Raw genomic sequence first — 70324 nt, 5'->3', positions numbered from 1 at the left:
TGCTGGGCTGCAGGTCCTCAGCCCCATGGCAGAATTGATTCCCCCCAAATCTCTGATGGGCTGAGCGACGAGACAACTGCTCTCCACCTCCCCAGCCAAGCATCTACTTCTGCTCTTGCCTCCATAGCACTGGAGGACCTTCTTCATGGGGAAGCACACAGGCAGATGGGTCCTGGCACCATGGGCTGCCCAGGGCAGTGGTGGAGTCACCATCCCTGGAGGGGCTGGACAGATGGAGATGAGGTTCTCAGGGACATGGGGCAGTGCCAGGGCTGGGGAACGGTTGGACTCGATAGTCTTGAGGGGCTTTTCCAACCAAAATGAGTCTGTGATTCTATAAGATGCAGGGGATGCAGCTGGGAGATGGCTCTGCTGGGAGAGCTTGGGCACCTCCAACGAGCTGCTTTTGACCTGTGGCAGAGCCACGCAGGAAGATTTCAAGTGGATTTGTCCCACTGCCCTCACCCTTAACTGGCTTTTACAATCTTGGCTTCATCTGCTCTCCAGGCATCATCCTCACCAGTCCAGAGCTCAGCTTCTCCTGGACTGTTTGCCTGGGTCTGGGAAGTTTCCAGGTCATGCTGGCTGTGAAACTCGGAGAGGGCTTGGGGAAGTCGTAGCACCTCTGCTGCCTCTGCGCTGAGCCTCCTGCCTGGACAGGCTCCCCAGCTCCAAAATCTCCATCTGCCTCCTCAGCCACATCTTTTTCCTGGCCTCTGCTCCTCTAGATGGCATATTGTCACCTCCAGTGTCTTCATCTGTTAAAGCCTTTCTGTTGGCAGCTCTCTCATGGCTGTTGTATTGGAAGATCCCCTCCCATTGCATGGCTGCCCTGTCTTCTCTGGGCTTCCGTGCCTTTGACACTCACCAAGCAGACCAGGATGTCCAAGCCTCTGGGTGGTTTTCAGATACAAAAATCTACAATTGTGTTTGCAGCCCAGAAGGTCGATCATACCCTGGGCTGCATCCCCAGCCCTGTGGGCAGCAGGTTTGGGGGGGATTCTGCTCCTCTGCTCCGCTCTGGTGAGAACCCCTGCAGGGCTGGTCCGGCTCTGGGTCCTCAGCACAGGACACACATGGACCTGCTGGAGAGGGGCCAGAGGAGCCCCAGGAATGACCCGAGGCTGGACCAGCTCTGCTGGGAGGACAGGCTGGGAGAGTTGGGTGTTCAGCTGGAGAAGAGAAGCTCCGGGGAGACCTCAGTGTGGCCTTTCTGGACTTAAAAGTGGCCCATAAGAAAGATGGGGACAGACTTTTTATCAGGGCCTGTTGTGATAGGACAAGGGGTGATGGTTTTAAACTAAAGGTGGGAGATTCAGACTGGACATGAGGAAGAAATTGTTGCCCCTGAGGGTGGTGAGAGCCTGGCCCAGGTTGGCCAGAGAGGTGGTGGATGAAGCATCCCTGGAGACATCCCAGGCCAGGCTGGACGGGGCTCTGAGCAACCTGAGCCGGTGCAGATGTCCCTGCTCATGGCAGGGGGGGCACTGGGGAGCTGGGAAGGGCCCTTCAACCCAAACTGTCCTGTGATTCTATGCTTCTATGATCTACACCAGTCTTCTCTAACCAAGGGAAGATAAAAGGAAAAAGCCCAAGAGTGGAGCGTAATTTGTGCATTGACATACTGAATCTGCAGGCAGCCCAGAGCAAGGACTCCGACGTCCATCATCACCCCAGCGAGCTTCTTTATCAGCCTGACTTCTCCAAGCTGCAGCACGTGGAAAATTGAGATGGCAAAGTGACTTTATTGAGAAAAAAAGACACAAAGGACTGATTTATTTTGCATCCAATTCAGCTCTGAGGCCCTCCCAGATGTTCCAAGTTTTTGGTGGAAATGAAACGGCTGCAGATTTTCCAGCTGGCCACAGAAAGCAGAGCACTTACACCAGGCCAAGTCCCAGATGAGCGATCTGCAGGGCTTCTACTGCTGCTGTTTCACTTGGGCTGTTCTGCCTTTCCCCATGTTCAACTCCAAGTTCATTTTTCTTAAGAGCATCCTGGGGATCCTGTCTGTCCCACTCTTCCCCTTGTGGTCCCAGTCCCCTTTGGAGTGCGATCTCCTCACTGTGCCCGGGTTGTGTGTTTTCTTCCTTCTTTTGCCCCATTGGTTACTTGTTCATCCAGCTTTCTGTCCAGACCTGGTGTCTTTCTTCTCTTGGCTTCGGTGAAACAGCAAAGATGTGGTACCATCACACCAGCTTCTGCGTATGTGAGAGGCAGCCCTGGGGCTGCAAGATGTCCTCTTCCATGCTCTTTCTCCACTTGTTTTATTTCTCCACTTGTTTTATTACATCTAGTGATGTCTACTGATGGACCTGCAACAAGCCTTTTGCTCCAAAACCTGGTGGAAGGAAGCATGTCTCATTGCTAATGAAGCAAAAGATGAAGTGCTTGACTTCACCTGCCTCTGAATTTCTGGATAGAGGACTTTGCTCTACAGTAGAAAGCTGCACCATCAAGCCTTCTGAGATGCATCTCCTGTAGCCCCTCATGCTGCAGAGTGTTGTTACTGTGCGAAATAAGTTAAATGTCCTGCTGCAGGTAGAGACTCCAGAACATCCTCTTGGTGTCCTTGGAAGTGGCTGCAAGCTGATGTCCCCTGTGGTTGGCCTCAGATGGCTTGTCTGTGCAAGGTCTGTTACTCCTGGTAATTCTGCGAGGCAACATGCATATGGATGTTCCTTTTTTTTTTTTTCAGAATTCCAGATTTTTCTCACTCCTCCGTCTGAGCTGCATATAAACCTTGACCTCCAGCACTGCTCTGATCGTGTTCTGTATTTCTGTGGTCTTTCTTGGACCTTTTGTTTTATAGCCAAGTTTCAAGTTCGAAGGCATCTATAATCCTGCCACATTTAATCTTCTGCAAAACTTCCTTCCTGGACAGTAGCTTGACAAGAAACTTTTTTGCAGTACAACAGGGTGCCTGAACTGTCTTTTTCAGAAGCAGCCTGAAAACTCCCTTTGAAAATTCTAATTCTTGGTTCAAGAGGCATTTGCTGATAAACTGCCATATACCTCTCTCCTGCAGAAAAGCTGAGGTTTTGAGGCTGTAAATTGCAGGCTTTGTCAGGTGCTAAGTCTCTTGGGTTCCTTTGGTGGAAGCTGTAGATATAGGAGGGAAGATGCAGGAGTACTTTTGGTGTCCTATATCCTTTCTTGGCCATGGCAATTTTTCTGATGGTGGTTTGACATGTGGTGGGAGCAGATTGTGCATCTCTTGTTTCTGGACCAGCAAAGCAATGCTTGTACATGTGTGTAATTGAAATCATCTTGTAGGCCAAAGAATGAGAACTGGAGAGGCTGATGGCTTCTCAGGTTATGGTGTAGGGAAGAAGTCACCATTCTGCTGAGCTCCTGCCTGATGGAAAAGGTCCTGAAGGTGTTGCTCGACAGAAGCTGAACATGAGCCAGCGTGTGCCCAGGTGGCCAAGAGGCCACCAGCATCCTGGCTTGTGCCAGCACCAGTGTGGCCAGCAGACCCAGGGCAGTGACCGTCCCTGTGCTGGGCACTGGGGAGGAAAAACCTCAAATCCTGGGGGCAGTTTTGGGCCCCTCACACCAAGAAAGGCCTTGAGGTGCTGGAGCGAGTTGAGAGAAGGGAACGGAGCTGGTGAGGGGCTGGAGCACAAGTGTGATGGGAGCGGCTGAGGGAGCTGGGGGTTCAGCTGGAGAACAGGAGCTGAGGGGAGACCTTCTGATCTCTGACCTGCCTGAAAGGAGCTTGGAGCCAGGGGGGGTCGGGCTCTGCTCCCCAGGAACAAGCGCCAGGACCAGAGGAAACGGCCTCAAGTTGCGCCAGGGGAGGTTGAGGTTGGATCTGGGGAACAATTTCTTCCCCAAAGGGCTGTGGGGCATTGGAACAGGCTGCCCAGGGCAGTGCTGGAGTCACCATCCCTGGAGGGTTGGACAGACGGACATGAGGTTCTCAGGACATGGGGCAGTGCCGGGGGTGGGGAACGGTTGGGCTCTATGAGCTTGAGGGGCTTTTCCAACCAAAATGATTCTGTGACTCTATGGTTTCGGTTGCTGGTCTGTACACCAGTAGTCACTTGTGAAGGGAAGTTCTCTGACTGGTGGTTGCCTGCTTTGCACCCCTGCTGGACAGCCTTCGTTTGGAAAGGGCTGGAGGTGGTGGTGAGACCTTCTCATGGACTGAGTTGGGCCACCACCCAGCTCAGGGAGGCTGGGACATCTGCAGAGACAGGCTATTGCATTTACCAACCCCTTCCTGTTATGCCGTGCTATAATAGCTCTCAGTTGTGTGCACGTGGAGGGTCTCACATGGATGTTTCTGTGATGTCTTGCCTCTCCTTTGCATGGCTGCAATTATGGGAGCAAAACTGCGATAGTGAAACAACCGTCCTAGACCAGAGCTGGAGGGACAAGTGGCCTCAACAGCTGCTGAGGGGTTTTGGGTGGTTTTTTTTACTGCTGAGCAATTGATTCTAATTAAGGCTTGCAATTTGTGCTTTCACTCGTGGCTGATGGAAGCAGAGGACCCCTGATGTATGATTGAGCTGCTTTGGACTAAGTGTCTGGTGTTGAGGTACTTCCCAGGGCAGGCTGGGGATCTGCAGCAGAACGGGGGCTCACCCAGCCAACACGCCTTGAATAGTATATAGAATGAATATACTTGCTTCTAAATGTTCTTTGTGTCACGAAGTTAAAAGTGATTTAAATACTCTGCGTAATAGGGGCTCCGAAATTTCATACTAGTGGACATGCAAACATGGAACTTAAATTTGTGGGGGATGTTATTAAAAACTTTCCAGATAAAAGCCACCATGTTCTGCTGAGCTCAGGCATCATCCTTTTAGCAGCTGGATATGAAGACTGTCAATGGTTGGACTCGATCTTAAAGGTCTTTTCCAACCAAAATGATTCTATGATTCTCTGTGCTTGAGGAAATATAAATGGTGAGATTTGGGATTTGCCAGGTCAGGAGGTGCTGAGGGGAGCTTGTGGCTCCTGAGGTCCAAGCACAGGCACAAGGATGGGGTTTGTGTGGCCCCCATCTCTGAGATGTTAAGGAGGGGCTCTGGCTGCAGGAACATCCCATCCGTACCTGCAAGAGACAAGGAGGGTTGGACCTGGTGTGGGCACCGCTTGAGCTCCAGATGTTGATGTGGTCCAGCCTAACCTCCAAGATGCTGGGCCTGGTTCTCAGCCCGGCTCCTGCCCCGTCCTCCCCCTCCGCCTGCGCGGGGTGTTACAGTCCCGTCTAAGGCAGGTTGCACAATTTATTTTCCTGTACTTAGAGCAGGATTTTGGCAGTCAGGGTCGGGAGGCCTCTCTAAGGAGCGCTGGCTGGGAGCCCTCCCGCTGTCACGGGATCGCGCTGCTGTCAAAGACTCTGCTCCGCCGGGCGTCCTTCAGCGTGGCCTTCGGCCACGGGGCTGCGGGAGGCAGTGCCCAGGCGGCCAAAACACCGCTGGCATCTTCAGCAAGGGCAGGTGGGAGCAGTGGTCACCCCAGCACAGGTGTTCTCCTGCCAGACTGAGGCGGGGCCTGTCATTTCCAGCTCCCAGGATATGGCAGCCATGAGGACTCATCCTTTTCTGCCATCTGCCCGTGCAGAGACGCTGGCCCATCCTTAGAGCATCTTTTCTCAGCAGTCCCAGGCTCTTGTTCTCTGCTGTCTCCATCATCCAGCTTCTCTGCAGCCAGCTGGTAAATTCACGTGGGTAAAGGGAGAGCAGGAGATACAGGAAAATTACTGTGGTCACCGCTGCAGGAATGTGCAGTGGGATTTGCTATTACGTTTGCTGACGGTGTAAGGGAAGGAAAGGAAGTGAGTGTGAATTCGTGCTCTGCGTGAGCACCATTAATGTCATCCCCGTGATTTAATGGCTTTGCGAGGAGCGCGGCGGGTGAGGCTGAGCATGCCCAGGGAGCGGGGATGAGATAGTTGGGAGTGATGGAAGTGCTGGTGGCCAATAAAGGGCACGAGGGTGATGTAGCCAAAACAGCTGGAGAGAAACATCAGCTCTGCCCATGCACTTGGCCACGTTGTGCTCAGGCTGGAGGGTGGAGAGGTGGCAAACGTCAAGCCCAGAGCATGGAGCAGCTGAGGTTGAAGGCACTGTGACACATGAGGTGGGTTTTCCAGGAGAAAAGGAGAAGAAAACAGAAGGAGCAGAAGATGGTGGTGAAGTTGGGAGTTTGGGGAATTGGAAAAAATCATGGAGTTACCGATCTGCTGGAGCAGGGTGGGGAGGACTTGGAGGGGATGTCCTATTTTTGCCATGATGATCTCGAGTTGGCAGTGGGACATCCAGGAAGGTTTATGAGTGGGAGAGGCCGGGTGGAGGTGTTGGCCTGTGAGTCCTTGGGAGGGAGATGATCTCACTGGCCAGAGGGTGTTGAGGGGACCAAGGATGGGGCCCGAGTGGGGCTGGCACAGGGGTGAGTGTGTGGAGGGATGCGGTGGTGGGGAGAGGCTCAGCGGGATGTTTGGTGATGCAGTGAGGGGTGCAGGGGACAGTCTGAGTGGGTAGAGGAGAAGGACAGGAACGTCTTGCTCCATCCATGGTCACAGAGAATCTGACATCTCCCCGCACCTTGTTTCAGGATGGGGGTGAGGCACGTCTGGGTTGCACCACCGTGCTGGGCCGTGGTGTGGGCGTTGGAGACATCCCTCACCTGAGGCTGGAGCTGGAGCTGGGCGGGGAGGGGATGGAGCTGGGAGGTTGTGGGGTGGGATCCACCGTGGGAAGAGAGGAGCCATTTGAAGGGTTTTTGGGAGGCTCAGGGCTCATTTTCTCCCATCCTCCCATCCTATTTCTGCAACAGTAGTTAAACTTAAAAAAGTAGCCCTCAACCCCTGCCACTCATGGAGGCCAAAGTGAGAGGAGCCATTGGTTTTACCATGAACCCTGTGGAAACATGAGCTTGGAGAGCACAAAACCAGAGAGCTACGACTAAAGGAAGGAGACATGGCAGAGCATTACTGCAGCCTGCGCTGAAGCGAGCAGCTCCAGACCATGGGGAACGGCATGAAAAGGATGCAGCTGAGAGTCCCCAGTTTGTGGAAGGACAAGGGACAAGTTACATTCACTGGCTGGGAGCAGCTTGGAGCGTCGGGCACCTGGCACCGTGTCCTCTCCACATCCAGCACAGGGACGGAGGCAAAGAGGCAGCAGGTCCCTGACTCTGCATCCATGGGCAGATCTTGTCCCCTACCACTCAAAGGCACCTCCAGACCCCTGGGGAGACGTTTCCAGCAGCACATGGCAGCTGTGGCCCCTGGCTGCATCAGGGGAGTAGAGTGCTGGTTTCAGCAGATGAATATCAGTGCCCTCGCAACAGGAGGAAGTCACAGACTTACCGAAATCTCAGATAAGTGGCCTCTTAAGCCCACGGTGTGTCAAGTGGATCAAGCAGAAGGTGAGCGAGCAAGCTCTCCTTCCATCAATGGGACAGCAGGGATGCAGCCTGTGGCCCAAACACCAGCATCTCCTGAGGAGATACAGGGGCAGGGACAAGGACAGCCTTAGTGTCCTGTTTACGCTGTCGAAGGGCACTCTGGGCACCTCTCCGCTCAGGTAAGGACCAACCACCATTAGGTGTTTGCAGTACGTGCTGGTTTACACAGTCCAGTGGAGCCTGATTGCCAGGAGAAGAAAAGCCTGTGGCTCATTCAGCGCAAGCTCATTATTTAACAGACAAAGTAAATATGAAAAAAAAAGGCATTTTCCCTCTCTCCCCTCTAGTGCTGAAATTTGCAGTTGTGAGAAGAGCCAGAGCGCTGTGGAGCCGGGGTATCTCCGGGTGACATTTACAGGGCTCAGCTTTCATCACAGCTTGGAAAAATCCCTTGTGCAGAGATTATCTCCACACTGATCTGGATTGTCTTGTTCAGTTTTGGCCCTCATCCTAGATGGACAATGAGCAGAAAACTTGGCCAGTGGCCTGAGGTCTGTGGCCTCCTCTGCGTGAGCTGGGAAGAGGAGGAACAGCCTCCAAGGTACTTGAGAACTTGCAGCCTTGTGGGGGCTAAAGAGATGGAGCTGGGGGGGGTGAAGCTTAGATCCTCCTCTGATGATTTAATCCTGCACCCTTGGCCAACCGAGCCATTGGGAGAGGCAACCCCTGCTCTGATGAGGAGATCTCTGCTTTGCATTGAAGTGGATCAACCCACGGTGGCTCCACCTTGGGGTCTCCCGGGTGCCAGTCCCGCCAACCTGGCACCCTTTGCTGAAGGTTTTTTGGGGCTGGGCAGGCAGGAGGGAGGCATTGGGGGGTACTGAGGGGATGTCTTGGCACAAACCTCCCTCGCCCTGTGCTGCTTCGAGTCAGTTGTCAGCAGCCTCCCAGCCAGATGGTGTCTGGAGACCGTCCAGCGACCACAGCCTCTCCCCCAGCCCATCACTGCCATAGCCCAGACGGGATTTAATGTATGTCTGCGTGTTCCCCCAACCTTTCACCTCTCGAGACGAAGAGAAGAAGAAAAACAAGACTGCAGGTTTGCAAAGACCCCCAGCCTGAAGGGTGATGGTCTCAGCGCTGGGCTTTCCTGGACCATGCGGGGAGCTCCTGGGTCGCCTGGGAGGGCTCAGTGATGCCACCCCATGCCAGCTCCTCGCCACACCACGGGCAGATGTTCCTGTTGGCTCGAGGTGCCATTTTGAGTTTTTTTTTTCCTCTGGTCCCCTTTTGACTTTCGACTCGCAGACAAGTGGGTGAGGGAGAGAGGAACTGGTTCCCGTTCCACCTCCCCTCGCAGTGCCCCTCTGCTTATTAGTTCTCCAAATATTCCGTCCTGCAGCCTGGTGGTGAGGACGCTGCACTAATCCACTCACAGGCAGAGGAGAGTGGGCAGGACAGCGCCACATCCCCGGCATCGCTCCAGGACAGCCCCGGGAGCAGGACGGGGCAGCTGGTGTGGGGGCGCACACGGCAGCGCCCCCGGGCCCAGACCTCCTCTCCCGCAGCAGAGCACCAGTGTTGCCATTCACCCCAGCAGCATCTTTCTCCTACCCCCGGGAATTGCTCCACTTTATAATTTGGTTGTTCTCAGGAGCCGATGGAATGGGGACTGTCCCCATAGCTCACACCAGGTGTGGAGAACAGTCATGTGGAGGAAGAAGAGACTTGGTTGTGGGATGCTGGTGAGCGAGGTGGGGGCAATTATGGGACAGAGGGAAAGAAATCCCCTGGGATTACCTCCCAGCCTCATTAAGAGTCATTGGGCTGTGGGTACCATGGTCTCCCTGGACCCTCTTCAGTCTCCAGCTGAAGAAGATGCTGGAGAAGTGAGGGGGTGAGGGGGTTTGTGAGGGGAAGAGGAACATGAAGGGAACATTGTGTCCTCTGACAGCCCCAGGCAGCTGCTGAGGAACTTCTGGAGATCAGAGTGGCCACTGGAGCTGCCCCAAAATCCATCCACTGCCAAGGAGGCCACTGAGCATCCCACAAGAGGATGCGAGAGTGTCCCACGTCCCTCTCATATACTGCTCAGCCTTGCTGGGCTGTCCCTGCATTGAGCTGAACTCCTGGGGACATTGCCACCCCGTCACCATCTGCCCATCCTCTGCATGGCCCCCGGCTGCACACAGCGGCTGCTCCGTCCCCTCCCGAGGCTCAGCCAAGCCCAGCAGTGCTCTGGGATGCTCAGTGCGTGCCTTGAACAAATTAACTGTGACAGAAGATACCGAGTGCCTAACACTAGTCTCAGCTTAAACACCTCCTGTTTGCCATGCTCCGGACTCAGCAGGAGCTCATCCGATGAGAGCAGGTGTCACGCAGGTCCCCAGCCAGCCACCAAGAGCAGACACAGGACAGCGAGGGGCTCTGGCTTCAGCAATAAAAAAAAGCAAGCAAACAAAGCAAAACAAACAAAAAAAAGCCAACAATGATCAATTTTTTTAAACTTTAAATATTTGTTTCTTTCTTTAAAATCTGTTTTCCTCTGGGGCTCTGTCTCTGTAAAGGGCTGTGCTCTCCCTGCAGCATCTGGGTTCCTTCCCCAGTCCTGGCTGTGGGGCAGGGGAGAAGCAGGGTCACTGGGAGGGGGATGGACGGGCGCTCTCCTCCCTGCATCACCGGCACGTGTGGATTTCCACCACCCGATGGCAGGGTTTGCACTTGACGGAGCAGCACCAGTGAAATTTGCAGCTGCACCTCTCCACAACCTCCACTTCGTCCGTATGAAAGCCCCGGCCGCAGCACATCAGCTCGCAGCCGTCGATGGCCTTGGAGGTCTTGTTGCACTGCCGGCCGCTGGTGCCCAGCACCCCGTTCTTGAGGTCATGGTCACAGAAGTCAGGACTGGAGTCCAGGTAGACAAGGTCCTCGTCTGTGTGTGGCTTGAACTGGGAGTTTTTGGGCACCAGCACTTTGGTGGATCCGATCTCGCTCTGCTCAACCTCCGTGGCACCGTCGAATTTCTCCTTTAGGACATTGCCCACTTTGCGGAAGGGGGGCATGGCTTTCCAGCACGTCTTGAACTCGCAGGAGCCCGACACACCGTGACACTTGCACTCCACCCGCATGTTGTTCAGGATCGCCTGGAGGAACAGACACAAGGAATGAGATGGGACCGTCAGCTGGGGCTGGACACAGCAAGGAGGGTGCAATGTTGGGGTCTGGAAGGGTTGTGCAGAAAGCAATGCCAACGCACATGAGCTGATGGGATTAAATGAACCCAAAAAGCTCAAGCAATTGCTGCAGAACCCAGCTGGGATGCTGCAGAGCCACAATGGCTGCCTCGGTTTCCCCCTCACCATTACCTTCCTCCCTGCCTCGTTGTTGTGGAGGTTCATTAACGCTCTGTTGGAAGAAGCCCCTTTGCTCCTCTCACGGACGTCGACGAAGGACTGTGAGAAGGCCACGCCATAGGCGATGTTGTCGGAGCAGCCCGACCACTGGAAGCCTAAGGCAGAGAGCAGGGATGAGGGAGGTGACAGCAGCCTGCCTCGCTTGTCCTCCCCAGCCCTGCGCTTGCCAAAGTACAGCTGCCTTGCCACCCCTCTGTCTTGCTACCCACTATTGGGGGAACTGGGGAAGCTGGGGAGTGCGGCCCTGGGGGGACATGGACAAGAGGCTTTCTCTGCCCCATGGGCTCCCCAGATGCCTTTTTGAGGGACTCATATAGAATCATAGAATGTCCTGAGTTGGAAGGGACCCACAAGGATCGAGTCCAACCCCTGTCCCCCCACAGTTCACACTGTGTGTCTGAGGACGTTGTCCAGTCTCTTCTTGAACCCTGTCAGGCTTGGGGCCGTGACACCTCCCTGGGGAGCCTGTTCCAGTGTCCAGCACCCTCTGGGTGAAGAACCTTTTCCTCATGTCCAACCTGAACCCCCACCAGCACATCTTCCTGCCATTCCCTTGGGTCCTCTCACTGGTCACCAGAAAAAAAAGAGATCAGCCTCCCCTCCTTGTGAGGAAGCTATAGCAAGATCTATTTTTTTTTTTAAACTCTTTCCTCCTTTCCAGATGGCTCCAGAGTGGACATTTCCACGCCTGGCCGTTTTGCGTCCCCCCCGGTGCGTGCTCACCCTGCGGGCTGCCCCCCTGCACCGTGCGGTCGCATCCACACTTGTCCAGCTCGCCGCTGCTGCAGGCTCGGGTCACTGCGAAGGCCACCCCTGCCGAAGAGATGGCATAGACGAACGCTGCCTCCCGCGTCCCTGCAACAGCAAAACCATGGTGGGAAACAGGGCAGCAAGTCTGAGGCGCGGGAGAGGCCTTTCTGGAGGGCGAGCAGCCAGGCGGCCAAAGGCCCTTGGTGGGCTGTTGTGTGTGTCTCTGCTCCCCATCCCTCCTAATGCTGTGGTTGTACATAAACCTTCTTGGAAAGCTGGTCTGGAAACTGGCTCTTGGTAAAACATAGAGTCATTTTGGTTGGAAAAGACCTTCAAGATCATAGAGTCCAACTGTTAGCCCAACACTGGCACTAACCCATGTCTCTGAGATCCTCATCTACGCAACATGCTATTCAGACTTATCAAGTCAAGCTCTTTGCTTGATCTCTTCCTCCCAAGATGGGGTGGCCCATGCAGGACTCTCACCCTCCCCACTCCCACATGCTGTTTGCTCAGTGCCAAGCCTGGACCAGCCTCAGCAGAGACACCTCAGCGCTGGGAGATCATTTGCAGCACTGAGAGCCCCTTCTTGCAATAGCGAAGGAGCTGGTAACTGCACCACAAGGTTAAAAACATGAATGCAATGGGCAAGCTATATCTGGCAATGAGGGAGACGCAATGTGGGGAGAGCTCTCCAGAGCTTGCATGGAGCCTTGCCTGGTGCTTGCAGGGCACCTCTGCCAGGAAATCTCTCCTGCATCCAAAACAGTTGGCTGCTTTCCACACCCAGGAACATCCCCTGCAGCTGCGGATCTGTGCCATCCTCTGACACAGGGTCCTGCAGCTCCCAGCACGTCCCACGTTACGCTGCAGAACCCCACGCCACTCCCAAAGCGCCTAACAAAACCACGCTGGTCCCCAGGGCACAGCCCCGTCCCAGCTCTCGTTTGTACCTATGTGGTACCACACGGTCGGGAAGAGCTTGTTTGGGAAGTCAGGGGACGTCCCGGGGCATAAACACACAGGGCGGCCTGGCCAGGGGTCAGCTCTTGCAACACCCAAATCCCCACCGTCCCCCGAGGCCAGCTGAGGACACAGCCCCTCTGTCTCCGAGCAAGGAGGGTTGGCACTTGGGGTAGTCCCGTGCTCGGGGTCGAGGGGGGATGGCTTGCGAGCAGACATCACTGCGGCTCGCCGGTCGGACAGAGGGCAGCTACTTTGGTGGTCGCAGCCCAGACTTTGGTGGCCCAGCTGCAATCTGGCCCTGGCGGCAGCGGCTGGGGAGGACCCAGCCTGCGCGGGGACTGAACCGCCTCCAAGTTAATCGAGGTTAATAGTAGGATCGTGTTGGTCGGTTTGTGCTGTGGCTGCCTAAAAAGAGAAGACTTTTAGTTTCTGGTATTTCTGGTATTTCCAGTCCCTGAACCTTCACAAGAAGAGATCTTCACCCCTGCGTTGAGGGGAGGAAAGTCAAACAAGGAGCCGGGGGGAGGCTTTAGCCTATGGGTCCTGGGATGGGAGGTGTGATGGTGCATCAGGGACAGCAGTGTCACCCGAGGGGCGGCCAGGGCCGCTGTGCTGGTCTCCAGGGCTTGCAGAGGGGTTTCCCCTCCATCTCCTCACCCCGATGCTCTAGGTCCTTGCTTGGTTTGATCATAGCCCAGTGCCTCCGGACGCCTGCGTGCAGCCTGGGTCAGAAGGGCTGGGGCTGCCCTGGCCATAAATCCTCCCCTGAGGCCTGCAGCAGGGTGGTGGCGGGGACGATGCTGCTGTCCTCGCAGGGTCCAGCTGCTGCATGTTTTACTCGCATCTGGCGGCAGAGGGCTGTCCTCCCGAGGGCTCCGCTCCAGCGCGGTGTTACCAGCCTGGTCACCGCTGAGAGACGGAATCAATCTAGTGTCCCGCTGCAGCCCTGGCTTCGCAGAGCAAAGCTCCTGGGCTTGGCAGGGCAGAGATTAGACCACAGGGTGACCACAGGGCCCTGCTCGAACTTGGCATGTCCTTGTGAAAGGTCCGGGCTCTCTGGATGCCCTTGGCTGGTGCCTCCATGCAATGGGCACCCACTGGGCATGAAAAAGGTTTGGGAGAGGAAACATCCAGCAGCTGAGAAACCGCAAGAGTCTGGATACACTGCCCCAGTGCAGTCAGAAGAGCCCCAGGGAGATGCCCAGGAAAGACCCGTCAGCCCCAAGATCCAGCACTGGGTGATTCCCTGCCCTCCCCAGCTGCTGGCCAAGGGGCAAGCAAGCGAATCCCACCTATAGCCCACTGGGCTGCTGTCGTAGCCATTCCCCCATGCAGCAACACCCCCAGCACGCGTCATCCCAGCTCACCTTGCGTTACCACTTTGCCGAAGACGGGCAGGGTGTCCAGTGTGGAGCAGTTCCAGCGGCGGTTGCGGAACTGGTACTGGCACTCCTCGATGGCCAGCTGGGCCCCGCGCCGCACCGAGTCCATCACCTCCAGGTTCCTCTTGCACATCTGCACCTGACGCTGGATCAAGCCCTTCAGCTTCTCGCAGGTCTCCTCCTCAGAGATGCTCCCCACTGAAGACAGCTTTGCCAGGTACCTGCCACGACAGCCAGCACAATTGGTTAGGAGATGAGAGCTGGGGGAGCATCAGCCCGTGTTCAGCTGGGACACCCTGCACTGCAGGCAGTGAGGAGACCCCTACAGCTGAGACCTGGTGCCCATCTCAGGTCACCTTAAATGTGCTCCGCAGGATGCGATTTTGACTGGCAGAGAGCAAGCTCAAAGAAAACAACCATCCCTCTGCAGCCCTGTCTCCCAGGGAGCCCAGCTGCTGGCTCCCCTTTGCCTCTGTTGCCTGCAAGGAAGATATTTTCAGCGTTGTCTGAATGTGCCCGGTCAGGTCTCCTGAGTACCGGCACATCCAAGTGCTACTAGGAGAAGCCAGAGGGCTCTGGAGTCAGCCAAAACAAGCAGGACAGGCGCTCAGCTGCCAGCTCCAGCTGCCACACAGCTCCTGCAGCCTGGCTGTGTGCTCATCACCGACAAACATCACTGACGAACAACACCGACAAACCACTTCCCTCCCAGAGCCCTCTCTGCTCTGCCAGTCCTCCACAGGCAGGGATGGCCCCTGGGACCTGCCAGGCTTCTTGTCAGTTGGGATTCAAACAGGGCTTCAGGGTGGAGGGCACAGAGTCAGGAGCAAAACTGCACACACTGAGCACCTCCTCCAGCAGCCCGGCTTGTGAACGTGGCCGTGAGGTCTTTGTTGACCTGGAAGAGACTGGCCTTGCGTGGTGGTGACCACAAGCTCTGCTTCCATTGCCCCATCCTCAGCAGAAGGAGTTACAGAGCTGCTCTGGAGTGTCGGCATTATGGGGAAAGGGAAGCTGCCCCTTTTGGGACAAGCACCCTGAAAGCTCTTGGCATCTCTCCACTGAGCACGTGGGCACGACAGTCAGCACATCCCAGTGATCCAACCCTGGCACGTGTGGATGTCACCCTGTTTCCCAGGTACATCCTCCTGCCCCAGGCTCTGGATCCCCGAGGGGTTTTGAGACAGACCCGCACAGCGTGGTCAGGCTGTCGGATAATCCCAGATCCTCTCTCTGTGCTCGTGCCAGCACGTGTCCAGCCAAGACTCACTCCGTCCCGTGGCTGCTGGCACCTGCTCTAAGTGACACCGCCACCGGTGCAGCCCTGTCCTGCTGCGAGCAGCGAGATCCCTGCATGGACAGGGAAAACTGACGCACCCGCTGACCACGCCGAGCTTTAACATCCTTGGGAATCGCCAGCGTCAGCTCACGTTGCTGCCTCATCTGCACCAAGAGATGCGAGTACCAAGCAAAGGCTTTTTGGAAACCTCATTCCTTGACTCTGCATTTCCCAGCCCTACAGAGCTTGTGGGTTTTTTTGTTTGCTTGTTTTTTTTCCTCCTCCTCCCGAGTTGCGACATCCTGCTAAGGATTTCTCCTTTGAAGCCCTGCTTGCCTCCGAGAAGTGACTGTGCAAAAGTGGCTCCTGCTCCCTGCCCGTTCCCATGTGTCCCAGGAGCCAGATCTGCTGACTTCAGCCACAAAATCAAGTTGTCACAGCCTCTTCCTCCCATTAGCCCTGCCAGCCTGCCCCAGGAGGAGAGAACAGGATTTTCCCTTCTGTGCATCAGCAGAATTATTCACCAGCTTGGTTTCATGCTTACAACTTGGCGGGGGGGGGCATGGGAGATGATGAGAAAGTGTCCGTGGGGAGTCTGCATGGTGAGCCATCAGAAGCATTCAGCTTTCCTTCTGCGTGGAGATGACTTGGTGCAATGCCTCTTGGGCAGCAGGAAGTGGCAGGCTGCCGTGATTTCAGAGCCAAGTTCTTTTCTAGCCTTTATACCAGCAAAGCATCTTTGCCCAAGGCTTTCTGCTCCTCCAAGAGCACAGCCCTGTTTGCAGAGGACTGGCTGGCTTGGAAACCCCACCACGGCCAAACCCAGGGCTGTTGCCTCTCTGCTGGCCCCCACACCATGCACTGAGTGTCCTGGTCCCCGTGCTGTGGTCCCAGACATGGGGTGTGACAGTTGCTGTTCCTGCATCTCGCTGCACTCGGCTGACCCAGGATGAAGGCAGCAAACCAGCCCTGGGAGCTGTGAGGATGTTTGATGCTGAGCAATCCCGGAGTGACTGTGACAGCTCTGTCCCCTCACAGGTCCAGCCATCATTCCAGTTTGGGCACAGAGCAGCTGACACACAGCAGAGTGGTGAGATTCCTCCCAAGATACTGTGGTTTGGTTGATCTGCTTTAAGCCTGGAAGCCAGGAAAACCAGATTCTGCCTCCAGTACTAACCTCTTGTGCTGATTTGGCTTTTCCCTCCTCCTGCAGCTTAAGCAGCATTTATCACACCAGGGAACCAGCTCTTGCTGAGCAGCACGGCCGGTCCTGCGGACAAGCCCGTGCCCGGTCTGACTGCAGGCACCTTGGCAGGAGGGCGCCGTGCCGCAGGTGTAACAGCTGCATTAGCATCACCTTCTTTTCTGATATATTTCCCAGCTTGGTGGGTTTCTCCAGGCAATGGGGAGCTATAAATTCAAAGCACACATGAAGAAAAGTGTGACAAGAGCCTTTCAAGCCTTTCCAAGTAGATGTGCCTGATAAGATGCCTCCCCAACAAGCATTTAATGCTGTTTGGGATGATAAAACAAAGGCCAAGGACGCTTCAAAGATACGTAGAGCTCTCCAAGAACAGGTCTGGTAATTTGTTTTGCAAGGCAGGCAAATAAGATGAAGCTATCCAGAATGGCGCTCTGGCCTCTCTCCCCTATGACAGGTCCTCTGGGTGCCATCATCCCTCCTCAGCCCATGTGCATCTGCTGCTTCTTGGGGATGGAGGCAACTATACCCAAAATGCTGTGGCCCCATCAGACTTCCAGCATCCTACCAGTCTGCTGTGCCCTGTGAGAACCATCCCCGCTTCCCAAAAGAGACATTTATTTTTTTGGTGGGGGGAGTCTGCCGTCATGGTGACTGGTCCAGGAGGGATCCAGAGGTTGAGTCAAGGATGCAAGGAAGGACCTACGTCAAGCGTGGGGCAGCTCCAAGCCTCTCACGGCATCTCTCCACACCACATTCAGGGACACCGGGCAGGAACATCTCACCTCTTTTCCCATCTCTGGGGCAGCTGAAGGGCAAGATAAGAGCTGGGAAACATGCTCTGCCCTCACCAGCACTGGAAGATGCTTCCGCCCCGCAACTCACAGAGTGTTTCTCAGGGCTGGGGAGCCCAAGCAAAGCACCAAACCCGTCTGCAACATCCCACGGTCACCATGGAAACCGGGCTCTAGCACCACGCCTGGTCCTTGATGAGGTCCTTGCTCCAAACTTCATTTTCCTGGACCGAGGTGGTAGAAACTATGGACAAAGCCTGTCACCTCTGCCCACGCAGACAGCAAGGTGGGTACAACATCAGCAAACCCAACAGCTCCTGCCTTCTGCAAGGTCTCGGTACAGATCATCTTGGTATCACATCTTGATTGCTGTGCAGAGCTCTAGATTATGACTTAACTCTCACATGCAGCTTCAGAACAGCTCTGCTTGTGGAAAAAGAAAAGCCCCAAGTAATAGCATATTTTCTTCATTTTCCAAGATTGGGCAAAAAATGTTTCAAGGGGTGAGCTGCTGTCCAAGCTGTTTGTTCAAGTTTTGTCTTCTTGCTTCATCATGAAATTTATGTTTCTTTTCTCCTGCCTTTAAATCCAGACGAGTCACTCGGAGAACAAGCTCCTTTTTAATAAAAGTCACTGACTTAACACAAAGCTGACAGAAAGCCCTTCCTTTTTTTTCCATCCACAGCATATAGATCAAGATTGAAGCCCCGTAATTTAAGCAGCTGCAGTTGATCCACCCTGCAAGATGGCAAATACGGAAACCTCAAATCCAGGGAGCTTTGAAAAGGAGAGGGAGGGGGAAAAGCCCTACTTAAATTTAAAAAAAAAATAATTTCATGAGGAAGAATAATTGGTGGAATGACAAGAACACATTGGAAGGGCCACAGCGGTTGGCAGATAGAGCCAGAAGGAGAGGGGAGGGGATTCCCTGCCGCGGGAAGGTGTGGAAATTTGAGTCATTGACAAATTCTCAATAGAGGTGGGTCAGGGAAGATGTAGCAGATGTCTTGGAGAAAGCAGAAATCTCTGGTGTTTCTTTTATTTAAACAAATGAGTTTCAAGTGTGAGAACTCTTCATATTGTCTCATTTTGGGAAATGGTAACAGTCGAACCCAGGCCAGTGGTATCACCGATACATCACTCAGAGATGCTGAGAAGTCGGATGAGCTCAGAAGCTTCACCCTGTTCGGCAAACACCCAACCTGCCTGGGACATCTACCTGGCCAAGGCCACAAAAGGCTTGTTCAAGTCTTGAGTTGCAGAGATGCTCCAGCTCTGCTCCTCTCCAAGAGGCACCTTCTGCAAACATCCTCCTGCTCATGGAGTTGGCAGCCTCCCGAGCCTCTCTGCCTCTTGTGGCTGGATGTACAGTCAGCCAGTGACTCGGGGACGTATTTAGGATTGAAATTGTCTTGTGCAAAGAGGTTTCCTCTGAGGAAGAAGAAAATGCTTGTTTAGGGTGGAAGAAACAAAAGTGTATGAAAATGGACGGATGCAGAGAGAGGAATGGACCAGGAGCTATGGAGAAGGGAATCAGCTTTTCGTTGTTGCTTTCCCCTTCCAAACAGAGGGGAGGCATGGAGAGACACCTGAGGGCTGGGAGGTCAAAGGATGCTCCAGGTGGGCCAGAAAGCCCATGTGCTTTTGGTGTCTCGCACTGGCCTTAGGACCACTTTCCCTGTGCCAACGTGCCAAGGTCATAGGTACCACCCGCATCCTTGGCCTGGTTCAGCAGCTCTTCCACCTTGGGCACGTTCCTGGCAGGAGCTGCTGGAGACCTGCAGCCTGCAAGGCTGCCTTTACGCAGCTGCTTGCTCTGCAGCAGGACATGCCCCTCTCAGAAACTCAGCATCCCCCTCCTGGGATGAGATACTCTGCCTTTCCATCCCTTATAAGTGTAAACCACCATTTACAAAGTCACCATCTTCCTCCCTGGAAGAAAAGCAGCTCAATCTTCCCTGTCACAGCTCTTGCACATTTCATCTCTTGGCTGAAACTGTGCTTTTCACACTCTAATCTCCACCTCCAATTAACAGCTGCCAAAACAGTCTCCCAGGAGAAGGCACCGCCACGCTCACCGTGACCTGTCTGCAGACCTGAGCGTGCAGCTCCGCCATCTGAGCTCAAACCTGAACCTACAGCTCAAAGCCCGTCCCCCAACACCTTGGACCCTGCACCTTACACCATGTGCACCCAGCAAACACCCATCTACCCACGCACCAAACACCGGTGGTGGCCTGTCACCCTGTCACAAGTGTCTGGGGACAGCGAGGTGGCCCAGCTGCTGATCCCAAGCCAGTGCTGCTTCTTGGCTTTCTGAGCATCCAGGGGCGATGTCTCCACTTTGGATGGAAACTGGGAAGACCCTGAGAAAGACTCTGGAAATCCACTTTGGATGTGTAGGAAACATCCTCTACTGCATCTTCCTTTGTAAGTCAACAGAAGCTGCTCCTGGGCTCAAACACAAAAGCAATACCTCGCTGCAAGAGGAGGCAAGTGCAGGCCATGGGCTGAGCTCTGTGGGAATTCCCCTCCTGCAGCGCTTCAGGCTAGACCTGGTTGGAAAAATCCTGATGAATTTTTAGTTTTGATCAGAATTTGCAAATATGTGGCGAGAGAAGCCTTCTGCAGGATTAGTTTGATCTCGCCCAACTTGCAACAGACCCCAGGCTGCTCTCCATCAGCCAAGATACTCAATTAATTTCCCCCCCGCTCCAGGTAATTTCATGAAAGCACAATACTGGCTCCAGTTCTGCTGAACCAGCCAGATCCTGCCCAGCACCTCCCCAGCCATGTGGAGCAGCTCCTGAAGAGCCCCGAGGATGCTGGGGGGTCACCCACAGGGACGGGGCGCTGACACCCCGGGGATGGAGCCAGACAAAGGTCACCTGCACGTTGTGTCCAGAGCAGAGTTTGCCATTCAAGCAGCCTTGGATGACTGAGATTTTTGTGGATTTGCAAGACTTTCAAGCTTTAAGAAAAAAATCACCAAGTATTGTAAGAGCCAGCATCATTGCGCTTGTAAGGAAATACAGAAGAACCTCCTGGAAATTGTTGACCTCCAGGATTGCTCAGCAATTTCATAATTTTAAGAAAGCCCAAATAAATGGCTCTAATGCATTTATCTCCATCCGCAAGAATGAACTGAGAGGACAGTAGCTCTCAGCAGAGTAACATAAACATTTTTTTTCTTCAATGCAAAAGTCGGTTCTGACTCATGGAGTCATAGAAAAGCATTGCAAAAAATAAATCTGCTTCTTGCAGTTGCTTGTACTTGGAGCCAATCTGATTCTGCACAACCTGGGTGCAGGGTGGTTTTCCCTCACTCATGTCCTGGAATAAGGCTCTGCTGCTAAAGATTGGGGTGCAGTTTTATTTGAGGCTTCCTTAGGAAAAGACAGAAATGCCCATCACGGATCCCTCCTGCACCCTGGCAAACACAGCCCCGAAATCCTCCTGCCAGACAGGACCAGAGCTCAGAGACAAGCCAAACTGGTTGGAAGTCTAGTGCCAAGATGGGCAGAGGTCTCTTGCCTCTGCAGGATTCAACCCTGAAAGCCAGTCCGTTTTCATCGCCGAGCTAAAATTAGCTGTTTTTGTCAAAAGTGGCAAGAGTTATAAATAAATACAAATTAATAAATATTTCCTGGCTAGTTTCACTTTCCCTCCTGCACCCTTGGAGAAGGGGGTGTCACTGGTTTCATGCAGACCTGCAGAACCTGGTGGGATCCCTGGAGTGATGCAAAGGAGCCCAGGGCAGCCCAGAAGTGGAGAGACACTTGTCCAACCTATGGCAGCCCTCAAAGCAAGGAAATTCTGCATCGAACCCAATCTGTGCAACCCACCATCCCAGCTGCTGGAGCCGATGGGACTTGGGGAACGTTCTTGAACCCGTCCTCACACCAGAAGCCAAGAGTGCAGGGAGGGGAGCGGCTCTGCCCCGCAGCCACCGGCACCTGCCGAATCCCCGGCACGGGCACGGCGCCCGACGGGAAACGCTGGACCGGTTCCTTGCCAGGTGGAAAATGGGAGGGTCGCGACGACAATGCAAAGAATCTCGTATGAAATTAAACCAAGCCAGGCTCAAGGCGAAGCGAGCTCTCTCCACTACCAAAGCTGGGGAGACCCATCTTAAAAAAAAATTAAGTCTGGTTTAAAACCAGAGGGATGCAAGTGTAGGAGCCAGGCACGCTTCTTCCCAAAGCCTCTGCATTGCAGAATGACCCAAAGTGGCACAAAATGAGCATTCAGGCTGCTCTTGAAACATCCCCACTGCAAAGCTGGCAGGGATGAGCATGGAGAATTGGGCTCCGCATTTGCAAAGCACCTTGTGATGTTCAGATGAAAGGGGGCCAGAGAAACCCAAACTCCTTCCGTCCCTCCCTCACTAGCCCTTAAAAGTGGTTACTATTGTAGAGCAGCTGCTCAGCCAGGCATGTTCAGACACTTGCAAGGCCTTCAAGCTTTCCCAGAGTGCTCAAATTCAAATTTTTTAAAGGGTTTAAAAGCCCATCTGTGCTCCTGGCCCTTTAAGCCGAGTCTCAAGCCCAGACGGAAGTTTTAAACCCCTGTAAATAGGGGGTAGCTGGAGCTGCCGGTGGCACACCCTGCTCTGCAGCGGCATAACCGCATCTCAGGCTATCCAGTGCACACACGGGGAGCCTCCTCCAAAGCCAGTTTTAGCTGCAAGAAAAGTGAGAGAGGCTGTAATGATTCACAGACAGCTCGATAAATAGGGGTCTCACCCATGAAGGACCCTGCCCCATTGTATCTGACGCTTCCCAGGCTCGGGAATGGATTCTCACCACTCAAACCTCCCAAGCAACTTCAGATCGCAGCAGCCCCGGTGCCACGCGCGGTTCGTGGGGGCTGGCAGCCACAGCCCACATTGCACATTTGCTCGTTCACCGCTTCAGGCGGACTTCCCTCCCTCCAGAGCAGATAAATAAATGAATAAATAAGTAAATAATGACTGCTCGTCCCTCACCTCGCACTGAAAACAGAGCCTGTTGCTGCCATGCTGGTTTCAGGGAGGTGCTTGTCGGGCTCCACAAAACACCCCCGGCACCGGGATGGTTTTGGACCATGGAGAGAACGTGCTTCCATGTTTAACCACCTTACTGCACATGCAGGTTCAAGAGCTGAATCGAGTCTGTGAAATGCGAGTTGCTTTGGAAAGTAACTTGGCTGTTTCCCCTGTATAAAGCACGTCCCTGGACTCCTCCAGAGATAAAGCAGAAGCCAGAGGGACCTTCCCGCACACAACCAGCTAGATCTAACCGGCACTAACGACAGCCCTTGATTTAATTTTACAACTCTGCGCCTGAAGAGGCAGGAGGAAAAGCTTTGAAACTCTTGCGTTTCCAAAGGCAAGAGGAAGAGCAAGCCTGGGGCTTTCACGAGAAGGGGGAACAGAACATCTCTTCAGATTTGGAGAAGTTTTCTCGATAGGCAGCAAGCCAAACAGTGACTCCCAGAACTCAGACACTGAGAAAACACACCTGAGGTTCTCTCCCTACCCAGAGAGAAAGTAGCTTGGTCTGTTTAATGAAAAGATTTGACAAAGGCCCTTCCAGCTCAATGGTCACTGTAGCGAAGGCATCCCCCCAAGAGATACTGACACCGTCCCCCTTTTCTATGGGATGGGGTGGCTCAGAGGACACCATTTGCGTGGCCGAAATGAGCCCTTCCCCACAAAGCCAGGCTTACAGAAAACATTCAGCTCAAGTGTTGCAAGCAGCGTCTCTCCAAAGCGCTGGGGGAATGCGAGTCCGGACAGGTCGAAAGAAGCTTTAGGGGGAAAAAAAAAAAAAAAAAGTCACAACTGAGCTTAATCACTAATCTAGCAGGTTTCTGGAAAAGCAAACTTCACCATGCGCTGCCACCCAGCGCACACACCTCTGCGCAGAAACGTGCGCCCGGGGAGGCTGGATGCGGCTCGGGGCGCTGGGCTGGCAGCGCGGGATGGAGCGGAGCCCGCCGGAGCCCACACGCGCGAGGCTTCGCGAAGACGTACGAGGCACACTCATTCCTCGAATATCTGATAACTCCTGGGATCCTTCTAACTCTGTTTATTGCCTCCGGCAGCCTTTGTTTCTGATGTGAGAAGATAAACAATTGGAATTGTCTTAATCCTAAAGGCAAAGAATAAAAAGCACCGAGCGGGGGACGATCCTTTTATCACTATACATTTGCAACATCAAAAAAAGTTGACCCCCCTTCCTTTCAAAGGCACTGAAATGGATCTGCTTTTCCTCCCCTGTTGGCAGGAATGAGCCCTGTGCTCTCCGGCGGCCGAGCCCCCTGCGCCCACCCCTCGCTTCGCCCGCACGGACGGCTGCACACAGCCCTCCCCGGCTATTGCCCGGGAACACCCCCCGCCTCAGCTCCCAAATACCATCCCAGCTGCGTGCGGTGCCGGGGACCGGGAGGTCCCACCTCTGCGTACCCGCACTGGGTGGCTCGTGGACCTCGTTCGAGAAATCCCCCTTTGCCGGACCCTTCCCTGCGCCCATCCCGGGGCAGCCGAGGCTGCTTCTCTTCGGGGACCTGCCCTCGTCCCGCTGGGCTTCCTCAGCAGGACTTTCTCCCTGCAGGACAAACACTCCCACAGTTCCCAATATACCTTCACCCGAAGCGTGACAGCTTAAAAGACCACCTTGATAGCTGCTATGATCCACCCACCACTTGCCGGAGACGCGTGGCATGCAAGTCGCTCCATCTGGCAAGGGAGGAGGGGAGGAGGACGAAGTACTAACGCATCCCCGCAGCTACTGATGGGCGAGCACCTTTTCCCACCGTCAGGACACCTGAAGAATGCAGCTGACCTGGTGCTTTCCCCGGGCATAGGGAGCATCCTCCAAAACCCCCCTACGTCCCGCAAGCCTCCAGCAAGCCAAATCTAAAGCGGGGAGAGATAGGAGCCGTATCCAGAGGCAGGAAGGACTCCTTGCGCAGGGGATGTGCTTGTGGGACTGTGCCCACCTCGGTGCAGGTGTCAGGAGAGGCACAAGCCACTCAGGATCTTTTGTGCCGACAGACCCAGGGGCTCCGCGCCCAGCTGCAGTGAACCTGCCCTGGCCGATGGAGACCCGGGGAGGTGGGATGGAAGTGGCCCATGTTCCCAGCCTGAGAGCGGGTCCGCTGGGTGCGAGCAGCATGAGCTAATTAGATCACAGCAGTCGGCGACGCTGGGAGCAGGGCAAGCGCCATCTCCCATCAGAGTAGATTAATTAGGAGGAACTGACCCCTTCGTTCAAAATTAGGTGGGAAGGTGCTGTCGTGCTCCATCCCCTCTGCCCCACGGGGTCTCCCCAGAAGACAGTCCCACCACTTTGGCAAACACGCAGGAATTTTCCAGAATGATTTCCGCCTCTGTTTACCTTACACATTATTTCAGTGTTTGTTCACCAGGTTCCCAGTGTCACCAGGCTCCTCTGCAGCATGCAACAGCCCCCCGCCACCCATCGTCCTGCCGGGAATGAGGGTCCGAGGCGTGGGCAGCCCTGCCCGCGGCGAATCCCCGGGGCCGGCACACTTGGCCGTCCCAGCCCTGCCAAATCCTTCCCTGGACCGCTGGCCCTCGCGCGGCACCTCGCCAGCTCCCTGGCCCTGCTCTGACCCGGTGCCCCGACCTCCGTCCTCTCCCGCTGGGGTCTAGATTTATAACTTAAGGACAAAATGGGGACAGGGGCTCAATAACCAGCCTCTGCCCAACCAGCCTCAGTAACACACTGGACCTGAGTGACTGGGGAGGGTTGGCATCTCCTGCAGCCCCCCTGGCCAGGGTGCAGACTGCCACCCCCCACTGCCACCAGTTTGGGGGGTCAGTGGGAACAGGGGGTACCCGGTGTGACAGCGACAGGAGCCCCACGTCCCGCTGAGTACCGAGCAGCATCGCTGCCGGCGGTTGCACCCCGAAGCTGCCTGACCCCGGCGGCACCTGCTCCACCAGCCCCGGGGGGATCAACAAGTGTCGGCGCCGGTTCCCCCCCCGCCTCGCCCCGCGGCTACTCACAGCCAGTTGCTGGCGTTGGCCGAGAAGGTGGCGAGGATGATGAGCAGCAAGGAGCGCAGGAAATACTCCGGGCTCATCCTGGAGAACAGGCAGCGGGGGAGCGAGCGGAGCCGGCGGCGGCAGCTCCCCCCCGGCCCGGGGCAGCCGCCGCCGCAGGTGGGCGCCGGGCAGGAGCGGCGGCGGCGGGCGCTGCCCGGTGGATGCGCCCGCGGCGGCCGCCGAGCCCGACTGTCAGCTCGGCCGGCCCATCCCGGGATGGAGCGGCGGGCCGGGGGCGGGCCGGGGGCGGGGGTAGCCCGGGGGGCCGCCCCGGCTCCGCCGCTGCCTGGGCGGGCCCGGCCGCCGGGGACACCCCCGGAGGCGGGACGGCGGCGGGGAGGGCACCGGGGGCTCTGCCGGCTCCCCCTGCCCCGCTGCGGCCCCCCCCGCCCCGCCCCCGGCAGCGACCTCCGAGACCCGCCGGGTGGGTTTGGTGGGTGCCGTGGGGTCGGGGCGCGGGGGGGTTTGCTTCTCGCCGGAGCTGCGGGGAGAGATGGGCACATATCGAAGAGAGGAGGAGCGGTTTTCCACTCGCATTTGGGGTTTTTAGGGTAATTTCCGCGCGGCTGTGAAAAAGCAGAGCGCTCAGGATGGGGCCTGGCGCTGCCTCGGGTTTCTGCATTGCTGGGAGCAGCCTGGGCATCGCCAAGACTGCCTTTCCCATTAACCACCACCCCTTCGGCCGGGAGGGATTTCCCAAATCCCAGTTGCTGAGGATTCACAGCAAACGCCGAATTTTGGCATTTGAAAATTCACGAACGAGGAGAGGGGCCCGGGGGGCTTTCTATCAGGAGGGAATAGCGGCCGGAGCAGCAGCAGGGACGAGGTTGTGAACCGTGGTGATGCCTCCGCAGGGTTGTCCCCATGCAGAGCATCCCTCCGGTGACGGGGCTGCGCGTGTGGAGGGTGATGCTTGGCCAAGTGTCGAGGCTTAAACGCACGGCTGGACTTGTCTGGGAAGGTCAACTCCTGGCAATCCCAGGAGCTGTTGGCAGCGTGGCTTGCCCTGTAGTGGGGATCTCCATCTCCTCCGCCATCCACCGTGACTCCATCTATCCCCAGCAGTCCATGTGGGCACAAATGACTTAATTTAAAGCCAGGAGTGACACGAGATGGCTGCTTGGTGTGAAATCCAAGATCCCAGGCAGCCAAAACCCGTGCACCAAACCTCCTCCTGACAATGTTATTAGTTAGGTCTATTACTAAAACCTCTTGCTACCATCTCTAAAATCCTGCCAAGCTGGTTTGGAGCTATTCAAAATTCCCTTTGTCTTTCAACTCCATTTTCCTGCTCTCAGTGTAGCCAGGACACACTTATTCAAAGCACGGCAACTTGCACTGGGCTGCACACATGCCTGTCTAAGTGTATTACACCTACTTTAAAATCTCTGCATTAGTTCCCTGTCAAAGCGAGGATTTAATTTCAAAGTGCTTTGACTTATATTCCAGCTCCTGACAGGCGGCAGCCCACCCTCACCTAGTCATTCATCTGGCTTTCACGTCCTTGCTGATTATCCCGGTTGAAAGCGGGATGCTGGCTGCTTTGCCGGTGAATCGGAGGTTGTTGCTGTGAGCCCCGGCTGGGTAATTCAGTGCAACTGGAGCTGATTAATCTGGCTCATCGCTCAAGACAAAGCCGTGGCCTTCCTCTGGCTTCTAATCGCTCTGGGTGTTGAGTGAAGTTGTCAGGAAGGCAAGAGCTAATTGAAAGGCTAAGGGGAACGAGAGGTTAGAGGGCCATGGCTGGCTGGCCAGAGCCACGTGGGTCCATGGGAATATCATATTTTTGGGCCTCAGATGTGTTATTCCCCCCCGCAACAGAAACACCAGAGTGTTCCACAGAAGCCAGAGGGGTGGGCATGGTCCCAGATCTCTGCGTGGTTCAGAGGGCCACTCTGGCTGGTGTGGACACCTGCATCCCGAGGAGCATCCCTGGACGAGTTGCTCTTGGTGCCGGGGCTGGCGGTGCTGCCACAGGCTCAGGGCGCCCTGAGCTCTTGTCGGGGCAGCTGTGATGGCAGGATGGTATGGTGAGTGCCTGGCATGAGCTGGAAGACCTCTGTGAGATGCCACAGTTTGATTTACCAGGGCCCCTTCGTATGGGCCCCTTGTGCTCTGGGTGTTGTGAGATGCTCCCCTGCCCTTGGATGTCCCCTCCTAGCACCTGGCTCCAGACTGGTTTTGCTGGCCCTGTGCTAAGGGCAGGTTAGGTGGGTCAAAGAGGTGTTTGGGAAGGCAGGTGTTTGGGACAGTCACTCTGCTCCTCAGCCTGCAGCAGCGGATGTTGCCCCAACTTGACCCCAGACCCCCGGAGATGCTCCCCAGCTGGGTCTGCTCCCTCCTCCCTTTGCCTTCCCACCTGCAACACGCCTGCCTTGACACCTGGCCTGGCCTGGGCGAGGAGTTGAAGAGCATGTCCACCTGCTTCTGCAGCAGGTTGGAGCCACTGTCTCCAGCATAACAGGTAGAGCAGAGGGGAACATCCCGACTTACCCAGCAGGAGGGGAGGTACACGCAGAGGCACAAAGGTCAGGCTGTTTGCAGCAGACGCAGCGTGAGGTCACGTCCCCGGGATGCGTTGGGACTGGGGTGTCCACAGGGTGATGGATGAGAGCCCCGTGCCGAGAGGAGGCAGATGCAGACACATCTGGAATGAGTCACCCTGGAAGGAAGCACCGCGTGAGCTGTCTGCGGGGATGATAACAGCGTGGCTGGGCAGGAGGGTGTTTATTTTACAGCCTCTGTGGTGGAGGAGACGATGAGTGTGAATGGACAGGACATGGAAACGGGCACGCTCCAGGTGAGGGGGTCCCTTGGCCTTTTTAAAGGTGCCCGTGAAGCTGTTCTGTTGTTACCCACAGACCAGCCGCTTTCTGCGAGCTGACCTCTCGTTCAGAAGATCCCAGGTTGCTGTAAACACTTCAAAGCACAGATGATTTGGAAGAGAGGAAGGCCCAGGTCCAGAAGAGCATTTGAGGAGGTACCAGGTCTCCTGGCCTTGTGTATTGATGCAGAGTATCCTGCACAGCTGGGTCCCTCCTCTGCCACCCTCTCAGGACAGTGGCGGGGGGACAAGAGCTCTTGTCACCCCTGGTGTGGCTTGGAGCTCAGTGCCTGCTGAACCCCAGCACTGCAGCGCATCGCTCTCCATTACTGCCCGTGTGTTGCTTTAATGAACATCAAAACCCCGTTAGATACGAAGGCTCCCTTTGATGTGTAAATATTTCAGCGGAGGGGAAGAGGAATAAAATGCACCTGAGGAGTGTTTCATGGGGCTGCCCAGATGCTTCTCTATTCAAAGGCTGCAGAGAAATTACCATTACTATATCACAGGCGAGAAAAAGGTCCCAGAGGTGGCAGCAGGACCAATGTGAAAGCACAGAGGTTGCAAAGGTCTGTGCCAAGCGTAGCCAGACTCTGGATTTAAGTGATGGCCCCAGCGTTTACCAAATGGGATTGAAAGTGGGGTATTCTGCAATCTGGACGGTGGTCTCAGCCATGCGATGGGGAGAAGAGCTGCGAGAAAGGAGGAGGCAAAACTCATGGGTGAATGTGACGCTGTGGGGGTTGCCGCTGAATAGAAATAAATTCTGTTTTGAACTGAATGGAACATAAATATCGGACACTTAGCAACAGTACATGTATTAATCCTGTCCTGGAGAAAGGAGAAGCTGTTCTGAGAGCCTCCATACCAGAAAACACAGGACAATTGTACTCCTTTATAGAAACCTGTGGTTTTTCTGATGAAATTTATTTCAAACTATCCAAACATTTCAGAGCGGCGCTGATGACTGCTCAGAGAAGGTGCTGTATAGGAGTGCAGTTCACAAACAGAAGCAGCTTTGCAAAGATGAAAATTGCTCTGACAAAAGAACCGTGTCCCTTGCATTATAAACAGAAAGCGAGTGGTTGCTATAACCCGTGCTCACCTGATCGGCTAAACACAACACGATGGTCACTGGAAAATCAAGACGGTACTTTTTCAGCTGCCAGAGGAAGCCTTGAGCTCTGTGAGCGTTGCAGAGCACTTCAGCAGCGGTGTTGGGATGTGCATTTATTTGTGTGAGTCTTCAGAAACCACAGGCGCAGGCATTCAGTCCGGACTAATCTGCCGTGCCATCTCCTGAAATCCGGTGCCAAGGCTGGAAAAATTCACTCCTCTGAGTTTATTGTCGAATATGACATTGAAAAAAAAAAACCAAAGTGCCTTGGGATTGAAGGTCTTTGCTTTTGGATGTTGCCTCTGAACACCATGAAAGTTTCTCTGGGAAAAGCGTCTTTGGTGAATTTGTGGGTGCTGTCCATGCATGAACTTAAGAGCATCCCTGAACATGGTGAATACTTTCAAATTGCACCCTTGCAGAAAGAACCATGTTTCCCGCCAGCAAAATATATCCTTTGTCACAGGACTGTGAATTAATTTGAATGGATTGTCCCCTGGCTTGTGCTGTCTTCAAAGGAGATTGTATCACCGTTCCAGGCTCCAGTGGTTAAAATATATCACAAGTGACTTCACCACTCACCTGGGTGCCATCCAAACCAAACAGATTGTAGCATGGCTGAAACAAACCTTGATCCAGGTGCCGGACAAGTGGTCACAAACGTGGGTGCACGTGCGGTGAGTCAGTGTGGGAGCGACAGGCAGCCGCTGCAGCCTTTGCCGTGCGCACCCTGCGCGGCGGGAGAGCGAGATCGCGGCTGGTCGGACACACAGCACCCCGACCAGCTCCTCTGCAGTGCCGATGATACCTCTGGGCATTCCGGAGCACCCAGACTTCATCCCTTGTGGCGGGAGCTGCGCAGGGTGGGAGGAGGGATGGTGGCTACCAGGATGGCAAAGGGTCTTCCAGGCTGGTGATAGCCAGGAGAGGACTGGGCAGGGAGGAACAGCTCTGACCATTTGTGGCTTGTGGGGGAGTCGTCTCCACACTGTCCTCATATTCAGCACAGAATCACACAATCATTTGGGTTGGAAAAGACCCTCAAGATCAAGAGTCCAACCGTTCCCCACCCCTGGCACTGCCCCATGTCCTGAGAACCTCATCTCCGTCTGTCCAACCCCTCCAGGGATGGTGACTCCAGCACTGCCCTGGGCAGCCTGTTCCAATGCCCCACAGCCCTTTGGGGAAGAAATTGTTCCCCAGATCCAACCTCAACCTCCCCTGGCGCAACTTGAGGCTGTTTCCCCTGCTCCTGGCGCTTGTTCCTGGGGAGCAGAGCCCGACCCCCCCTGGCTCCAAGCTCCTTTCAGGCAGGTCAGAGATCAGAAGGTCTCCCCTCAGCTCCTGTTCTCAGCTGAACCCCCAGCTCCCTCAGCCGCTCCCATCACCCTTGTGCTCCAGCCCCTCACCAGCTCCGTTCCCTTCTCTCAACTCGCTCCAGCACCTCAAGGCCTTTCTTGGTGTGAGGTGATCCCGCCACCCCTCTGCCCGCCATGTTGAGCCCTGAGGTGATTCTGGTGCTGCCATTTGGAGCCCTGAGCTGAGGGTCCCAAAACTGCCCCCAGGATTCGCGGTTTGGCCTCCCCATTCCCAGCACAGGACAGTCACTGCCCTGGGCCTGCTGGCCACACCGGTGCTGGTACCAGCCAGGATGCTGGTGGCCTCTTGGCCACCTGGGCGCACTCTCGTTAAGCATGTTGCAGATAAGACCTGCTCCTGCATCAGGTGGTGCTATCAATGACAAGGTGTTCAGCTGAAGTGATGGCCACATCCCTCTTCTCACGTGTGACCATTTTCAAAGGAGGTTGTGGGGACCTGTCTTGCTCCAGCTCTCTCCTGGCACCACCCAACCTGGTAGTGCTCTTGCTGGTGTGGTTTTGGTTTTGGTGTGGCCTACTTGCACCCACCAGGCAGTGGCCTGGCAAGGTTCAAGGGAGGTCTCTTCCCAAGGAATGGAAGCTTTATTTTAGGCTTAGCTTTATGGCCCCTAGCAGGTGCATACAATTTAACCCTCCATCCCATTTTGTTGGCACAGCCTTTTGGGGATACAAAGCCAGAGGTGGGAAGGAACAGAAGAAAATCAAGGAAAAAGACATCTGCTGACTGAGTTAATGAGTCTACTGGTGGTGAATGAAGTGCTACTGAAGGAAATCCTCTAAATCTCAGGCAGCAAGAAAAAAATGCACACCGGAGCCTGGAAAGAGCCTCCAAGATTCTTCCTGGGACAAGGGCAGGCAGAGACAAGTGAGCTTGTCTGTGCCGGTGGAGAGGTCCAGGACAATTCCCCCTCTTTTTCGGCAAAGAGGTTGCGGAACTGCCTTGGCAAAGCCCTTTGAAGGCCATATAAAATATCAGCAAGGAACAGAGTTTTTTCTGTCTTTGGCTATCAGGCAAATGACAAGACACCCACCTTACAGCAGAGCATGGCTACGTTTGGAGGACATCGTCTCATCTTCTCCTTCCCCGACTGGGCAATGTTTTAAATGAGGACAGTGTTTCCCTTCCACACCCACCTCCAGGAGGTTTTAATGTTTGTGCTGAACCATCTCTTCTTAATGTACAATCTGCATCCACGAAGTGGAGGAAACAGGAACCCGAGATATGAGCAGCATCTTCTGGAGTGCTGGTCCTTTGCTCAATGCAGCCTGTCAGGTGCACATGGAGCAAAGTTTTGGCTGTGGCTTTACAACTTCTTCATGCTGGTGGCTGGTGAAGGAGCATGGGCAGGTCATTGTCTCCTGGTTGGGAGGAAGATGCAGGGCTGGGCTTTGGGACAAAACCAAGGGACAGATTCTTGCACTCAAACCAACTTAGAGTCAGTGGCTTTGCCAAAATGCAATCAATAATCGAATCTGATTCCTTCTCTAAATCAGTGTTTCTGCTGAAACACATCAGGGATGAAGCTCACACAGCAGTGTTGGGCTGTCTGGGGCTCTTCAACTTAATTTTCTCTTGTAGAAGGAAACTTCTTAAGTAATGTTCTTTTTCAGAAATGACTAATTAAACAACAGAACAGGAAATGTAAGAGACAGTGAAATCCTCTCAGCTGTCCAGCACATTTCTGCGTAAATATGGTGGTAAAATGATGGAAACAAAACCTTTCAGAGACAAAGGCGAGTGAGAGACCTGGTGATGCAGCAATGAAAAGTCTATACTTTGTTATAATAAAGTGAAACCACTGTGTTTATCCTGTGTCTTGGAGGATTTGGTGCAATTACTCTCAGGAAGGGAGGGAAGCCATGTAGAAATCAGAATAGTCCAGATTTTTTGCTAAAATATTTGTACAAGTCAGGTTATTCAACTACAGCAAAGGGCTTATTTGGGGCTGTTGCTTCTGAAATTATCCTGCAAAACTGGAAGGACCATAAATGCTTGGCTTTAATAGCTACATACAATGCAAACCTAATCAGTGAAGCTTGAAACGTCTGTGGCAGGGAAGAAAGGAGAGTTTTATGGCTCTGTGAAGGTGCATAGAAGACCAGACAAAAAAACCCCCCGCACACAGAGGAAGGCAACTGCTGATCTCCCATTTGCTAAAAGTCACTTTGTGGTCAGAGACGAGGGGGTGGATTTTCCACCCTGAGACGGGCTGCCCTGTTGGGTTGGCTATGAAGGCTGGAGGAGCCGTGGGACGGGACCCCCCTTGCAGCCCCGAGTGTTTGGGCAGCTCCTGCCCACAACCCCACCTGGGCTGTGGGGCTGGGACCCAGCAGAACCATCCCAGAAATCTGGGGAAGAACTGGGGTCGCACTGTCTAACTTTCAGTTTTGCCTCCAGCAAAGGCTAAAAATGTTCCACATCACTTAGAGGTGTCAGGTTATTTAGCCGTAGGCTGGGAATGGCCCTTGGAACATCTCAGTTACACATTACCCTGAATATCTCAGCAAATTACTTGCAGCTAATTGAAATAAAGGAAACGCAGTGGCTCGGTTTACATGATGGACTGTATATAGCAACGCAACCGCTGTGTTTTGCATTGATCATAAATCAAGATTTATTATTCCACCTGGAAAATATTGACTTCATTTTTTTTTTCTCAGTCTATACTTCCTTCTCACGTCAGTACAGCAGTGTTCATCCCGAATAAAGTCAATAGGTTCTTATTAACATTTCATCTGTGGAAGTGCAGAGCCTCTGAATCATCTTAGAAGTTCCCCAGAATCCCCAAACCTCTGGTCAGCGGTTTTCAACCTGCTTTGGTTTGCTGAGTCCGAAAAATTTTCCTGTGGCAATACAGCCCCTCTTAAAGAAACTTAACTGTACTGATAACAGACTCCAGGTTGATGAGTTACTTTCTGTGGACCCCACACAAGCAGGGATTTGCAGATCAGAGGTTCAAAAGTGCAGATCCACCAGATACATAGGAGACAGTCAATCAGACGTGAATCACTTCGCATATTGAATTCAGAGGGGCTCCTGAGTCAGACGTGCTCCAGAAAACCTCTTAATAGAAATCACCAAGAATGGGACTGTTGGGGTGAGCAATGGCTATGGGTGCTTGCGTATGTCTGACCTATGAATATACATATATATATATATATATTTATACATTTTGATCTGTGAATTCAGCCTGAAGTCAGGAAAATGTTGCATGGGTCAGGGGATGGAAGATCAGCCCCACGCTGGCAGTGCTGCATCCATCGCCTGTCCCCTGCTCATGGGAAAGCCCCTGGGGACAACGCAGTGGCCGCAGCACAGGGAGCATGGCCAGACGAGTCTGCAGCATGGGGATTTCCCCAGAGCAGAACAAAGAGATGGGTCGTAAATACCGCAGATCCAGGGAAACGGGGGAAATGCAGAGGGGCTCAGACACAGGAAATTTGGGGAGGAGACGGGATCAGGGAGGCACATGTGCACAGTCTCACCCAGGTCAGCGGGAGAGAATGAAATGGATGGAGGAAAGAGAGGGGAAACGCCACATTTTTGGGGGACAGGCCATGGGCAGGTGAAGGAGCCAGGACTCTTTGGAGGAGGTTAAATAGCAAGTGGAGAGGAGATTAAAAATGAGAGATTGCATTGTCCACGTACCTGCACTTCTTGTTCTCAGTAACCGGGTGGTGATGGATAGTGGGACAACATCCCTGATGAGGGAGCTGCATCTCCAGAGTGACTCCTGGGGGGTTCTGGGCACAGTACGGTAAGGGATGGCTGGCGGGGGATGAGGAGGAGCTGAGCGCTGCTCCTAGACCAAATGTCCTGTCCCGTCAAAGGGGCAGCACTTGGTCTTCGTGGCCTGGACACACAAGAAGCACTGTGGGCTACCAGGATCAGAAGAGTGTCCAGCCACAGGGTGAACCACTGAGTGCTGAGATGCAGGAGCCCCACCAGTATGGTGTTAGCGAGGCAGATGCAGGAGAACAGTGCTCTGGGGCTACCTGCCAGGAACACACTAACGGAGGTGCTCTTGAATCACAACCAATGAGGAAGAGTCACCCCTGGGTGTTTGGGTAAACGGTGCCTCCAGGAAGAGGGACGTTATAGGTATAGGACCTTCCTAACATGGGTATTTTCTGAGGCAGATGCTCAACATCAAGGGAAGCTTCCCAGGTCAAGACCTTCTAGGCAGTAACTAACTTGGAGAATGAAGCTGAGAGGTCGGCCATGTTCCTTCTCCTGAGATTTTCTTCAGTGCGCTCCGACTTGGACCCCAGCGGGTTTCTTCCCCACGTGGGTCCCTGTTCCTCCCCTGGGGAGGGAGAAATAGCAGAACCCATGAGGGGAAGGAAGGACTTGGTGACGCTGAGGTTTCAGGTGAGGATGCCCTACAGTGGTCTCTGAAAAACCTGAGAGCCTGGATGACATTGTTGCCTTGCTGGACCCCTTTGAGGTCCTTAGACAGGTCCTTTGCTTTGATTTGAAGGACGCATCATCCCACAAAGGCCAGAAACCCAGCATACTGTAGGAAGCTCACACATGGCATTCCACCACAAAGGGTCCACCGCATCTTCCTTAAGTGTAACCACCTGAAAAATGGGTGTCAGCTGTGAGATAATCAGCCAAGGTCTCTTCTTAATTCATAGAGAATTGGTGTTCTCTCTAGTGGACGTTCACCCTGTCTGTCTCCAGTGGGTCATTCTTGTAGAGCCTGTGGTCATGATTGGCAAAGATGTAGAGAAGCCCATGTAAGTTCCCAAGACTGGACTTTTTTTTTTTTGGGGGCGGGGAGGGAGGTGAACAGTGAGATTAATTTATCCCTGGCAACCCATGTGAGGAGGACTCAAAAATGAAATTTGTGACCTGCTTGCTGATTTGAGGCATTTGGCCTGGGTGTCTCTGAAGGGCAAATTACAGCAGCGAGGCTGCCCTGGCCCACAGAGCTGCTGTGGCAGGGACCAGAATTCACAAGTGCAGTTGTGGGTGACTCAAGGGTCTCAAAGGGCTCCCAGCTGTAAATGCTGATATTAATAAATGTGTCATCTTCCATCCTAGAAACACTGTACAAAGTGACAGACTTCATACAGCCCAGAAAAGTTGCCGGATTCAGGAAATACCTTGGGGCACGTCTGGCATCTAGGGAAAGCTGAAGGGAAGATGTTTAACCATCTCTCTGGCTTTCTACCAGGCTGAGATGAACAGTACAGAGTGGCCAGTGTGCATGGACCCGGGCCTGCTGAATTGAGTTAAAAAAACCTCCAAAGTTTCCATTTTTATTTTTTTCCTTGCCAAAGTGCATTTTTGGGTCATTTCTTCATTTTTTTTTCAAATTACTGATTTCTGTCACTTGTGGAAATTCCTAGTTTTCAAGAAAATTGGGAAATATTTAGAGCACTGATTTCCAAGCAGTTCCTCTGCAGAGGTGCAGGAGACGATGGCAAGAGCCTCCCAGTGAATGTGAGCGGAGCCTGCGGCACTCACAGCACGCTTTTCATGGACACTCTGATGCTAAGTTTCTGGTTTTGGGACCCCAATTTAGAAAGAAATTGAAACACATGTTGGTGAGATGCATTTTTAAGGATCTGGCCCAATCCCAGCATGCTCAGCAGATTCCCTGGGTGTCCCATCATGTCTCAGAGCCCTAATGGTCACCTGCTTTGGCACCGTTTGAGCACGGTTCTGCTGTCTTGAGCAAACCAGGGCACTTTGTGTTGCTTACTCTCCCAAGATATGTGGAAACATGGAGCTGTGAAACAATTATGGTTGCTTAAGAGAATCACCCAGCAAAACAAACACTGGCTGTTTAGGAAAGCAAGACCAGCTACATCCCATGGCACACACACAGCTAACAGAGAGCCTGACCTGCTGTGTTTTTCAGGACTAGACACAATCTTCAGCCATAAATGCAGCAAGGAGATGAGTTTTGATCCTGCCCTGTAGTGATGCTATGGATGAGGGGGATGTGAAACCAGAACCATTGAGGAAGTCCAAGTTAACAGTGACGCAGAGCGCTCCATCCTAGTTGTGGTGAGGAGGCATCTCGCTAGCTTGGCAGCGTGGATGGCTGTAACTCATCTCTTCTTATGCAGGCAGCAGCTGCCAGAAGTGAATTCCAATTAATCCTTCTAGACCTCTCTCAAAAAAAATACCCTGGGGAGCCATTACAACCCCTGGTACCTGTGACTGGCTGTAACATTGTCCTGATGGTTGGCCAAGCCATCCTCCAGCCCTTCATAGTCCAGTCACTAGGGAGGTTTGGGGAACTGGGAATGTCCTGCTCACCTTCATGGACCAACCCATCGCTACAGGAGAACCTTGCTCTGCCATGGCCAAAGGAAGCTGGCGCTCAATGGGGGGCAGCAGCAGCACATTTTCTTGGCGATCCTCTTTGTGCGTCACTGGTCTGACCATGCCGTCACCCAGCACAGGGCCACCGAGGAACAAGAGAGGCATGAATTTGTGGTGACCACACCAAAGGTGAGCATGTCCAGCTCACTGCAATGGCCAGGACGTGCTGGCTGGGACACGCCACTAGAGGGGGACACAGCCACGTGTAATGGGACGTGGCCACTGGCCACGAGTGTGGACCTGTGGGGCAGACTCAGTGGCCCAGTGACCAGATGGCCAGCATGAGCCATTGCTGTCTCTGACCTTCTGGACCAAGATTACCCATGGTGCTTGCAGCCACCTCGTACCCGGCCAAAGGAAGGTAACGTGTGTGTCAAACTCTCCGGCTCTTTAGTTGATGGTGAAGCCAATGGCTGTGGTGTGGGATGGGGTGGACTTCGCTCTTCGCTCTTCCCGCTCATCATTGGTGTGACTGCAGAGGTTGGCTGATGTTTTCCAGATCTGTAAATCCTGGAAACCCTGCATTGGGTCTGCTCAGTGTGTGGAGTGGGCATACAGCATGGTGGGATGTGACCTGTGGGCAAGACCCAAAAATGACTCAAATAAGAGGAAGAGTTTCAAGAGTTTTTTGCTTTATCTTTCCCTTTACTGTGGCATCTTTTTAAAAAGAGATCACTAAATAGGGATAACTGTGGCATGCCTGGTGTTGTGACCTGTAGCCTCCTGCTTCTCTTTCTTTACAGACCTTTTCTTGGGAACTCTTACCTGCAGTGACTTCTGATGGTACAGCTGGTTTGATCTTGGGTTTACACCTAAGACCCAATGGTGGGGCAGGGTTTCAGAGTAACCTAGAGGAGGATGGGACATGATTCCTACTAAGTTGTAATGGGGTCAATGCTTAATTCTTCAGCCAACTTTGAACGCTATAGTGTTGTGGATCAAATTCCCCAAACAAGGGTTATACCTGGATGTGGATGATGCTGCTGATCTTCTCTTCACCTGGAAGTGAGGTAGCTGTTTGCATGGTTGTAGAGTCCGTCTGCTGAGCAGAGTCAGAGGTGTGATGCCCAGCTATAGACACGCGGTGGAAAGAGGACCAAGGTGTTCAGAGCGGGATGTAGAGCCCATCCATGGCATTTGATTCCCTGGGTGTGTTTCACATGCTCATTTAGCCATGGATGATCTCTGAGGACGGGGCAAGGAGGAGTGTCCCTCCCAGATGCTTGTGAGTGTCAGGGAGGCATGTGCATCTTTGATGACATTCTGTTGAACACCTGCAGTATGGACATGGGTGGTCAGGGTGGACGTGGGACTTGCACGTGTGTGTTTGTGTACGTGTGTTTGGATGAGATCAACTGATGCCATGGCATGTCTCCAGCAGTGACGTTTCATGTGGCATATCTCGTCCCATGCACCATCTATCTCAGCCTCAGCAGACAAAAGGTCTGATAAAGGTGCCTGATATCAATTTAAACCATTCTCTGCAAGTGAGCGGTGGTGGTAGAGGATCCTGGTACCCACAGGTGCACATAAATATGCAGAAACTCAGCAGAGATGTCTAGGGAAGGCCAAAGCCTCTGTATCAAAGTCTCTCCTAATTAAGTTTTTCTCTGGACAAAACTGGGGCTGTTACAAGAAGCACTGGTACATGCAATTTGATTGACAGCTTATGATTTTGTCAAAACCCATGCAAACCCCCACATTTTCCTCAAATGTTTTCCAATCAGGCACAGAAATTCTGCTTTTCATCTGAAGGCAAAAATTACTTGAATTTTGAACTAAAGTAGATGAATTTAACTTGATGGCTTGCAATTCTGAGCAGATAATAAGTAGTGAAATTACTTTGCATTGTGTTAGCTAATTTGCCGAATCTTACGGTCATTTCTCCTACTCAGATGGTACGTACTTTATTTACTAGATTTATTGCTAACTGAAACCCTCCATAGCAGTGAAATTACTTAGGATTTCTTTAGTATAAATTATTATGGATTTCTGCAATTGATTGCACAATGAATAGCTCTTTTTATCACTCCGGAGAAATGTAGGGATGGGGTTTCATGCCATTAACTTTTATGGGAGTTCAATGTCAGGGCTCCTCGGGGAGCTTTGAAAATCACAGCCCTTAATTTTTAATTTTCAGTCCTATAAACAATGCTATTTATTTGGGTGTGCCTGTGAGCTGAGGGCCAGTCAAACATCAGTTCTTCATAGGCCCTGCCAAACGCTGGATCTCTCAAAGTTTATTATTTTAATCTGTAGTTACAGTGGAAGAGCTGAGTCCTGATGCACAACCTGATCCTGTGCTGTCCTTCCCCTGGTTCCTTACCCTCCTTGGCTGCATTTGATGCTTTTGGCCAAGGACCCATGCCTGGACCTAGATAATGGCTCAGAGATGTGACATGAAGGAGCCAAAAGGGTTGTTTTGGGAGGAGCATTTGCTCCTGTTAGGCCAAGCCTGGGCACCTACAGCTACTGCAGGGGCTTGGAGGAGCCAAACTGGGTTTTGGAGGAGTCTGTGGCCATGGTGCTTGCCAGGAGGGTCGAAGTTCAGAATCAGGCGCTGCACAGGGCTGATCCCCAGAACTTGGAAGCAGCTAAGAAAATCGGTGAGGAAGTATCTTTCCGGCTGTCCCAGAGAGGAGGTAGGAGGCAGAAGAAGTTGGGGAAAGTCGCAGAATCACAGAATCCCAGAATGTCAGGGGTTGGAAGGGACCTCAAAAGCTCATCCAGTCCAACCCCCCGCCGGAGCAGGAACACCCAGATGAGGTTACACAGGAAGGTGTCCAGGCGGGTTGGAATGTCTGCAGAGAAGGAGACTCCACAACCTCCCTGGGCAGCCTGGGCCAGCCTCTGGCACCCTCACCAGGAAGAAGTTTCCTCTCATCTTTAAGTGGAACCTCCTGTGTTCCAGTTTGCACCCATTGCCCCTTGTCCTATCACTGGTTGTCACCCAGAGGAGCCTGGCTCCATCCTCCTGACACTCCCCCTTTCCATATTGATCCCCATGAACGAGTCACCCCTCAGTCTCCTCTTCTCCAGCTCCAGAGCCCCAGCTCCTCAGCCTTTCCTCACACGGGAGATGCTCCACTCCCTGCAGCATCTTCGTGGCTGTGCTGGACTCTCTCCAGCAGTTCCCTGTCCTGCTGGGACTGAGGGGCCCAGAACTGGACACAATATTCCAGACGAGGTCTCACCGGGGCAGAGCAGAGGGGCAGGAGAACCTCTCTGACCTACTGACCACCCCACTTCTAATCCCCCCCAGGTCCCATTGCCCTTCCTGGCCACAAGGGCCCAGTGCTGGCTCATGGTCACCCTGCTGTCCCCAGGACCCCCAGGTCCCTTTCCCCTACACTGCTCTCCAACAGGTCGTTCCCCAACTTATACTGGAACCTGGGGTTGTTCTTGCCCAGATGCAAGACTCTACATTTTCCCTTGTTCTGTTTCATTAAATTTTTCCCCGCCCAACTCTCCAGCCTGTCCAGGTCTCTGGATGGCAGCACAGCCTTCCAGTGTCAGCCACCCTTCCCAGTTTGGTGTCATCAGCAAACTTGCTGACAGTCACTCTATTCCCTCATGCAAGTCATTGATGAATATATTGAATAGTACTAGTCCCAGTATCGACCCTTGAGGGACTCCACTAGATACAGGCCTCCAACTGGACTCTGCCCCATTGACCACAACTCTCTGTAGCATTTGGTCCTGTGGAGATCATGTACGTTTAGTCTTTTTCGTCTGCAACTGAGACCAGAGCTGGCACTCCACGCCTGAAAAATACCTGCAGCTTTGGAAATGGGAACCCATACCATGATCTTTACCTTTCTCAAGAGAAACGGCATTAAATCTCATGTTTTGCCTTAGGGGACATGCATCCACCCAGAAGTGTCCCAGGCGGCTCCCACTGCAATGACCTTATTGCCCTGACTCAGATCTTCCTGGCCCGGCTTCTCCTGCTGGCAGGGTGCTGGAGCCCCTCCCTTCCCAGCCCTGGGCGATGGGACCCATGACACAGCCTGGCACCACCTTTGCCGTCCATCAGCTGAGGAGCAAATCTGCCCCACGCTGTTGCTTGTAGCCACCCCAGCAGCTCTCATCCTCTGCAGGACATGGGTAAACCCAGAGGTGTTTGTACCCAACTGAGTAGTGGCCATGGGTTAAATTTGATTGAAACGTTTGGGAAAGTCACAAAAAAAAAAAAAAGGCTGGGTGAAAACTAGCATCATCCTGTGTTCAAGAAAGGCAAAGCCCAGGGACGCAGGCTGTCTCCTCGCCCTTGTCTGCAGTCTGTAGCTCACCATTCCATGCAGTACCCCTGGTTTGGGTGGGGAAAGGGTTAATGGAGGTCCTCATCCCATTCAGAGCCAGACCTGGGTGATGGGGAGGAACTGGGGACTCATGAAGAGAGGCTGGAAACTTCCAGCATCTGAGGCAGTGGGATGTGGGGACACGGTCCTTGGCCGGTCCTTCTGCCCTCTGGCAAGGGGCGTGTTGCTCTGGGACTTTGTGTGTTGATAAGGAACGGAGGCTCTGTGACTTTCTTGAAACAATGGGGAATGGGGGAAAGGGCTTGCAAGTGAGGGGAGGCACTTGACTTGGAGGCAGCATCCTCGTTGATCCTGGTGGCCCATCAGCTGATCGTGGCCCATTAGCTCATACCTGACTGTGGCACGCAACACTGAGATCTGTTAGGCTGGGCTGATGAGGTCCAGGACTCAAGAGAGGCTTCAAGGACCAGGCAGCCCTGAGCATCTCCCACCACCACGCACCCTTCCATGCGCAGCGGTCTCAGGTGGGAGACTCTTGGGTGACCCCCTTACTGCCAGGTGAGTCCTTGTTTGTGCAGTTGCCCAGCGGATGAGATGTATTTATAGCTGTTGTTAAATCATAGCCTTGCAGCTGAGGGACTGGGCTGCTTCCAAGGACTGCTCATGCCGATCTGGCGGGGGATGGAGGCAGGTTACATATTTACACATTAGTTTAAAATGTGGATTCTTTCCCTCGGGGGCCCAGAATGGCTCATAGGCAGCTGCTCCAGCCATCAGCTCAGCTCGTATTTATTTGTGTTTTTCAAACATTTAGTCAGTATTTACACAATAGACGCAATATTAGTAATATCTGCAATAATTTATATGATACCAAATGGGATTTCTCACGGCCAATGGGCTGCCTGGGGACTTGGCCCTTACTCCCTGTTAAAAGCTTGAAAAAGTACAAATTAACAAGCCGTAAAATAACGTCTTCATAAAAGAACAGGGAAAAAAAGGCCAGATCCTGGGAGGTGCTGAGTGATTGTGACAGCCCTGAGGGCTGCTGGGGATGGAGGGTGCTCAACACCTGTGACAACCAGGGTTCAGCTGTCCTGCAAGCAGGACGAAGGGTCCTACGTGGCTCTCCTGGCGTGGACATTGTCATTCCTCTGTGTCACGGTGGGAGCTGCAGTGAACCGTGCCTGGGTGCTGGTGGCAGCAGGGGAATTCCTGTGTCCTCCAGGCAGTGGCCCGGGACCACATGCCACCCAGGGTGGAAATATCTTGGCTTCCCCACCTGCCCCTTCTGCAGGTGCTCGTGGTTGGAGGGGGCAGCTTAGTTTTGGGTCAGGGATGGAGCAGGGGGCAGGTGCCAGCAGCGAGGGCCAGGAGGGAAACCAGTGCACGTCCATCATCTCCGTGGTTGGACCCAGCTTCCACCCTGCTGCTCTGGGCCTGGTGCTGCGGCAGTGACCAACAAAGTGACCACCACACCTCGGGGACACATTTCCCTGCGAGACAGACTGCAATGAGAATGTATGGTGAACACCTTAACGTAGGCCGATGTTTCCCCAGCTTCCTCCTGAAAAGCAAGGAATGAAAGCGTTGCATAGAGGGGGCTGTGGTTTGGGCTTGCCTGCAGTTTATTCCTGAAGTTTTGGGTCATCCATGAGCAAAAGCTATTTTGCCAAACCCCAAAGTTGTGCGTCAACACCAGACCCTCTTTTTATTTCCTGGGCACGTTTACCCTTGGAAAATGTGGTTTCCCAGCCTATATCTTCCCCAGCATGTGCCTCCCTCTGCCAGGTGCCCCTTCACCGAGGGTCCTGCCCTGCACCTCCAGCATGGCTCCGTGCTCCAAGGGGCTCTGTGCACGCAGGTCTTGAAGGCTCTGTATCTTCATAAAAAGTTGCAAAGCCCTGAATCTCTCTTCCTTTACCGGATCCCCTGCAAAGTCTCTAACCTGTGCTAGAGGCAGATCAGGGTGGGAATATTGGGAAATATGGGCCATCCCCTGCTCTCCTGCCACACCATCCTCAGAGGCTGCCTCCAGCACCTTGCACCCCACAGCAAGCGACATTAGACCAAAGGTTACTTTCTTCTGCTGAAATTCTCCTGGCAAAGGCTTCATTTCCCCCTGAGGCAGCCTCAGCACCCTGGGGACAGCTCGGTCCCACTCGCTGCAGTCCCCACAGTGATGGCATACGGCTGCTCATGGGCTGCCGGGGGCTCTGGGAGGGTTAGAGAAATCAACCTTTGGCACCCACCCTGCTTTCTTTTCCCTTTGCACCTCCCCTCCCACCCTTTTCTGACACCAGGGAACGTTGCCATTTCATCTGTGTCATCGACAGCCATCCTGGCCATCACAGCCCACCCTTTGCACATCACTCCTGGTCCAAGGGGTTGTCCTGCTCCTGTCTTTTGGCCAGGGATACGAACCGCTTGGCAGTGGCAATGGCACAGGCCAGGGTGACGGTGGCCAGAGGCAATGGTGTGTGGAGGTGGAGGCAAATGTTTGGGGATGCAGGGTGGGGTCTTGCAGGATAACGTAACTGCAGGGCACATGGTCCAGGGGGGCCGGGAGTGTGAGGAGGCGTGTGTTGTATTTCAAGCAGCTCCACATTGTCTCTGCCTCTGCAGCCACTTGCCATATTCAAACCAGATGCAATATCCGCTTGTCAGCAGCGTAGCATGCATGGGGGGATTTCATTCATATGTTTTGGACCTATCCCAAGCCAAACAAATGATGGAAAGGCACAATTAACCCAATCTCAAATCTAATCCGCTCAGAGTGCCTCTCTGTCCTGGGCTCTGCCAGTCCACGTGGTGGTGACTTGCCTCCAGATATGTGTGAGGAGACATCGGACACTTGGCCAATAAAGCAAATGACAGAAGTCGGAAATGGGAGACTGGTGGTGGTGATGCTTCTGGGGTAGGCTGAGCCGAAAGTGAAGGTCACAGGCTTGGGTGGCAGGAGCCTTGCAGCAGGATGTGGCTGCGGAATGTATGACATGAGGCTGAGATCACGAGTGGGAAGGGACCAGGTCACACACAACACCATCTCCAAGACCATGGTGATGGCTGTGGGACAGCAGAGTAGGGACAGAGGTGATCTACAGACAGCAGGAGGTCTGAGGTCTTTGGTGAACTATGGCAGGTCCAAGGTGATCACAAGAGCCTCTGGTTGGTCTCATGTTCACCAGGTATGTTGCCATAGCCAAAGCAGACGAGAAATGTGCCTGTTTACACCAACTGCTCTGCTTAGTTCAGGGCTGACTCCACAGAGCCATCAGACGAGCCCTCTGAACCCTCTCTGGCTTCATCACACCAGTTCCCCTTTTCATGTCCCTCTTGCTGTGAGCCACTTGTGTCTCCTACCTCTGCCAGCACCCTGCAGGAGCACCCTTCCAAAAAGGGCTTTTGGTGGATCTGTAGGCTTTGCTTTCTCTTCAGCATGGTGTCCATCCTGCAGGAGAGAGGAAAGGCTCTTGCACACTTCTTCCATGGCCTTCCTGACAAGGGATGTCTTCTAAATGCAAACTCTCTTCCTAGTTTTCCAGCTTTCTATCTCTTTATTTAGGATTATCTGAGGGGACCTTGTCCATCTGAGTCTCATGGGTTATCCTGGGGGATGGTCAGGGCCCTCTCGGGAGAGCATCACCGTGGAGAGGGGTTGCATGAAGAAAATGGCTGTGGTGCTGCACAGGGAGCCCAGTGGAAACATCCCCGGGGGGCACCACTGGCTTTCCTCCAAATTCAGAGGTTCTTTCTCCATCTTGAGTGGACTCCAGGCCTTGGGGAAATGCTGTCTTCATTCAGGTCCCAGGAAAGGTGTCTGGATTTGGGATTTGCAGGTGGGGAGGGGGATTTGGCATTCTGCTGGGTTGGGCTTGCCACCTCAGAAATAGCTCAAATTTTGCAGCATAGAGTTTCCAAGCTGCTGTCAGAGCTCAGGGAACCTCCTGACCTCGTGCGCGGCTTCTCTGTATGACAGGGACCCTCCAACCACGTCCTGGGTCACGGGAAGGACCTTTCTCATCCAGCCCTGCTCATGATAGAAAAGCACATCATGGTGGACACGAGATAGGTGGGATACTAGGAAAGCACAACACTGGGAAATGGACCCAGGACGCTCACTGATCCATCACTCATCCTGACTCCATCCTCACCTACTGCTTGGCCAGGCATGCACCTATCCAACCCCCTCTGCCTACACCTGCGATGACAAATCTCCATCTTCTCCTGCAGGAAATCTTTAACCAGCTCCATCCCACGTGTCTGTGCTCGCCCGCCTCCCTTGCCCAGCACAGGGTGATCTTGCTCTGAGGTCCTATCTCTCCCACTGCCATTGCCCCACTTGCTCTCTTTCCCATCTGCAAAGGTGGTCCTGCTCTGCAGCCCCGAGCTCTGCTCTCCTCTCTCAGCTTCTTGCAATGCTGACAGCTCCAAGGAAGACCAGGACAGTCCCTTCAGCTCGGGGCAGCCTTGCTTTCTGCCAGGGCCTGTCTGTCAGCTTAGCGAGCTGTTTGGGCTGAATTTCTCTGTCTGGGTCTCTTTATAGCTCATTTCATTACATCCTTCCAGATGCCTGGCAACCGAACAGGCATTGTGGCCCAATGATGGCAGCCAGCAAGGCCACATGGCCCTCTGCATGTCCTACAGCTATTTGCCTGGGTTAAGGATTATGCTCCAGCACAGATGTTCTTTGCCTGACCTGTCCCACACAGGGATGGCTCGGGCTGGTGCTGGGGACCCATCTGGCCCTTGTCACAAGCCCCAGTTATGTTATAGATACTGGTTTCTTCCTGGGAGCTGGCCAATCCAAATGCAGATGAGAAATGTGGGGGACTAACTCCAAGCCCCTCCAGCACTCTGCTCATGGAGCCTCTCCCTGGGTAGAGGTTGGGCTCTAGCAGGCAGGAACCTCCGTGGGACCTCCAGCAGGACTGGGTGATGAACTAAACCCATGTAGCATCTCACCTCGGCCCCTGACACTTAACGCTGCTCTTCAGGACCCTCCACAAGTCCTGAAGTGAAGCCTCAACGTGTGGTACTGAACCTTCAGAAACACATCGCCCAAGCCTTCTCCTGGGTCTGATGTGCACAACAATGACCAGTTCCAGGCCACCTTCCCAGACTGAGTGTTGACTTTTATGACAGAGTGACAGGGGTTTATCCAGACCAAGCTCACTGGTGTGGGTCATAACTAGTATTTCATCCAAACTGGATGAGTTTCTCTGATTCTCTCTCTGCTGAAGCTCTGGGCAAGGGGAGCAGGAGGGTAGATGTAGTTAAAGTGGGATGTACAGACAGTAGATAGCCAGACAAACACTCCAGGGGAGAGGGAAGATGGAAGACAGCCCACACCCCCACATCTGGAAGCGGAAAGAGAAGCTGGTTGTTTTCAGAAAGAGTTTGTTCTGATGTGAAAAGGCTCCTTGGCGCGATGGTGTGACCTCTCATGATGTGGCTCCTCCCAGCAGCTCCATAACATATGAACAGAAACCTGGCTCTACATGTGTGAAGGGGCTATTCCACCCTCCAAAAAAAAAAAAAAAAAAAAAAAAAAAGCCATTGTGTCATTTGCAGCCATGCACATTTCAGATAAAATCATGCTTGTCCCCACCTGTGTTGCCATACTTGAAGATGCCTGGCCACACCTGGGGACAAACACACACAAGCAGAGAGTGCCCAAGCCCTTCAATGCCAAAGGTGAGGAAATCACTAGCTCTCAATAACCTGTGATCCCAGAGCAGGAGTGTCTTTGTTGCTCCATTCACATCCCAGCAGACAAGCCTGTGGATGCAGTGTCTAGCTAGCGCTGTGTTCCTTGTCCTCCCATCCACCTTCCTTCTCATCTTCTCACCTCGTCTCTGCTGGGCTGTTCCTGGTTTCACAAGCTTACATGGAGAATGCCAGATGAGTTGCATCCCAAGATACCGTTAAGGATCCCTTGTGAGCCTGCCTCTCTGCCACTTCCACTTCATGACACCAGGTTGCAGCCCTGTGTCTGGTGCACGTGGCCACATCTGCCTGGACCTGCAGCTCAGCCAGGGGACGGGGTGTCACCGGTCACTTCTTCCCTGCCTCCAAATCTGGGGAGCCACACAGAGCCCAGCACGGCCCTACTGAGTGGATACCAGGGCATAGTCCCCCACAAAGATCAGGGGGTCTGCTGGGTGGGTGAGTGGGCAAGGGGAATCACAGGGCATCTTCCCTCCACCACGCAGAGCAGAGCCCATGTGGGGAGGGTGCCCAAGGTAGCCAGGCGTTTGCAGAGAGGAAAGTGGCTCTAATATGCACTTGTAAATTTTTCATGGGTGAGGACCTGTCAGATCACAAGTCTGGCTTTAAAAACAAGATGAAGGCAAAGCACACACTCTGCATGCTCCTTAGATGCCATCTGCAAGTGGCATGCTGCAAGGAAGTCTTTACAGAAGCGATGAAGAGGAAGAATGTGGCCTTTCTTCACTAATCCCTTGACTCCAGCAGCTGGATCTTGAAGGAAACAGCAAATCCTGCAAAATGTGTGCTGAGGGTTGTCCAGACCACAGCATCCTTGGAAACCTGGTCTCTTGCTGTGCTGCTGGGGTTTACCTGGCCCATCAAGACAAGGGCCTCTGGGCATGGCCATGGCCGTTGCGTCCCTTCATGCACATGGGGCAGTGGTTGATGTTGGAGCTTCCTCTTGTATTTGAGCTGATGGGAAGGTACTGGATGGGATTTCCACACTAGGAAAGGCACTGGTCACTGCGGGGCCTCTGTGCCAAGTGCACGTGCTGTGACACTTGCACATGTGTGTGAAGATAGGATGGCTTCCTCCGTGATGGGGCTTGGAGTCCTTTGCCAGTGCTGGACCTCAGAAATCCCCTTCTCCCAGTGCAATCAGAGACCATCTCCACTGGAAACCATCTCAGCAGCTGGACGGGGACGTGGGGTGGTCGAACTCCATCTAGTGGCACATCTGGGCCTCGGCATGGCTGGACCAGCTCCATCTCTGCCACTCCACAGCCTGGATGCTTGGAGCAACCAGTTGGCCCTGTCCTTGGCCGCAGGAACTGAAACACCAGCAGATTGCTCCCTGCTCCTTGTCCCTGTCCCCAGGCTGTCTTGCTGTGTGCTGGGCAGTTTTGGAAGAGTGTTTTGTAGCAATGTTCTATTTACAAGTAAGGTAAACAGCTGATGCAGTGAGGTATCTGCAGTGACGGCTTTGCTTCATCATCCAGTGGGGACAGCCAATGAAAAAACAAGTTGGGATTTGGCTGTTTCAATGGGACAGTCCAGCTGGCAACTTGTGCACATTTGTCCCTTCCAGGGGTTACAGATGTGTGCTGGACACTGTGGGAATGGGATTTTATAACAGTAATTAGTTTATTCCTGAGGTAAGCAGTATAAATAGGAGAAAAATTTGTTTCCTGTTCCAATGCAAATAACCAACTGGCAGCCAGTTGGATAAGGGCCATCGAATATCAAAAGCTGAACAGGGGACTGTGTCAGCTCTATATCCCCTTCTGGATTATTTGCATGCTGGTTGGTAGAGGAATGTTTCTCTTTAAGTTACTAAATTTACTAGCTTACTGTATTTTTTTAGCTTGGGGCTGGTTATTTGAGTGGCCACTGGCCAACTGGCTGCCTACTGTTTATTTGAATGGCTGGTGGCCAGCATTTGTCACTGGTCCTCTGAGCATCCCAAACCCAATCAATGTTATTGACCCAGGAGAACGGGCTGGGCTGAACCCATGTCAGAGGCAGAGCTCTGCCTCACGTCCCGACAGGTTTCTCCTCCACCAGCCATGAGCCTCATGCTGCTTTGGCTCTTGGAACAACCATGTGTTTTCTTTCTGCCTTTCTTGCTAGCTTTTAGTTTTCCCTACAGTGGCATAAGCCACAGCTAGAAAGAGCTCTTGCTCCACGGGATGGCTGTTCGCTGCTGGGTGATGCTTTCTTATAATGCCTTGGCCTGTCTCTGCAGCGGGGATGTGAGGTCCTCCTGCTCCAATAAACATTGCATCTTTGCCCCAGGCTTCCTTCGTGTCCAGTCCCAGACTTGTATGGGATCCCCACCCGCTGCATACTGTGGTTTGAGCAGAGCAGGACCCTGCTTGGCTTTGGGTGCTGTCTCTCTCACCATGTTGTCCAGCCAGGACAAAGCTTCACTCCTCTCCTGGAGGAGAAGCAGCTGGTTGTTGTCCCATTGACATCTAACCAAACCAGAGGTCCCTTGTCTGGCCATTGATGTTGGATGAGTAGAATGGTGCTCCACTCCCTCCTCACCAAGACCTGCAACAAAGAAAGGCTTTATTTTCCTTCCTATGCTAGAACCACGTGGCCAGTTTTCTGGCCTTCTTGGCCATCTTGCAAACCCCTGGATTTTCCTCCTCCCACTGGTGCCTTCACATGAGAGGACGCAGCAAGATTTTGGAGAGCCTTGGCAATGACTTGTTTCCCCAGGCCCCTGGCGTCTCCTTCCCTTTCCCCCTACACTGCACTTCCTTGTCTGCTGTCCTACTCTCGCCAACTATCTTTACAGCTTTCTTTATCAGCTTTGCAAGGATAAGCAACTTTTTGCAGTGGAGCAAAACACCAGCCCACCTTCATGTTCCTTCCCCCCATAGTCACAGTTTTGTGTGTTTGGGGTCTCACTCGTCTCCATCCCTATATGACCCTGCTAAGTGCATCCAGCTGGAACTCATAGGTCATGTCCTTCCTGTGGCTATTGACAAAGACATTTCATGGGAGTTTTCCCCCAGCCTGCGGCCAGGTCCATAAATTCCTCTTATTTGCCTGGAGAAACTCCACCCCTGACAGGCAGGTCGCTCACTGTTTCCCATAATGAAAGACTCAGCATTCAGCCCTTCACAGCTCTGCCAGCTCTCATAGCTGAGGCTGGAGTTGTCCCCCAGGCTGGTGTTTGGGGTTTGTTTTGCTAGATAAAGTGGGAAATTTGGTAAAAATTATTTCTCGAAATAAGGCCAAAAGGAATGCACTGCATGATCCAGGTCAGGAACAGGCTTGGTGCCTGTGGGTGTGGTAAGTTTCATGGAGGAGCAGTCTGGTGTTAGGAAGCTCTTCTTCATCAGCCTCTTGAATGTTTCCCATGAATGGCCAAGGGCCATCTTGTCCATTTTTCTTGTCTTGGAGATGGATATGGTGTGTGAGACGTGACCTCAGCCTCTAGTCTGGCCAGCGCTTGCTCGGGACCTGGCAGGGGACAGGGTCACTGTGGTTCAACACGAGTGGTTCTCCGCAGCCCAGAGGGACTGAGGGTGGTGCAGGGCACTGCACAGACACCAACAGTCCTTATCTACCAGGCTGAGCTCCCTGAGATCTTGGGAGGGATTAACACCAATCCCTTTGACCTGCATGGGGACCTTCATAAAATGTTCTTCACAAACCTGTGGAAAAGCTGTGTGTTGCTAAATGTGGCCTCCCTTTTCCTGCCTTGCATGTGCATTGTGAGAAGCAGATGCTCCCATGATGGCTGATGGCACCAAAGATGCACAGGATGATCCCTGTGTCCCCAGGGTCCCTGCAGACACAGCAGGGAATCGCTCCAGTGACACCAGTTTCCAAAACCCAAGCTTGTGAGGATATTTAGGTGTGTTGCAACATCTAAGCCCCCTTGTGAGTTTGAGTCCACATTTCCAGCTGCTCTGGAGTGAAAGGAAGAGATGCCTTCATGCTAAAATGCTTTGGGAGAGGCTGTTTGAGTCAGTCTTAGTGGAGCCTTTCCTTGCAGTGATGGTAAATCCTGGTGTTGCAGAGTTGCAGTGTGAAAAGGGAGGAACCGTAGGCTCGAGTCCCATTCATGGCTCTGGTCAGCGAGCCTGGAGATCCCTGTCAGCACAGCCCATAGCAGAGCACTTTATTATTTTCCTAGCTCCTTCGTTTCTACACACACTCTGGTGCTGGGTGGCTCCACAGGGACTCCTGCTCCAGCATCTCCCGGCAGATGCTGGTGAGTCGACAGGGCTCTGGCTGCCAAGGAGGGGATGAGAGCAGAGCCCCTGCACCCGTCCCTTCCCCACCGTTACCACGCAACTCCCATGGCAGATGATTCCCCTGCCCCCCAGCCCTCTCCTAGGACATGGGCTGGCATCACTCCCTTTTTCAGAGCTCAGCCTGGCTGGGTGCTGCTGGAGAGTCTTCCAGGGACTGGGAGGAAATTTTGTACCAGCCCATCGAGAATGGGAGGTGGAAACCCAGACATGAGGAGCCTGCAGCTGAGAGCATCTCTACCATTGTGGGCTGAGCTGCAAGTCTATGGAGAGCCCCAGGTCCACCTTGACCTTCCCAGGACCCCAAGGCTCCATGCCAGGTCAGAGGGAGGATGGCTTGGGCATGCTTACACCTCATGGAGGACCCGCTCTGAGGTGCCAGGGGATGGTCATGGTCCCTGGGCCAACGCAGGGCTGTCTCTGGTGGGGATGAGCTTTGGAGTCCCTTGTCTCCAGCGTCAAAGGTGGTCTGGGCTCAGCACAGGCTGGTGGCTCCTCTTTGTGCTCAGCCGCTGCCGTTGGCTTGAGCTCAATGAAATGCCTCCTCGACATCCTCCCATTGAGGAGAACCCCCTGCCGAGCTGCCTGGTGAATGAGGAGCTGCCATCCCCAGCCTGGCGGCTGCAGGAGACAAGATTTCATCTCCTCGCCCTTAATTCCTCCAGCCGCTCTGCCAAATCCAGCCTCCATCCTGCCTGCTGCTGGCTGCCTCTCTGGCGCATTCACAGCCCGCCATGCGAACCCGCTTGGGATTGTTTTGAATTTAAAATCCTATTAGTCTTAAATTAATTGCCTTTTCTTGTGGAGCAGCGGGTTGGAACTGGCGGGCCTGGCTTGTAATTATTAACTGGGAAAAGTCTTGTGCGGAGAAAAGCTGCTTCTCTCCCGCTGGGTTGTGCTCTATAGGCACAGCCCTTCTGTCCTGCTTTCTTCTTTGGCTTTTATTAACCAGCTCATCTCCTTTCGCTGATCACCCTTTTATCTGGGATGGGATAGGGAAGCTTTGAACCTTGGAATTAAATTCTCCTCAGAGCCATGACAAAGGGGCAAGTTTTGGTTCATTTCACTCTTGGGGACAGTGGCAAAGCTCTAATGGGAACTCAAATGTGTTGGCAGGGATGTCAAGGGGTTAATGCAGGGGGGAAGGACTGCCGCACCTGGGGAGATGATCCGTGTTCATGCTGGCTGTGCTGAGCCTCTGTGTAATGCCAGGACCCGGCATCCCTGCTTGCTTCATGCAGGAGAGCTTCCCCCGGCACCAGGATCCTCTCCCTTGTTCTGCCACAAGGATCCTTGGATCAGGCACAAGCTCGGGCTGTTCCTGCAAACAGCTCAGACAGCAAGCAACACTTTTTTTTTTTTTTTAAGATGAAATTGGATTTTAGGAAATTCCTGTCATGAAGACCCAGTGTTGGTGCACCTGTGGGATCAAGATAAAGAGGGTTTGCAGACCTGGGTCAGGGCCACGTGAAGTTGTGGGTCTCCAGACCTGCTGTGCTGTGCTGGTGGGGTGGTGGCTGTCCCCAGGGAAGGGGCCAGGGTGACCAGGACACCCCTGCTGTGTCCCTGCTTGTGGCCTCACCTGTACGAGGGGCAGGGGCTGGTCCCAAAGCACCCAAGGGTGCCAGGGGCTGTGCTGGCTCCAGGAGGGTGCCGGGTACAGAACAGCCTGTGCCAGGGGAGGACACGGACACCTCCCACTCAGGGCAGGAGTGTCGCCAGTCACATTAACAAACTGCTTTGGCTTTTTTCCTTTTTGGGTGGAGTTGAGGGCTGGCCGTGCCAGGTCCCATCCCAGTGGCGCTGCATGGGACCGGCTCCTGCCAGTGTCCTCTGCCCAGGAAGGCTGGTGGTGGCCGGTGCTGCTCCTGCTGTGGATGTGGGTCCTTGTGCTGGAGACATCCCAGCTTGGTCCTGTCCCTCCCAGCCAGACTGATGGGATTTTGCCATTTCCCAAGGATGCTGGGGGTATCTTAGGGACCATCCTCATACTTTAAGCCCAAATGACCAACTAGAGCAGCATCGGTCAGCAGGGGCTACAGCAGCCCCACTTGCCTCCATCTCCATCCCCAGGCAGACAGTGTGGTGGGGGGAGAGCGGTCCAGCGAGCAGGGCAGCAGCCTGCTGGACTTTTCCAGGATTTTTTGATTCCCAGTGACAAATCTCTCTTCAAGTCCGTGCATGACTGAAATTCATCTTGGCTTGTGGGAGCTCAGCAAGCCCAGCCAGGGAGGAAGGGAGGGGAGGGCTGGGCAGTGGGCAGCAGCTCAGCCTGCCTGCCGGATTAGGCTCTAGGGATGACAGCTCACGGGCAGGGTGAAACAGGAACTCCAGCTTCACAGACAAAGTTATTTTGGTAGCTGTATGCAAACCCCCCATTGGAAAATGTGACACGCTTCTTATCCCCTTGAATTTGCTCACAAAACACTAATTAAGGCATGTAATGAAGACAGCAGCATCCATTAATAAAGAATCATTATAGGGATGGATTAGTGAGCTTATCGGAAACAGGTGGAAGTGAGCTGGGAGTCTGCTCCGGGTGGCATGTGCAGCCGAGGCTGTCCCAGCCCTGGGGGACAGCGCCGGGAGCCGCTGGGGGATGGACCCCGCAGCCCCCTCATGGGATGCACAGGGTGGGGGGGCCTGTGCATTCAGGGAGATCCCCTGCCCCAGGGTTCGTTTTGGGACTGAGCTCCACACCCCTCCCCAAACTGCTCCGCTGCCTGGGATGTTGCCACAGCCTTGGGTCCCTGTGGGAAGCCACATCTGTCCGGTGCAGCGGGTAGGAGCTGGTGGGGACAGTGAGACCCATCCAGCCCCTTGGGAAAGACGGAGGTGGGGAACGGCTGGAGCACAGGAAATATTCACTCTTTGGAGGAATCATAACTTCTCAGGCTGGGGGAGCTGATGTCTGTTGTGCCCTTGTTCGCCACTGACACCTGCCTGGCTTCTGCACGCTCTTAGCACAGAGCTGACTCATGGCTCCTGCAGCCCCTCTGGGCAGGATTTCAGCTGTAAGATGCTCAGCCTCGTTATTTGAAGGTGTGTTGCATCTATTTCTGAGCAGCCTAGCTAAGATCAGTGATGAATAAAGGAAGCTGGTCTCTCCCTGGACTTGTGAACTTTATTCAGCAGATATTCCAATGTCACCCTGCATTGCTGCCTTTGTGGCTGGGGGTCACCTGCCCTCCTGTGAACTGGGGATGTGGCAGCCCTGCTTCCAGCCACAGACCTGGTGGGACACCCTCCCACACACTCTGCCACTGGCTCCCGTCGTGTTCATGCAGGGAACCCACCAGCCACCTCCAGTGCTTTGCCAACTGGGGACTCCCATGCTCACTGTGACCGGCTCCTCCTTTGATCTCTGGGGTCCCAGACCACCCACACAACTCTTCCCCTACCCCCAGTTATCTGCCCAGGTTGACCCAACCCCCCACCCCAGTACCTGCCATCCTTCCACATCCTCTTTCCTTACCAATTGGCTGTGTGGTCCGATCTCCTGCCCCATGGATGGCTACACCTGGGCTGGAGGTCGAGCAAGGCTTCAGGAAAAGGGTGAGGAGATCTCATACAGCACTTTTCCTGTCTCCTCCACAGGCATCCTCCCCATCCTGCTGCTCGCAGAGTCCTTCAGCAGAGACTGGTGGAGCTTCTTAAAGTGTTGCCTGGGTTGCAGGGGGACCTGGGGGGCCTGGGGCTGTGGTCCCTGCTGGGTGTCTCCGGAGGGAAGCGAAGCAGCAGGTGGCTTTTCTCGCTCAGGGCATGATGCCCCGTGAAGAGTGGAGGAAGGTGTGAGCCAGCAGCTTGGCCTCATGGAAATGGAAACCGGAGAGGGGAGATTTATCCATGGGCATTATGTGTGGTCTCTACAGAAAGCTGGTAATGCAGAGAGGTCATGCGTTTAGCAGGAGGGATGTTTGGCTGATGGCTGGGGAATATTTGGTGTGCTCTGTTTTTTGTATACCTGCTAACACGGCAGAGGAGCTGGGTCTCGGCAGCCCTCCTGCAGCCCTGGTGCTGGATCCCAGGAGAGCATCACTTACTCCCACGTGGGCCACCCATTGCCCTGAGACTGGGAATGTCCTGGCTTCATCTGGAACACCTGGGAAATAGCATTTGAATGGACAGAGAGTCCATACTGGCATGCAAAGGGACAGGACTCTGCACCCCATGGTGGGGCCAGACCCTGCCTGGCTTTCCCAGGTGAGAGGAGGATTTGTTGTCATTGCTGAGCCCCTGCTCTGGTGTCTGGGCTGCAGCTGGATGGGGACACCTGGGAAGGTACTTGGTCCTCAAGTGCCAGAAGAGCCAGGAACTTCACATGTTTTTACTTGTCACCTTTTGGTCTCAGGTTGGTCCCGAAAAGTCTAATCCTAACCCTCCAGCTCCTCTGTGTTTCAGTAAACGGAGAAGGGTGAGCCGTGACAGGTCTCACCTGGGTGTTGGTGTCAGGGCAATGCAATGTGTGGACAACCTGGAGACCCCTGCACCGTGAAAATAACTAAGGTAACCCAAAGGCAAGGGGACGGCAACAGTGCCGGTGGGTTCTTTTATGCCAGGTGCTCCTCTTTTTTTGGTAAGCACTCTCCTCCAGTGAGCAATGCCCAACATCCACCCTACAAGGACATGCCAAATCTCACCCAGGCCTTAGAGGGCTGGGACAGGAGTGCAAAGGGTGAAGATATTATTTGGATTACATTTATTTCCATGTCTCCGAAAGAAAAGCAAAATCTTTTGTTTTGGCGGATGTTTACGCCTGCCGGGAAAGCCGTGGCTGGTTGGCAGAACGTTCCCGGGAACCAATTTCACGGCAGATCTCATAGCAGTGGCTATCTCCCAGCTCAGCCTCTCCAGCTACACGTTCCCACCGGCCGTGCCGTGGCCGGGATGTTCAAAGGAGCTTCTACTCCCACTGCATTCCTGTGCCTGCACTCATCTGCGAATCGGGCTGGTCAGGAGGCACCGGCAGGAAAGGAGGAAATGCCTGCAGTTTTCTTGCTCCAGACCATCTGCACATCTTCAGTCCAACACGCTCTGAAAAGTTTTCCCTGGATGAGAGAGGTTGTCTCCACTCAGCCTGGCTCGCAGCATCCTCCAGTGTTCCTTGCTGTGGGAACTGGGCTTTGCAGAGGGAACGGATCTTCTCCACCAGTGTGGCTATTTCCAAAATATTTCCAAGACTTTTGGTTTCTTGGAGCTGCAGAGCCTGTTGCTGGAGAGCAGAGCTTGGCCACCATCCCCGGGTGCCTGGACTCATCTCTGTGCATTTCTCCATGCACCTCTACAGAGATGTCTGACAGAGACTCTTGATGGCGTTCCTGCCTGAGTTTCATACTCCCAGTTTCCAAGCTCCTCCTTGTAAAATTTGCAAGGATAAAATTTCCCAGGCAGAGAAGACCAGGGGAGGGTCAGGAGAAGAGCAGCAGCCCCTGTGATTTACTGACTTGCTTTCACCTCTCCTGGTGGATTTCCCTTCTCCCTTTGGCTTGTTGTTTCTCTCCTCTCCTGTCTGCTAGTGGTTTGTGGTCCCCCCACCACCGTGTAACCTGAGTAGATCAAGCGTTTATCTGTGATTACCCGACATGTTTTGGCTGCCTCCTTGGTTTCTGAGGTTATTTGTGGAGCCTTAGCCCTGGCCAGCCCCAGGCAATTTGGGGTTCCCCCGGCATGAAATCCTGGCATGGCACAAACGGGTTTCAGTGCCTCATGTTGCCCTGTCCCAAGCATCTGTGGGAAGGGAGAAGTGTCTTGCAGTTACCCAGGCTGGTGGGGAAGAGCCCGGATACTCCCTGCATTGCAAAGCATCCCTTGTTGCACCTCTCAGGCTCTTCCTCCCTGCAAAACCTTCTCCTCCAGCCCGCTCTGCCCTGTTCTGCTCAGCCTCGCTCCTCCGAAAGACGCTTTCTGTTCAGCCCCAAAATGGACCATTGTCCTCCTCCCACCCTCCAGCCCTTGATCTCCCAGCCAGCGAGGTTGGCCAGCCCACCCCGGCGGGCAGCTGCCTGACAGCTCTCAGCTGTGGGCTGCCCAGCTGTCGGTCCCTGCTGCAGGCTCACTGCTGCCTGCACCCTTCCCGCACCCTGCCCGCACCCTGCCTGCACTCTGCCCACACCCTGCCCACACCCTGCCTGCACTGTGCCCGCACCCTGCCTGCACCCTGCCTGCACTCTGCCCGCACCCTGCCTGCACCCTGCCCTCACCCTGCCCGCACCCTGCCCTCACCCTGCCCGCACCCTGCCCGCACCCTGCCTGCACCCTGCCTGCACCCTGCCCTCACCCTGCCTGCACCCTGCCCGCACCCTGCCCGCACTCTGCCCTCACCCTGCCTGCACCCTGCCCGCACCCTGCCTGCACCCTGCCTGCACCCTGCCTGCACCCTGCCTGCACTCTGCCCTCACCCTGCCTGCACCCTGCCCGCACCCTGCCTGCACCCTGCCTGCACCCTGCCCGCACTCTGCCCTCACCCTGCCTGCACCCTGCCCGCACCCTGCCCGCACCCTGCCTGCACCCTGCCTGCACTCTGCCCGCACCCTGCCTGCACTCTGCCCGCACCCTGCCCGCACTCTGCCCTCACCCTGCCCGCACCCTGCCCTCACCCTGCCTGCACTCTGCCCGCACCCTGCCTGCACTCTGCCCGCACTCTGCCCGCACCCTGCCTGCACTCTGCCTGCACCCTGCCCGCACCCTGCCCACACCCTGCCCTCACCCTGCCCTCACCCTGCCCTCACCCTGCCTGCACCCTGCCCGCACCCTGCCCGCACCCTGCCTGCACCGCCGACAGCCCGGGACCCTGCCTGCACCCACCTGGCCCCATGGGCCAGAGCTGGGGCTCTTGCTGCTGCTCCAGCCCTGAGATGCCGTGGTCAGAGAGCGATGGAACGGGGCTTAAGCTGTCGGTCTATAGGACTCCGTAGTCTCCTGAGTCCTCCAGATCCTTCAGGGCTGTAATGCTCGTAATCCAGGGGAAATCTCTTATTAGCAGAGGCCGTGGAGCATGTCTGAGAGGTGCTTCTTTGTAAAGTAAACTCAGTGATTTCACAAGCACTGCAAGGAGCCCCAATTTACTATTGAATGCACCTGCTTTCTCTGTGCTGCTGGCTGGGGGAAAGCATCATGCAAGGTGCTGCTGAGGCCTCTGGGCTGACACTGGATCTATGTCCAGCTTCCCAGGAGACCCTATGAACTTATTTGAACTTGTTAAAAGCTACTGGCTCTGTCCAGCTGGGTAAGACTATGAAGAAAGGCTGGGAGAGTTGAGGTTGTTCAGCCTGGCAAAGAAAAGGTGCTGGAGAGACCGTGTTGTGACCTTTCAATACTTAAAGGAGGCCTATAAGAAAGATGGGGACAAACTTTTTAGCAGGGCCTGTTGTGATAGGACAAGGGGTGATGTTTTTTAAATAAAAGAGAGGAGATTCAGAATAGACTTAAGGAAGAAATTTTCTTACAATGAGGAGGGTGAGAGCCTGTCCCAGGTTGCCCAGGGAGGTGGTGGATGAACCATCCCTGGAGACATCCCAGGCCAGGCTGGACGGGGCTCTGAGCAACCTGAGCTGGTGCAGATGTCCCTGCTCATGGCAGGGGTGGCACTGGATGACCTGTGAAGGTCCCTTCAACCCAAACTGTTCTACGCTTCTGTGCCTCTATGCTTCTCTGCACCTTGCAGGGCTTCTCCTCCTGGCTGTGCACATCTCTGTCTCCCAGGTTCTGTTGCCCTTGAGGACCTCTTTTGTCCTCATAGACAGAAGATAGAAAAGGCTGTGCTGTCCATCTCAAGGTGTTTTTTTTCCTGTTGACGCAAAAGGAGCTACAGCTCATTACTGTCTTGGACTTCTTGGACAACCTCAGCTCCTCAGAGGTGAAGCCAAGCTGAGACTTGTCAAGAAGTGCATGGGCCAGGTCTCCTGCTAAGAAGGTCACCATGATCTGAAAGATCAGCCAGTGAGCTCCTGCCTTTCTGCTCCTACTCTCCTGATAAACTTTTCCCCCAGCATCTCACCCTCCAATATCCCCTGCTCCAGTTTATACCCCATGTTGTATCTCTGGGGGAGGATTTATTTTCTTTGCAGCAGTCTTTTAGGGGCTTGTGGACTTCCCACTTGGTGAGAAGTTCTATCCCATGGTGCCTGAGGGTGGAGGGCAGGATAGTCCCACCGTTCTCTGAAACCATCCCATCCCTGCTCTCCAAAGGCATGGCTGGGCAATGCACCGACTAACACTCTGCCTGTTCAAAATCACAGGCCTTTTTTCTTTGGAAACATCTAGTTTTTCTGTTTAGGAGTTAAAAATGAAGACATCCTGGATTGCTGTGAGGAGGGAACACAACTTCAGCAAGTTTGGGAGTGATACCAAGTTGAAGGAATTGGTCAATACCCTGAAGGCCAAAGCTGCTGTTCAGGGGAAGCTCTATATGCTCAAGAATCATGCTGGCAGGAAATTCATGAGGTGTGGGGCAATGCCACCTGGGGTGGATTAACCTCATGCAGCAGGATGCTGGGAAGTACAAATCGGGTTCTTGTCCCCTGTTTTGGGCTCCTCTACAAAAGAAAGGTGTCTGCAAACTGGAGTGGGTCCAGCTGACAGACACAGAGGTGGTTGGGGGCTGGAGAACATGATGTCTGAGCAGAGGTGGAAGGAAACAGGTTTTCTGGACATGGAGAAGATGATCTGATGGGGATCAAACTACCTGTGCCATTACCTAAAGGCAACTGTACAGAAGATAAATCCAGCTCTGGTGCACAGAGGAAGGAGAGTGGCAATAGGAACATGTTGCACCAAGAGAAATTCTGATGGGACATTAGGAAAAATCTATTGATCCTGGGGTAGTCAAGTGCTGAAACAAGGGCCCTGAAAGGCTGTGGCCAAAAACCCTCTTCATCCTTGGAGATTTTCAGCATTCAACTATACAAGGCCCTGAGCAATCAGATTTAAATTCAAATTTAGCCCTGTGTTGAGCAGGGGGTTGGATGAGAGATCTCCAGAGGGCCCATCTGACCTAATTTTTTTTTCATTTCTATAATTCATTAGGTAAAATTCTTGGCAAATTGCTTCTTCTGAGGTATCTTCACTTGTACACATTCTGCCTTGCAAATCACAAGCCATGCAGCTAGAGGCATAACCTGCAGTTTTGCCCTGAACATCTGTAATTACTCAATGCAATTCCAAGGTGTGCATTAAATGAAAGATAGCAGGAGAGGGAAAATGAGCTGGAGCTAAGGTATTAGACAGGAGTGCCCTGTAGCTTAATTCAGTTCCTGAGTTTGTCCTTTGTTCCCTGAGGGATTCTGGACAAGTTTCTAGGTAATAACACTTTTTACTCTACACTGACTGTAAGTGCATTTCCAGCACCTAGTAAAATGAGGCCTGGATATTTTTTTTGTGTAGTGGGGATTGGAAAAAGTACTGTGGGAGCACCAGGAGACACAAATCTTCCTAGTCTCTCCAATCCAGACAGAGGTTTGCACCTATGCGGTGCTCTGCTTCACATGGGTGAGATTTCCCAGCAGCTGTGAACATGCACAGGGGGACAGGGAGCAAAACCACACATCGTCTTTACATAAAATGGAGATCCTATAGGTCTTATAACCTTCCCATGACAAATATAGCAATAATAAATCTGGCCCATTTCACTGCCTTTCAGCTGTTTCCATGGCAGGCAAATCTGGACGTTTTTCCTCCAGACTGTTCAAGTAATGACTGGCTTTTCAGGCACATCAGCCATTCCTCCACCCCTGCCGATGTTGGTTTGTCATATGGGAAAGCCTGTCTGACTGCCTCTCCCACACTTCAGCATTTCTACTATTTGTCTTCAGTCACCAGCCAAACCCACCACTACACTGGCCAAGGTGCTGGGAGGAAGAGCATGAGATGCCCCTGCTCTCTCCTGAGTGGCAGGACAGATGTTGGACTGTTCATCTTGGCCTTGGAGGAAATATGGACACAACCCTTCAGAAGGATGAAAGTGAAATCCCTTGAAATCTGCTATGTCTCCATTTCTCCAAGGTCTGCTTGCTCTTGCTGTCATGTAGCTGTACTAAGGGAAAAGGAAGGACTTGGAGGGGGGGTCTTCTCCACCCTTAAGTGCAAATGACCCATGTGTCATTCCCCATTATAGCATCTGTACAATCAGACTTGCAGATGTTCCCAGATCCTACTAGAGCCACCCAACTTCTGGCACAGCCTCCTCCCCAGGGATGCAGGGACAAGGCCATGGGGTGCAGGACCACACAACTGAGCAGAGATGAAAGAGTTTCATAACAAATAGTCTGGGCTGGGATAAAGAAAGGGATGTTTTCAGCCTGTGAAAGGGATGATTAATTGCACAGTTCTGTCTACCTGTCTCTTGCTCTCTTTTTATTAAAAATATCCTTCATACTTTCAGCCATCCACAGTCCAGGAGGTTCCTCCAGTGCATTGATGAGAACTTCCTGATGCAAATGGTGGATGAGCCAACTAGAAGAGGAGCGCTGCTGGATCTCATTTTCACTAACAAGGAGGGTCTGGTTGAAGCGGTAAAGGTGGAGGGCTGCCTTGGTTGCAGCAACCATGAGATGGTGGAGTTCAGGATCTCATGTGGCAGGAACAGAATAGCAAGCAGAATCACAACCCTGGACTTCAGTAGGACCAACTTTGGCCTTTTCAAGCAATTGCTGGGGGAAATCCCGTGGGCAAGGCTGCTTGAAGGCAAAGGGGCCCAAGATAGTTGGTTAGCATTCAGGGACTGCTTCTTCCAAGCTCAAGATCGGAGCATCCTGACATGCAGGAAATCAAGGAAGGGAGCCAGGTCACCTGCTTGGTTAAACGGGGAACTGCTGGCCAAACTCAAATGGAAGAGGAGAGTTTACAAATCATGGGAGGAGGGGCTGGCCACTTGGGAAGAACATAAGGCTGTTGTCAGAGGATGTAGGGAGTCAACTAGGAAAGCTAAGGCCTCCTTAGAATTAAACCTGGTGAGAGGGATCAAGGACAACAGAAAGAACTTCTTCAAATACATGGTAGATAAAACTAACACTAGAGGCAATGTAGGCCCAGTGATGAATGAGGTGGGTGCCCTGGTGGCAGAAGATACAGAGAAGGCAGAATTACTGAATGCCTTCTTTGTCTCTGTCTACTCTGCTGGAGGCTGTCCTGAGGAGCCCTGTACCCCTGAGGCCCCAGGGGAAGGCAGGACAATGGAGGAGTTTGCCTTGGTTGATGAGGACTGGGTTAGGGAGCAATTAAGCAATCTGGACATCCGTAAATCCATGGGTCCAGATGGGATGCACCCGTGGGTGCTGAGGAAACTGGCTGAAGTCATTGCTGGACCACTCTCCGTCATCTTTGCCGAGTCTTGGGAAACGGGAGAGGTACCTGAGGACTGGAGGAAAGCAAATGTCACTCCGGTCTTCAAAAAGGGCAAGAAGGAGGACCCGGGCAACTGTAGACAAGTCAGCCTCACCTCCATCCCTGGGAAAGTGATGGAACACCTTATCCTTGGTGCCATCTCAAGGCATATCAAGGATAAGAGGGTCATCAGGGGCAGTCAGCATAGCTTCACCAAGGGGAAGTCATGCTTGACCAACCTCATAGCCTTTTATGAAGATATAACAAGGTAGATTGATGATGGCAGAGTGGTGGATGTGGTCTACCTTGACTTCAGTAAAGCATTTGACACCATCTCCGACAGCAACCTCATGGCTAAACTGAAGAAGTGTGGACTGGACGATTGGGTAGTGAAGTGGACCGCAAACTGGCTGAAGGAGAGAAGCCAGAGAGTCGTGGTCAATGGAGTGGAGTCTGATTGGAGGCCTGTATCTAGTGGAGTCCCTCAAGGGTTGGTACTGGGACCAGTATTATTCAATATATTCATCAACGACTTGGATGAGGGAATCGAGTGTACTATCAGCAAGTTTGCTGATGACACCAAGCTGGGAGGAGTGACTGACACTGGAAGGCTGTGCTGCCATCCAGCGAGATCTGGACAGGCTGGAGAGTTGGGCAGGGAAAAAATTAATGAAATAGAACAAGGGAAAATGTAGAGTCTTACATCTGGGCAGGAACAACCCCAGGTTCCAGTATAGGTTGGGGAATGACCTACTAGAAAGCAGTGTAGGGGAAAGGGAGCTGGGAGTCCTGGGGACAGCAGGGTGACCATGAGCCAGCACTGGGCCCTTGTGGCCAGGAAGGGCAATGGGACCTGGGGGGATTAGAAGGGGGGTGGTCAGTAGGTCAAAGAGGTTCTCCTGCCCCTCTGCTCTGCCCTGGTGAGACCGCATCTGGAATATTGTGTCCAGTTCTGGGCCCCTCAGGTCCAGCAGGACAGGGAACTGCTGGAGAGAGTCCAGCGCAGCCACGAAGATGCTGAAGGGAGTGGAGCATCTCCCGTGTGAGGAAAGGCTGAGGAGCTGGGGCTCTGGAGCTGGAGAAGAGGAGACTGAGGGCTGACTCGTTCATGGGGATCAATATGGAAAGGGGGAGTGTCAGGAGGATGGAGCCAGGCTCCTCTGGGTGACAACCAGTGATAGGACAAGGGGCAATGGGTGCAAACTGGAACACAGGAGGTTCCACTTAAAGATGAGAGGAAACTTCTTCCCGGTGAGGGTGCCAGAGCCTGGCCCAGGCTGCCCAGGGAGGTTGTGGAGTCTCCTTCTCTGCAGACATTCCAACCCGCCTGGACACCTTCTGTGTAACCTCATCTGGGTGTTCCTGCTCTGGGGGGGGGGTTGGACTGGATGAGCTTTTGAGGTCCCTTCCAACCCCTGACATTCTGGGATTCTATGATTCTGTAACAGGCTGATGGGATGGGCGCTAGCAGCACTGGTGGTGAAATCTCCAGACAAAGACCAGACTACTGCTCCTGGGCCATTTGGAGTGGCTCCCCCTGCCCCTGTGGGCTCCTGGCCTCTCAGAGCAAACCTGGGACTGGAGATGAACACAGAGCAGGTCTGTGGCCGTTCCCAGACACTGTGATGTCTCCTGTCCTTAACCAAATTAGAGCAGAGATCAGGAGCTGAGCAGAGCATGGCTTCTCACCTGCGCAGGCTGAGCACCTCGCATGCATTCCAGGCTGTGGTGCGTTCATTATTAAATGCTGCCAGACAAGGAACATGGGAAACAGGGAGGAGGAGGCTGGTTTGTTACTGTCTTCCCTTTGGTAAAGCTGCTGCATAAATCCCCTGTGGGCAGAATGCTGGTCAGGGTATGGGTGTTTGTGATTTAGAGGATGTCTCCTCAGGCTCTCGGGCTTGTGTTTGAGTGGATGGGCCTGGAGCAGCCCAGATCTGCATTCAAACCCATCCTCTGCATGCAAACCCATCCCGACAGCCTCGTTCACAACCCACCTCCTCACCAGCTGTCTCTGCAGGGATCGCTAACACACCTATCTCAACGCCTCTGTAACATATCCTGAAATCACAAGCCAGCAGAAAGACAGAAGTCTTGCATGTTGTTGCCGTGTGTGGGTCTGCTTGGTTTGAAATCCATCTCTATTTGCCCAGGACAGTCTCTCCCGGGGTGTCAGAGACGGGTGCTCAGCCGTCCTGCATGGAAGGCAGCACGCAGACATGTGCATGGAGATGTAGCACATACTGATATGCCCTTGACCTCCATCCCTTGTGCTGTGCGCATGTATGTAAGAGAAATTCTTCCCCAAAGCTTCTGGGGACTGGAAGTATCCATCCAGAGAGACTTATCCCACTGGAAACTGATTTAACTTAAAAATACAGCGTGTTAACAGAGACACTTCCAGAGCATCTTATATGAATGCATCAAAGTGAGAGGAAGAGGAGCTGAGTGAGCAGGAAAGACCTGGCAGTGGTTAGTGCCTGCAGCTTTACAGGGATGGGGGAACCACCACAGGAGTGGAAAAGGATGGAGGAGGTTATGGGGACAGCAGGACAGCAGCAGCACCTTCCCCAGCCCCAGGGGGCTTCCTTAGCTGCTGTGCTGACCTGGCTGGGTCATGCTTCTGGAGCTCGACAGGATGTTGTGGTCTCCCAAGATGTTCAGAGTTGCAAACACCAGCCGTCAGGTCCTCAGAGATGCAGAAACCAGAGACTCTGGGTTGTCCCTTTGGGATTACTGTTTTCAAGCTCTGTCTTCTCACAAAGCCCAGAAATATTTTTTTTTTCCCCATGAAAACTGTGATCCCAGGCTGTTGCAGGCCTCCTGATGCTGGGTTTTTAGGAGTACCTACAGTATTTCAGGTATAAGAGGCACCCAGGATAAATCGCCCCATGTTAAACTCAGCCCTGTGGTCCCCGTCAAACCTGTCTGGGGCTGTAAAAAGCAATCACACTGTATTGAAATCGTCTTAACTTGTTCCCAGTGAAAGGTGCTGGACTAATTCAATTAAAGGCCTAGTGCAGATGGATTTAGGAGCTGGGGTGGAGGATGAAAGAAAGCAGAGAAAGAGGGAGAGCTGCCTGCGGAGGCAGGGAGCGGTGCTCCCTGGGCTCTAAGTCCATCACCTAATTGCCCTCTGCTTTGAATCAAAGGGACAAAGGCTGCCCCTTGCCTCCTGCCCCCAGCATGGCCTTTTGCAGGGGAGAGATTCGGGGGTGCCCCCTCTGTGTGTGCAAGGACAGAGCTGCTTAAGTCGCCTTTGGTCTGAAAGGATTTCCCCTAATCCTGACCTCTCCCGGCGCTGCTCAGACGCCGCTGCTGAGAGCGGGGCGTTAGTGCCGGCTTTAATCCCACCCCACTGCTCTCCCCGCTGTGGGGGCACTCGCCCCCTTTCAGCCTCTGTGTTTGGGATTGAAAGGCTTGCAAAAGCCTTTGGAGTTCAGTTCAAGAGCCACATTCCTCAGGACACAGCCCGCTCCCTGGGAGCCGGATTGCAGCAGCGAGGATGGAGCTCTCCTGGAAACCCCGCTCGGCTGCTGCGGCTCTGCCCATCTTCCCCCAGCTGAGGGTGTAGAGCAGCACCAGAATTTGGGCTTGCTGGTAGTGGAGCCGGATCCTCTCTTTTCTGCTTAGGATGCTCTAGATGAGCTGTTTCCAGCTCCTTCCATGGGGTTTTGTCCCAGGAGCAGCAGACTGAGCCCTGGCAGGATGGTGTGATCTGACTAACGATGCTCTGCCATCAGATTTGGGAGTCTCATGCTGCTGAGGCTGCTATTGCCAGACACAGCTTCTCCCACACAGGAGCGTTTTCTCCCCTGCAAAGCCTGGCAAGGAACGTGCATTGCTGAGGAGCAGGAAGCACAGATCAAAATGACACTCTCTCCATGGACTTTTCTATCATTTTTCACCTGGTTAATTGCTGTCTACTAATGTAGGAAGCCCTGGGCAGCACCTGCCATGAAAGGACAGGCTTGATGTGCTGTCAGGCAGCTACTGAGGCTGATCCGTGAATACCCAGAGGTGTCCCTAGGGAAACCTATCACTGCATATGCGATGGCCATGAAGGCTGGAGAAATGCAGCATCAGGGCTGCAAGATGGTGGGAAATGGGTTAAAGAGGACATTTGCTCCATGGTTCCCTGTCAGGTCTTTCTGCCCATGATGTCTCAGGCTGGAAAGATGAGAGGCAAGTTCATGGGAAAGCAGAGACCCTACTAGGGAGGTAACTACAGGGTTATGAAGTGCCATCCGTGATCTGGGCAGGGAAAGAAATAAGAGGACCTGCAAGTAAAACAGTGCTGAGGCCCTCATGGAAGTGACTGGTGGCAGAAAGGACACAGGAACGAGGCCATCCCGTGCACCACGGCTGCTCCACTCCATCCTCTGCTGGTGAGGGCCAAGTTTGGACATATGTGCTGCAAGAAGTGATCTTCATGTGGATGTAACAGTGCTGTTTGACTGCAACTGCTGATTCCCAGCAAGCACAGCGGGTGACAGAGCACAGCTCTGTCAGCTCTGCTGCTGTAACGTGGATAGCCATGGAGCGGGGAGGTGCTCTGAGGTCTGTGAGCTGCCTGAGCGGCAGCAGGAGAGTCTGTGCACAGGGCTCATGTCCCTCACGTCCTGCAGTGACACCGGCGGGCCTTAAGGCACCCGCTCTTTGCAGAAAGCCAATATGGGTGGTGATGGGGGAGAAAACGCTGTGGTCTGCTCTGCAGTGCCAGACGGCAGCATCCTCTGCAAGGTGTGGAGAGAAATTCATTGTCTGGATTCGCATGACCTGAGCTGTTTGCTCACTGCAGTTCACTTTCTCCTGAGCAAGGGACAATTTCGCACCATCAGCCCAGCCTTGGGGAGCTCATGGCACCCAAAAAGAGGCATCAGACCTACTGGGAGAGAAACAGGCTGCAACGTGAGGATTCCTCCTCATCTGAGACACTCCTCTGGGGATAGGGATGGCATGGGGACATTTTGGGAGTGCTGCGACCTCTCAGTGGTGCTGGGGAGCTGAGTCAACCCTAAATGAATCTGCAAAGGCAGTGTCAGGTTGTGGTTGGATATAGGTTAGGGAGTCACATTCGGCACGTCTGGTGGCCGAGGGGCTCTTTGCCTCTTCTTGTCTGGGCTTTGAAGGCTGCAGAGATCAGGTTTCCGAGGTGCTCTGGGCCATTCAATAAGGGCGACCCATGTGTGAAGCTGCAGGGTAGTTTTCCTGCTGCCAGCCGTGCTTCACCCAAAGACACGAGATCGGGCTCTGAAGAGATGGGGGCATTTTGGACTTGGGCCATACCAGCACATTCAGCTGCAGATGGTTACAGGAACAGATAACTGGTCCTGCAGAAATTCCAGGAAGTCTGATCACCCTGGAACATAGATCCTATTCACATCGTCTGTAACCTGAGAGCAGCTCTTCGGAGCCAGGATTAGCAAAAGTATTTGGCTTCACCTGCCCTACTCCCAGGGAGCTGATGGGCCAGTGCTAAACCCCTGCTGATGGGGAAGAAGAGGAAGGGCTTTCTGCAGGCTAATGCTGGTCATGGCATGGGAGAAACTCTCTTCTGCTCTGGTAATGGCCATGGAGAGGTGTGAGCAGGGGCTTTACCTGGGTAACTCCCTGACTGGATCAGTGAGAGGTACAAAACCTATATATGACGGGTCCCATATACACCTTGCACACCCAGACTTGTCTGTAGGGTCAGGCATCTGCATGGATGTGCTCTTGCCTTGCCACCCCAAAATATCACAGTCAGCAGAGGTGTGAGAGCAGGGGGCTGCATGGTGGGATGGGGTAGGCTGGGCATATGAACACAGAGCACATGCTGCCTCTGGAGCCACTAGCAGGGGAAATGCTGAAATCTGCACCTGGAAAATACCCTTTTTCTTTGCTGGGTTTTATCCTGCTCTGTGAGATGAGGCAGGGATCTGGTTGCCTGTCCCAGCCCCTGCCCTGGGGGATGGCACCTGGTCCCAGAGCAGATCCAAGGAGGAGATGGGGCTCTCTCCCCAAGGACGGGGCATTAGGCATCCCCAAAGTGATGCAGCCTGGGCAGGGAGATGCTCTGTGCCCACCACTGGAAGAGGTGAGCACATCGGTGTAGGAAACCCCTGCCAGTCTCTGGGGTTTGCAGCATTGCTTCCCAGGAAAAGAGAGCTGAGAAATTGCCTGGTGCAGAGGAATCAAGCTGGAAGGCTGCAAAATGAGCTGATAAACTAGACAGAAACAGTCACTGGGGCATATCGCACTCATCAGGGTTCCAGCCAAGTCAGATGTTTTGTGGGCCCTGCTATCTAAATTTCTGTCCCAGAAGACTGGAAGTGGGTAAATATGATTGAAAGAGTGACCTAGGAAACTAAAGGTCAGTGAATCTGACTTTTGCACTGAGCAAGTTATCAATGTTATAATAAAAGACGAAATGAATAGACATGTGCATGTTGGCCTGGAAGAAGGTTAAGATGACTTCTTGCTGCAGAGGGGGTACTTCTCCGGGGCAGCTAGTTGAAGGAAGACGTGTGTGTGCAAATCAGGGAGAGTTTCTTGAAAAAGTGTCCTTGATTTTGCAAAAGCTCCTGACAAGCTCCATCACTAAAAGCTCTTATTTTGTCACAGTCTGAGCAAGAATGTAATTTCATGAGTTAGGAATGGGTGCAGAAACAGACTGCAAAGGGGAGATGCTAGCAGGTTTAAATTCAGCTAAAGGAAGTATTTTTCTATGGTGTGTTACTGAACAGTGGCACTCACTGCCATGCAGTGTTTGTGAATGCCAAGTGCATTAAAGGCTCTAAAAAGCAAGCAGATAAAGCCACAGGGGACAGATTCATCCAACATCCACTGTCTGTCAGCTGGGAGGTATCTGAAGCACAGCCAGGACACATATTTTAAGTTCTGTGATTTGTGGTGACCCGTACCATATCTTACTGCCTGTGAAGAGCTGGGATCAGATAAGTGAGCTTGATTTTTCTTGATGTCCCCCCACCCCAGCATCTGACGTATTCTGATGTTCCCTGGGCTTTTCTTGGCATCTTTTCCTCAAAGACCCATTTTGCTCATGCCTGAGCCCATGGCTGGATGCAGAGGCACCCCTGTGCCACCTGAGGGGCTGGGGCAGGTAGTGGGTCAGGGTAGGGGATGAACATGGGGAGGTGATGGGAGCAGGACGTTCTGGTCCTTGCAGAGCCTCTGGAAGAGCTCAAGAGTGACAATGCCGTGTCTCAGCCCCCGCAGTGCTGGGGGTCCCGTGGGGGTGAGGAAGGATGCACTGGAGGATGGATGCCCCTGAAGCATGGGCAGTGCTGCCACCCCGTTGATTTCTTCTCGAGCAAACCCTGATGGACAGCACTGGCCCCTGCGAAACCTGAGGCCACGCTGGGTTGATATCTGTATCGGGGAGATGCTGCAGGGTCAGAATACCAGCCCCGGCCATACCAGGAGGGTTTCCAGACACCCAAAACCAGCCATCAGAGACATGCTCTGCCTAAAAGCAGGCTCTGGAGAAGACATGCAAGCAGGTTGGGCCAGGGGGGGCACGTATCTGGGGAGAGACGAGCCTCTGGATCAGTTGCCAGACAAAGGTGGGAAGGTTCGAGTGCTTTACCCTGCTCTGCTCCAGCAGACAAGCTTGTAGAGCAGTTGGCCTGGGGGCAGCAGCTGCATTAATCCTGGCCCTGTTCTTTATCTAAGGCTCTGTCCAAAAAAAAAAGTGTGTCTTGCACACCCTTCTGATCTTTGTGTTCCCCTGAGCTGTGCAAGGCAGAGCGTGTGGACAGAGGGACTGGTCTGATCGTCTGGTCTCCCCTTCTGCCAGGACCTTGATGAAGAAGCAAGCTCAGGTCCATGGCCAAACAGAGCAGCAGTGAGCAACTGCTCCCCAAGTCACTTGTTCCCATATTTTATTGCT

General features: G+C 53.5%; 1 protein-coding gene across 1 annotated transcript; it reads right to left on the bottom strand.

The window, feature by feature from the left end:
- Positions 1–9892: 9892 nt before the first annotated feature.
- On the bottom strand, positions 9893–25244 carry WNT4 (Wnt family member 4). The gene is made up of 5 exons (XM_065649840.1): positions 25168–25244; positions 13862–14097; positions 11502–11633; positions 10731–10873; positions 9893–10508 (listed from the first exon to the last, which is right to left on the bottom strand). The coding sequence occupies exons 1-5, from the start codon at positions 25242–25244 to the stop codon at positions 10041–10043; spliced, it is 1056 nt and encodes a 351-aa protein (XP_065505912.1). The 3' UTR covers positions 9893–10040.
- Positions 25245–70324: the final 45080 nt, after the last annotated feature.

This window comes from Caloenas nicobarica, chromosome 22 (genome assembly GCF_036013445.1).
Source record: "Caloenas nicobarica isolate bCalNic1 chromosome 22, bCalNic1.hap1, whole genome shotgun sequence".
Taxonomy (NCBI): Eukaryota; Metazoa; Chordata; class Aves; order Columbiformes; family Columbidae; genus Caloenas; species Caloenas nicobarica.
Note: the sequence above shows the minus strand (reverse complement) of the source record. Positions and strands in the feature narration are given on the sequence as shown.

Coding starts and splice junctions, on each gene's coding strand:
- WNT4 (XM_065649840.1), bottom strand. CDS start 25,244: ATGAGCCCGGAGTATTTCCTGCGCTCCTTGCTGCTCATCATCCTCGCC. Junction 11,634..13,861: donor CGGCAAAGTGGTAACGCAAG/GTGAGCTGGGAT, acceptor TTGCTGTTGCAG/GGACGCGGGAGGCAGCGTTC. Junction 10,874..11,501: donor GCAGGGGGGCAGCCCGCAGG/GTGAGCACGCAC, acceptor TCTCTGCCTTAG/GCTTCCAGTGGTCGGGCTGC.